Source organism: Mizuhopecten yessoensis, unplaced genomic scaffold (genome assembly GCF_002113885.1).
Source record: "Mizuhopecten yessoensis strain PY_sf001 unplaced genomic scaffold, ASM211388v2 scaffold9157, whole genome shotgun sequence".
NCBI lineage: Eukaryota > Metazoa > Mollusca > Bivalvia > Pectinida > Pectinidae > Mizuhopecten > Mizuhopecten yessoensis.
Genome location: NW_018407907.1, coordinates 441,870 through 502,817, shown reverse-complemented (window position 1 = coordinate 502,817; position 60,948 = coordinate 441,870). Strand labels below are relative to the sequence as shown.

Genomic DNA, 60,948 nt, shown 5'->3' with positions numbered 1-60,948 from the left:
TGAAATTTAATAGAATGGCGTCAACCTGCAAAATAATGTTCTTCATGACTAGAAACACATTTTATTATGATGAGTTTAGGACAATACAACTACACAATATGACATACACAAGGACAAGGATATAAGTCTGTCACGAACATAGGCTTAGACGCGTACGCCAGTATTGTGGGTATTACAAAGGTGCAATGCATAGCATTAAGGTGAGTGAATATCTGTACCGCTAACTAACACAAAGAAGTGGTAGGAATAGATCCACGTCATGAACATACGCTTAAGAATTTCCACTACACACTGGAAATACCCGTTTGAAATACACTTATGTATTGTATATATGAAATGAAAGCAGGAAATCCCAAATGGTTATATAAATATTACAGTTGCCAACATTGTAGGGGTATATAGCAACAACTGTACACAAACAGACCATAGTGGGTATTGCTGTGTTCCGACACACGACATGTTTTTCGTCTGTATATGTTACAGAATACAAAGGCTTAAGGCGGCAGATTTTAGTCTCTCATTTCGGTACAGCCAATTGAACCATAGATAAACTGGTATTTATACTAAACAATGTGTTCGAAATGTGAAACTTTAAGCAAATCATTACTTTTTCTGTGCTCTGTTAAACTCTAGTTGTGCAAACAAAGAACAATGTGATGGACTTATTCTTGAAATATTTCGGTGAATTCGTCACAACACAAAGAACAAATCTACAACGAAGGAAAAGACAGTAAACATCTTCACTACCCGGATTATCCTTGTTGCCTTACAAAATATCTTGACATTTCTCATCAAACCATGGATTGATCCTTAGTTGAGCTAATTCGGGTAAGTTTTCAGTCTTTTGTTAAAAAGTATTCCGACGAAAGAGTAAAGAGGCAGACTGATTATCGAGAGAATTAAATAGTCTGATTTATATATACAGTAGATTAAAGGTCTCAAGTCATCAATTGAAATTGCTTCACTGTTTGTTGATTTGAGATTATAAGGAAACATATAGAAACTAAAAATCAATCTCATATCAAAAGAAAAATGATAACTACATGTATTTCAATAAACTTATTTATTTAGGTGCTGCTAATTTTCGCTCGTTTTTCCTATCAGAAAGATAAAAGTGACCTTTCTTATGTTTTCAACATTGCAAAAGTAATCAATTTTTCGTAAATACAACATTCAGGGTGTAAAGTTTAGTACTGTTTAGTACGTACATGTAAATGACTGTATTTTCACACACTTGTCAATTAAAATTGTTTCAACAAATGTATTTATTAATGTAAGATAAATAGATTGCCATGTTAACCTGGCTAAAATATGGCAACATACATATATTAGAAAAGATATAAGTTAAAATATTTACAGGTTTTTCCGCTAATTTTTTTATATATTTATCAACCACGATACAACGCTACATATCATACAACTACATATTGTGATCACGCTATTAATTCGAGCCCAAGGTTCATAAACCGTGTGCACGCCTAAAATTGTGTAACGTTGTTGAATCTCACAACTGTAATAATTGTTCAAAATATCTCAAATCATACAAAATCCAATTTTATACTAAATGAGATATTTTAAATAACCAATCCATGTTTAAGACCCTGACTCTCGGTTTCCAAATGGAATCCAAACCCTTCATTTATTCGATTATTGACGTTGTTGAGGGATGTTCTATTTCAGATAACTACAAATTCGTATTTTGGTCTCTGCCAGATCGGGTATACGCCTTTCCGTACACAACTTTTTATTTTCTCATTGTTGTCCCGTGCCATATTGCTACAATAGAATTTCAACAAAATTTCGTTAGTCTGCACTTAAGAAGTCTTTTAAAGAATAACCGCTCCTTACCTTTTCGGGCCCGCCCCCATGCTCCCAAGAATAAAGTAAGCGATTTTTACTAATGATGCGAAAGTATGATATATTCAAAAAAATGTTTTTTATCCAAAGTCGGAAATGCGGCACCAAATCAAAACTAGATTTAAAAGATATTTGAAAAAACACTCAAACTTTGGCCCCGATAAAAACAAACATATTACTATAACAGGGTGGTCGGGGGACCCAAACTTAGTACGGGACTCACTTACTTCCCAAGATACATCGTACAGCATGTTTCGTGTGTGTAACTATCAATTGATAATCTGATATCATTCTTGACTAGACACTGACTTATCTTAAATAAATGTGCTTCTATTCAACAAAAGAACATAACATACCTTTAAATTGAATGTAGAACAATACAACTACCACTTACTAAGACTACCGAGACGGATATAGACCCATGCAATGAACAAAAGAATTACCCCAATATTTGATCTTATTACAAAGGTTCAACGCATAGCATTGTGGTGATTTAATACTACACTACTTGCTAATACAAAGTATCCCATGATAGAAATAGATCCATTTCATAAATGTACGCTTTAAAATTTCAATTGTACACTGGAAATGTCAGTTTGGAATACACAAATATAATGTATACGCAAAATGAATGTAGGGTATTCCAACTATTTATTTAAATATTGCAGTTGCCAGCACTATTGGGGTATAAAGCAACAACTGTCAACAGAAAGGCCGTAGGAGTGTTTTTGTGTGCACCCACGCATACATTTTTATAGGGATCTTGATATTTTTTACAAAACACCACTTTCAAGAGTTAGTGAATTGCATCTATCAAAACGATTTACCCGAAAGAGCGTATCTCGCTCGAAAACAAAAATCGTAACGACCTCGAATTTGGAAACTGTTATAAGCTCGTGATATTTATATATGCATGTGAAGTCGGTTCACAAAACACGCCAGTCTGTATTCCATGCGCTTCATAGATAAACTACTTGAAGACTTCTGGTCTCATGTCAGTGATTTGCCGTGAGTTAGTTTATGTCTTTGTATCGGATCTTTATTTCTAGAGTACGTGTGATTACACATTACCCAGATAAGTCTCGATTTCGGGTTTTAACATATCATCGTCACGCACGTGTTCTATTGTTTACCCGGTGTTTCTTTAATTTACACTACGGTATTAAAATGCCCGATACGCAATACGGAAATCACGACACAAAAAAAATACTACAAGAAAAACGTGTATTACAAAGGTTAGGAAGTCCTTAAACCTAGCATGGTAAAATATTTGAAACGACTTTTCTGTAGTAGAACAGAGGCTTAGACTAAAAATTAAAGATGTCAAATATATGTCAAGAGAAATGATAAAACAGTACACGGCAATAGGAAATTTTGAATCTGTTTTCGACACACGAAACTTTGACATGAGGTATATGCTGTTTCAGTAAGGTTTTTAAGTTTTTAAAACATTTAAGTTAAATCTAGAAGTCAGAGTTGAAGTAAATATATCTTCAGATAACAGCATTCCCATAATCTATTTTCAGGATCTGTGACATATTTCTGAGATGACTGATCAGGGCGAGCAATACGGATTGTCTTGGATTCTACATCATGTCCTTGACAGCTTTATAGGGAGCCGGGACATAGTGGCCATAAGGAGGAGGATGCATCTTGTGGGTGCGCAAATGCAACATAGAAGCAAAGGCGCAATTAAAGAAGTTGAAACAGGAAGTTTAGCAGAAGGAATGGATATGGACGGCTCTGACATAGATATGATGCTAGTTTTCAACATTGTGATAGTGATGTGTCCTGATCAGGACTTCAGTAATCCCCTGGGCAGTACAGTTAAAACTGTTTTTATGATGAGAGATGATGCTCACAGCAGACCTGGTTATGTAACCCTGGAACTAGTTGATCGGGGACTGACATACATACCACATTTGGATGGTTCTATTGTTCGAGTTGGGGATAGATTTTTCATATCAAGTGAAATGTATAAACAATCTGCTGTTGATTATTGTAATGCTTTTTCACACATGAACATGGCAACGCATGGACCTGCTGCTACTACCAGCTTGAAGGATGTCCGCACTAACACCACTATGGATGTTGATTTTGTGTGTTCTTTATCGTGTACTAGTTGGCCTCGAGAGGCCAACGAGTGGGTGAGTCGGCCTCGCCTACATGAATGGCCAGATAGAGCTTTGATAGATCAGATAATTCAAGGCGGTTGTCATCTTGTTCCGGTAGGGGATAAAACGTCTGTTAACACATTCCTACAATGGCGGATTTCATTTGCAACTGCAGAAAAGAAACTCATTCATTCTTTCACTCATACACAATTTCTAATATATGGACTTTTCAAGTACTTCCTCAAGCAGATATCAAAAAGATTAGAGCAGGAGGTGGGAGAGGCAGACATTATATCCTCCTACATTATCAAAACGGTTATATTATATGCAGTGGAAAGCACTCACGGTTCATTATGGCAAGAAAAAAACACTTTTCTCTGTTTCATGCTTTGTTTGAATATTTTGATTGCTTGGGTGAAAGCTGGCTACTGCCCAAATTACTTCATTAACAGTAACAATATGTTCCTTGGAAAAGTTCATGGTGAAAATCAGGAAAAACTCCTTCATATCCTCATTGAACTCCACGATATGAAATGGGGATGTCTTTCATTTGGAACCTTCATACGACCATCAATAGGAATGCGAGTCCAGAATGTGCGGAATGGGGATTGGAAATATATACTTCCTTCGTCAGCACAAATAGAAATGGAATGTGACATGGAGATATTCATAGATACATTTAGAAGGGTTTCAATTATTAGTTTTCATTTACATCCGGTGTTACTGGCATTCATATATGAATCAAAGTTAGACATAGATGAATCAATAGCTAACTTTTGTGCATCATCTGTACTGTCTTGTAGAGGGATGGATGCTTTCGAGAAACACGTTGCCGCAAAAGGAAACAAAGAAATGTACAAATACCTAAGGAAATGTAGAAACCTCTTGGTACCACTTTCATCATTGTGTACAAGCCCAGGTCTGCTAATGTTGGCAACGTATTACTACCAAACAGGAAATTATATGAAAACTCTGGAGTTGTGTGGACACATGCTATCATCATTCAAAATTTTTGTTTTAGGCGGTCCATCTAATAGTGACCAACACATGTATAAACATCTCTATTGTGGACGTGGATACACCCTGCTTCACAAATGTCAGGAGGTATTTGTATCATATATCATATTTCAACAACGTTTTGTAAATTTCTGCCCATTCAACTTACACCAAGAATTGAACAAACATCTTGGTGCTCGACTTCTCATCCCTCCGCTGCCCTATGCTGTGTTCCTGACATTCCTCTGTTATCATGAACTAGGGGACACCAGAAGACGTCACGAAGCATTGAGTAATCTTCAGTCAGTGAAGTATGACGATAACCAAGGAGGACACTATTACTGGATAGTCCACAATATCCTCGGGATCTGCCATGAAATGGTTGGAGACATAGACAGTGCTCTCATGGATTACAATGACTCTCTCAATAGTCCTAGTTATTTTCAACATGAAAACCCTGCCATGGAAAGGATAGACCGAATGCAATTTACCACATACAGATAAACGCAGGCGGATCATGTAAACCAGGGGTTCTGCACAAGAGCAGCGTTCGTATAAACATACAAGAAACAATGATAATGAGATGTGGGATCACACAACGTTACGCAATNGGGGGGTGGGGGGGGGGCACAATTACTCAACTCGTCGGGGTGTGAAAGTCCAGGTGAAGGGGAGCTTTAGACCAAACCGATGCAAATAACAAATACTTCACGTCCAGTTGTGTTTTTCATAACGGTAATAAGTNCACCTTTACCATCCTACATCATCTTTACTTCATATACCACATATACTCTCCTACATCACATTTACTTCCTATACCACTTTTATTATCAAATAAGGGGGAATTTCAATGTGCTTATGGGTACAATCAAGTATCCTGAAATTTGCTTTAGTTAAAATAGAAATATATATCATGTTGATTGAAACCGAGTTGTCAATTTCCCCTTTAACCTTTTGAAAACATTTCCATTGACGTTTTGATAAACCTTTTCCTATGATAAAAATGTACGATTAGAAAGCAAAAAATATTGATCGATATTTTATGATTAGATTGAATTCGATGTCAATGTGAATGGATTTATGTTTTCTCTTCAATTTAAAATTATTAATTACGGGGTTTCACGCACCTGTCTTTTTGTTTCAACATTAGTTTAGAGAATTTGGATTTCCTATTTTAAGGCCTCTACATGTAGCTTCATCCATGTGTCATGGAAAAACAAAGCAGGAGTTTTATGATGCAGTTTAATTCATTTTTGTTTTTACGTTTTGTATCTATTACCAAATGTGCAAGGTGCACTCATCTGTGTCTGTGTTACAATCATCTTTCAATGTTAATTTTGTTGACCAAAAGAAATAGCAAAAGAGAATATATCTTTGTGAATTAAATTTCTATTCAAGAATGATAGCACTTACTGATTGTCTTTAAGATTCTATTACGTAATAAAATACTGATTCTGAATATCTTGTTTATTTGTTTTTAAAGGATTGTAAACACTTGAATGTTAAATTAAGGCATGTGATTCAGGGTGAAAAACATACAAATTGAGCTGTTGGCTTCGAGGCAACTGGTAAGCGTCATCACAATATTACGCCAATATCCATCAACAAGCAGCAACGTAAATATGTTACAAAATATTGTCGTCATCTTTTTATTGTGTACTTTTTGTGAATATTAATTTGAAATCTTTCAAAAAAAAGCGGCTTAAAGTGTATCTATACATATTTATTAATTATAAATGTGAAATACGTGCATCACCACTGCAAACAAACTGAATGTTAACACACAATAAAAGGAAAAAGAAACAACCTTACGGATCCCTGTTCCTTCCTATGCAAAACACTAGAGCATTCCACTGAAGATTTCCATATAAACAAAGTAACCTCCCTTCATGTGTTCTTTAATCGTGGCATACATTGAAATCCTAATATTTTAGTTAGGGCAGGCACTCAAATATCCGTCTTCTTTAGTAACTGAAATCTCAGTCTTTCATCTTGACAGGCAATACATCGCAGTTTTGAATAAGGACAGGAATTGAAATCAAAGTCTTGAATTAAGACAAGCACTTAAGTTCCAGCTTTTGAATGGGACATGAATTTTGAAATCCCGGTCTTCATTTAAGACAGACACAATGGTCGTATTCTTTAATCAGGTCAGACACTGAAATCCAAGTCTTCAATTTGGACAAGTACTTAAAGCTAAGTCTACATTTAAGACAGACACTGAAACCAAGTCTTAAATTAGGACAGGCATTGGAATCTCACTCTTAAATTAGGATATGCACTAAGGTCCCGGTCTCAAATTAGGACAGACACTGAAAGCTCATAGTTGGAAAACAGGTCACAAATATGGCCTGATCGAGTAACTAAGCGTATAACGCACCATCCTTTAGGTAGAAAATCTCTAGCTAAGTATTTTGGTCAATCGAATATTCTGAGCCGAACGGTGTTGTTCACAAGGATAGATTGAGTTGTCCCCCTTCACATGTAAAAAGCACACTCTTCTTGATTGATTCTTTCACCAGGAATTGCGGCAAAGAGTAATTCTATACACAAAATATAGCTGATAAATTCATCATGAATACCATTGTGTTTTAAACATCAAACGTAATAAGCAAAAATATGCTACCATCATTTTTAAATGTTAATTAATTACTTAATACGTTATGTCATCAGTTTGAAATATTACCACGGAGATAAGACCGATAATACTAGAAAACACACGACAGTTATATATCCTCATTTATCACAGTCGTTAATTAAAGTGACACACTTTCAAAAACACTCATATTTTCTTTAAAGGAACACATTTAACGCCATTCAACAATTGACTTTAATAAATATATCTGATATCAATTTGATTTTGTATGTTATACCTCACGACGGGTGTACTTGGTGTATTCTTTTGTTCATTTTTTTTATCGTCGGTTCAATTGTTTTCTTGTGTTTGAACGTTATGATTTATTTCAAATTCTACTCTATACCGCCGTAAATCCATACTGAATATTACATCAATATTCGAAATGGTTGAAAGGAAACAAGTTTCTATGTTTCCCCGAGATGAATCATGGTTATCATGTTACATCTGGATCACAAAAATAAACAGAAACATTTTTTTTATACCGAAAAAAACCCACCAATAGCCCAACGGTTAATAGCGGCTTAATGAATACGGGTTCACTTTTCCTAGAGCATAGGTGTCATTCGAGAGTTAGTAGTTCAAAATGTTTCATGTTTTTTTTATTTTGTGAGGGAAGTGAAGAACATATCCATCTTAAATATAAAATATTAAAATATAAAAATGATTTATGTTTTTCAATAAGAAAAAATACGTTAATATATACTGTGGTATTCATTACCAAATACATAGTAAACCTATGTTCATTTGCCGTATATTATTTACTATTGCCCATGTCGCGTCACAATATAGACATTATTTAACGTCATATACTTCCTACCGTCTTATATCATCAATAGCTAAGCGATGAAGTAACCCGTATCGTATTTCCAACGAGAGATGAAGTAAGAACTAATGAAAATAAAATTTCACAAAATCAAAAGTCTATTAATAATACTGTTAAACATTTGAATTCAAAGTTGAAACCGAAGCACGAACTACAGTGTATACGCGGAAGCATTCAAACCTAGTTGTAGCAGAGCAGAGGAAATAGTGAATTGAGGACCGAGACGGGATACTTGTAAAGTACTAGTGAGAATGAAAAAATCGACTTAATGAGGTGCGAGAGAAAACAATCAAATAACTGAGATTCGGTTATCTTAGTCACGAACTAAGTTACTTTAGCACCCCATCATCGGCTTACGCCTCCCTATGGGATCATGCTACAGAATACTCATCCTCGACTAACATGACGTATCGCATTCAATTACAGGTTATATGTTTTATCAAAAAGGTAAAAGTCAACGCTCCGAATCCAGGCGGTTCCATTTCCTGCACCGCATGTGGTGCTCTTCATGACATCTTTCCAGGAGAGTGAATAGAACCTATAATTATGTGACGATCTGGAAGTCTGTTTAACACATCTTCGATCATAGTTGGACAATAAAATCACTGATCGGTTTTAAGGCCGGGTGCAGTTTAAAGCAATAAATGACAGAAATGAGAAGTAATCTAAGTGTAAAAACATTTTGTCTAAGATTACAAACTGAGACTAAATAAGAATATCAACGACGATGTATACTTGCATGAAGAATATTGGATGAGTGGCAGCCTGTTATCATTGGAAAACAACAAAGAGAACGTCACCAAGGGAGGGAACTCAATCATTCTCTCTCTCACAGTCTCTTTTTTGTGAGAAAATACAGGTAAGCTAATTCTAATAGTTGGAAACAAGCTCTGGAAAAATAAATGAATAAAATAACCTGTTATATGTAAATACAAGAAGAAGACAGGGGAGACTAGTATAATACTTTAAAAAAAGGGAAAGTTAATTGTCAAGAAATAAATATCTTAATATTTAAACAATAATGTGGAAGTGGTGTATCAATTGCAACCATAGTGTAGTCTCACATTTAATATGGCATCAACATTAAAGATAATAGACACACAGTTGTAGACTTTGTATTATTTACATTGTATGTAAACGGCAACATGATGTCACTCCGGCCTGTGTCTCTACCTTGCTTCTTTTTTAGTCTGAACAAACAGGAAGATAAAAAAAGCTTTTGGTTCCTTAAGACCATAGTCGCCATATTTATTTCCTTAATGATTAAAATAACAATATTTACTGAGTGCAACCGCATGCTATCGTTTTGGTAAAATTTGTTTGAGAATTAGTAAAAAGTGTTTTATTCAAAATCATATATGAATCATTTTACAACAATTGTGAAACAAGTATTTTTTTTCTCAAACTGATATTAATCACTTATGAAGGACTTGATAGAAGAGCATAACTGATCTTAATGTGGAGGGAACCGGGAACTCGGAAGAAAGCCGTGAATTATCTTGGTCGTGTGTTTGTGTAACAGTCTTTTAAGGATGAACGTCTGTTCCCATAGATGAATCCTATCGTTCCCCCCCACCCCAACCCACCCACACTTCATTTATTCTGCACTAATCCATATATATAGTACGATTCCATGTCAAATTAGGAAAAAATCTCTTAACACGTTCTTAACGAGCAGTTTAAAAAAACCAACCCACCCCTCCAACCCCTCTCCCACTTTTTGCAAAATTCTTTAACGCATAGCTTTGTGACAAGGGGAGCCATATCCAGGGGGGAGTCAATACGTATAATCCCCATATTTTATAGTATACTAATCATTTACAGAACACATAATGAGGCCCGCGAGTACATAATTCCGGCAATAAACGAAATCGAAAATTTGAAACCTGAACTTCTGTATTAACGAACAAACAAAATGTCAAAACTCTTTATAATGTGGGCTCGGTTTTTTAAATGTACGATCTGCTTCCCACGATACATACATAATATGTTTGATGAAATTTAATAGAATGGCGTCAACCTGCAAAATAATGTTCTTCATGACTAGAAACACATTTTATTATGATGAGTTTAGGACAATACAACTACACAATATGACATACACAAGGACAAGGATATAAGTCTGTCACGAACATAGGCTTAGACGCGTACGCCAGTATTGTGGGTATTACAAAGGTGCAATGCATAGCATTAAGGTGAGTGAATATCTGTACCGCTAACTAACACAAAGAAGTGGTAGGAATAGATCCACGTCATGAACATACGCTTAAGAATTTCCACTACACACTGGAAATACCCGTTTGAAATACACTTATGTATTGTATATATGAAATGAAAGCAGGAAATCCCAAATGGTTATATAAATATTACAGTTGCCAACATTGTAGGGGTATATAGCAACAACTGTACACAAACAGACCATAGTGGGTATTGCTGTGTTCCGACACACGACATGTTTTTCGTCTGTATATGTTACAGAATACAAAGGCTTAAGGCGGCAGATTTTAGTCTCTCATTTCGGTACAGCCAATTGAACCATAGATAAACTGGTATTTATACTAAACAATGTGTTCGAAATGTGAAACTTTAAGCAAATCATTACTTTTTCTGTGCTCTGTTAAACTCTAGTTGTGCAAACAAAGAACAATGTGATGGACTTATTCTTGAAATATTTCGGTGAATTCGTCACAACACAAAGAACAAATCTACAACGAAGGAAAAGACAGTAAACATCTTCACTACCCGGATTATCCTTGTTGCCTTACAAAATATCTTGACATTTCTCATCAAACCATGGATTGATCCTTAGTTGAGCTAATTCGGGTAAGTTTTCAGTCTTTTGTTAAAAAGTATTCCGACGAAAGAGTAAAGAGGCAGACTGATTATCGAGAGAATTAAATAGTCTGATTTATATATACAGTAGATTAAAGGTCTCAAGTCATCAATTGAAATTGCTTCACTGTTTGTTGATTTGAGATTATAAGGAAACATATAGAAACTAAAAATCAATCTCATATCAAAAGAAAAATGATAACTACATGTATTTCAATAAACTTATTTATTTAGGTGCTGCTAATTTTCGCTCGTTTTTCCTATCAGAAAGATAAAAGTGACCTTTCTTATGTTTTCAACATTGCAAAAGTAATCAATTTTTCGTAAATACAACATTCAGGGTGTAAAGTTTAGTACTGTTTAGTACGTACATGTAAATGACTGTATTTTCACACACTTGTCAATTAAAATTGTTTCAACAAATGTATTTATTAATGTAAGATAAATAGATTGCCATGTTAACCTGGCTAAAATATGGCAACATACATATATTAGAAAAGATATAAGTTAAAATATTTACAGGTTTTTCCGCTAATTTTTTTATATATTTATCAACCACGATACAACGCTACATATCATACAACTACATATTGTGATCACGCTATTAATTCGAGCCCAAGGTTCATAAACCGTGTGCACGCCTAAAATTGTGTAACGTTGTTGAATCTCACAACTGTAATAATTGTTCAAAATATCTCAAATCATACAAAATCCAATTTTATACTAAATGAGATATTTTAAATAACCAATCCATGTTTAAGACCCTGACTCTCGGTTTCCAAATGGAATCCAAACCCTTCATTTATTCGATTATTGACGTTGTTGAGGGATGTTCTATTTCAGATAACTACAAATTCGTATTTTGGTCTCTGCCAGATCGGGTATACGCCTTTCCGTACACAACTTTTTATTTTCTCATTGTTGTCCCGTGCCATATTGCTACAATAGAATTTCAACAAAATTTCGTTAGTCTGCACTTAAGAAGTCTTTTAAAGAATAACCGCTCCTTACCTTTTCGGGCCCGCCCCCATGCTCCCAAGAATAAAGTAAGCGATTTTTACTAATGATGCGAAAGTATGATATATTCAAAAAAATGTTTTTTATCCAAAGTCGGAAATGCGGCACCAAATCAAAACTAGATTTAAAAGATATTTGAAAAAACACTCAAACTTTGGCCCCGATAAAAACAAACATATTACTATAACAGGGTGGTCGGGGGACCCAAACTTAGTACGGGACTCACTTACTTCCCAAGATACATCGTACAGCATGTTTCGTGTGTGTAACTATCAATTGATAATCTGATATCATTCTTGACTAGACACTGACTTATCTTAAATAAATGTGCTTCTATTCAACAAAAGAACATAACATACCTTTAAATTGAATGTAGAACAATACAACTACCACTTACTAAGACTACCGAGACGGATATAGACCCATGCAATGAACAAAAGAATTACCCCAATATTTGATCTTATTACAAAGGTTCAACGCATAGCATTGTGGTGATTTAATACTACACTACTTGCTAATACAAAGTATCCCATGATAGAAATAGATCCATTTCATAAATGTACGCTTTAAAATTTCAATTGTACACTGGAAATGTCAGTTTGGAATACACAAATATAATGTATACGCAAAATGAATGTAGGGTATTCCAACTATTTATTTAAATATTGCAGTTGCCAGCACTATTGGGGTATAAAGCAACAACTGTCAACAGAAAGGCCGTAGGAGTGTTTTTGTGTGCACCCACGCATACATTTTTATAGGGATCTTGATATTTTTTACAAAACACCACTTTCAAGAGTTAGTGAATTGCATCTATCAAAACGATTTACCCGAAAGAGCGTATCTCGCTCGAAAACAAAAATCGTAACGACCTCGAATTTGGAAACTGTTATAAGCTCGTGATATTTATATATGCATGTGAAGTCGGTTCACAAAACACGCCAGTCTGTATTCCATGCGCTTCATAGATAAACTACTTGAAGACTTCTGGTCTCATGTCAGTGATTTGCCGTGAGTTAGTTTATGTCTTTGTATCGGATCTTTATTTCTAGAGTACGTGTGATTACACATTACCCAGATAAGTCTCGATTTCGGGTTTTAACATATCATCGTCACGCACGTGTTCTATTGTTTACCCGGTGTTTCTTTAATTTACACTACGGTATTAAAATGCCCGATACGCAATACGGAAATCACGACACAAAAAAAATACTACAAGAAAAACGTGTATTACAAAGGTTAGGAAGTCCTTAAACCTAGCATGGTAAAATATTTGAAACGACTTTTCTGTAGTAGAACAGAGGCTTAGACTAAAAATTAAAGATGTCAAATATATGTCAAGAGAAATGATAAAACAGTACACGGCAATAGGAAATTTTGAATCTGTTTTCGACACACGAAACTTTGACATGAGGTATATGCTGTTTCAGTAAGGTTTTTAAGTTTTTAAAACATTTAAGTTAAATCTAGAAGTCAGAGTTGAAGTAAATATATCTTCAGATAACAGCATTCCCATAATCTATTTTCAGGATCTGTGACATATTTCTGAGATGACTGATCAGGGCGAGCAATACGGATTGTCTTGGATTCTACATCATGTCCTTGACAGCTTTATAGGGAGCCGGGACATAGTGGCCATAAGGAGGAGGATGCATCTTGTGGGTGCGCAAATGCAACATAGAAGCAAAGGCGCAATTAAAGAAGTTGAAACAGGAAGTTTAGCAGAAGGAATGGATATGGACGGCTCTGACATAGATATGATGCTAGTTTTCAACATTGTGATAGTGATGTGTCCTGATCAGGACTTCAGTAATCCCCTGGGCAGTACAGTTAAAACTGTTTTTATGATGAGAGATGATGCTCACAGCAGACCTGGTTATGTAACCCTGGAACTAGTTGATCGGGGACTGACATACATACCACATTTGGATGGTTCTATTGTTCGAGTTGGGGATAGATTTTTCATATCAAGTGAAATGTATAAACAATCTGCTGTTGATTATTGTAATGCTTTTTCACACATGAACATGGCAACGCATGGACCTGCTGCTACTACCAGCTTGAAGGATGTCCGCACTAACACCACTATGGATGTTGATTTTGTGTGTTCTTTATCGTGTACTAGTTGGCCTCGAGAGGCCAACGAGTGGGTGAGTCGGCCTCGCCTACATGAATGGCCAGATAGAGCTTTGATAGATCAGATAATTCAAGGCGGTTGTCATCTTGTTCCGGTAGGGGATAAAACGTCTGTTAACACATTCCTACAATGGCGGATTTCATTTGCAACTGCAGAAAAGAAACTCATTCATTCTTTCACTCATACACAATTTCTAATATATGGACTTTTCAAGTACTTCCTCAAGCAGATATCAAAAAGATTAGAGCAGGAGGTGGGAGAGGCAGACATTATATCCTCCTACATTATCAAAACGGTTATATTATATGCAGTGGAAAGCACTCACGGTTCATTATGGCAAGAAAAAAACACTTTTCTCTGTTTCATGCTTTGTTTGAATATTTTGATTGCTTGGGTGAAAGCTGGCTACTGCCCAAATTACTTCATTAACAGTAACAATATGTTCCTTGGAAAAGTTCATGGTGAAAATCAGGAAAAACTCCTTCATATCCTCATTGAACTCCACGATATGAAATGGGGATGTCTTTCATTTGGAACCTTCATACGACCATCAATAGGAATGCGAGTCCAGAATGTGCGGAATGGGGATTGGAAATATATACTTCCTTCGTCAGCACAAATAGAAATGGAATGTGACATGGAGATATTCATAGATACATTTAGAAGGGTTTCAATTATTAGTTTTCATTTACATCCGGTGTTACTGGCATTCATATATGAATCAAAGTTAGACATAGATGAATCAATAGCTAACTTTTGTGCATCATCTGTACTGTCTTGTAGAGGGATGGATGCTTTCGAGAAACACGTTGCCGCAAAAGGAAACAAAGAAATGTACAAATACCTAAGGAAATGTAGAAACCTCTTGGTACCACTTTCATCATTGTGTACAAGCCCAGGTCTGCTAATGTTGGCAACGTATTACTACCAAACAGGAAATTATATGAAAACTCTGGAGTTGTGTGGACACATGCTATCATCATTCAAAATTTTTGTTTTAGGCGGTCCATCTAATAGTGACCAACACATGTATAAACATCTCTATTGTGGACGTGGATACACCCTGCTTCACAAATGTCAGGAGGTATTTGTATCATATATCATATTTCAACAACGTTTTGTAAATTTCTGCCCATTCAACTTACACCAAGAATTGAACAAACATCTTGGTGCTCGACTTCTCATCCCTCCGCTGCCCTATGCTGTGTTCCTGACATTCCTCTGTTATCATGAACTAGGGGACACCAGAAGACGTCACGAAGCATTGAGTAATCTTCAGTCAGTGAAGTATGACGATAACCAAGGAGGACACTATTACTGGATAGTCCACAATATCCTCGGGATCTGCCATGAAATGGTTGGAGACATAGACAGTGCTCTCATGGATTACAATGACTCTCTCAATAGTCCTAGTTATTTTCAACATGAAAACCCTGCCATGGAAAGGATAGACCGAATGCAATTTACCACATACAGATAAACGCAGGCGGATCATGTAAACCAGGGGTTCTGCACAAGAGCAGCGTTCGTATAAACATACAAGAAACAATGATAATGAGATGTGGGATCACACAACGTTACGCAATGTGTGGTGTGCTTACGACTGTGCACGATGTGCGAACGATAGCAAAATTGGACGATCATTACTTGCGCGCATTTGTGGACTCGTTGGGTGAACGTTGTGTGATAACAATCGTGGTTTGTGTAGATTAAGGAATATCTTTAGGCTTATTTTTCTGTCTATACTTAGTGTTTTTAAACGACCTTAATCGACAGATGTAAAATTATAACAGAGTCCCGTATCCAGGCTAACATAGGCACTTTATACCTGTANATACTTCACGTCCAGTTGTGTTTTTCATAACGGTAATAAGTTATCACATATCAGCTCTATGTGTCAGGCACAGGCCAGGTAAAACTCGTCATATTGTTATTTGCATATTCTGTTAACTTGCAGCAAAACCCATTCTTAACATTCTGTACATAATCTTAATTATTGTGATGAGAAATTACAGTTATATATACAGTGTACATTATTGCATAAATGCATTCCATATTTTTCATTCCGTTATATTACTCAACAAATTGTATCAAATTGCACAGTTTTGCGGAGAGAAGCGCACAATCGAAAAGTTGTTCGCACCATGTGAGGAAGATGTACGGACGGTGTGTGAACGATGTATACACGATGTTCGCACGTTATTTTTGTTGCTTTGTGCGGTCACACAACTATACCATATATTGATCAATGTTACTTTAGCCGGTTCTACTCTAAATAGCAATTTTCATGGTTGAAAACACTTGCATTTACTTAACTTGTATGCATTGTTATATATTCATATTTCGTCGAGTATGTTGTTTTTACAATTTTGGACTTTTGTTTGGTTTGTTTGTGATTAAGTCCTATTCACAGCTTTAGCCATTTAAGAAAGTGTTGATGTTGGAGAAAAAAATCACCGTCCTGCGGCCAGCATCTGGCGACCGGGATCTCAGAGAGGGCCTTTAAGCTGTAAAGTGCATTAAAATAATTTTTGAGGCAACCTTTCCATCAAAAACGATTACCAAGAAAATAAAATAAAATATTTGTTGGCCCCTAGCTCCGCGATAAGTCCTAGAAAAAAGAAACAGCTGTATGATGCATTGTAAATCTTTTTTTTTTTCATTTTATATCAATTACCAAATTTTAAATGTGCAATCACCTGTGTGTGTATTACGATCATTTTTCAAAATTAATTTTAATGATACTTACAATATATTGGTTAAAGCAAAAGTGATAATTTCTCTATGCATTCATTTCGTATTAAAAATATTGATTCTACACATGTTGTTTATTTGTTTTTAAAGGATTGTGAAGACTTGAATGTTAAATTAATAAGAACTATACAAGAAAATAAAGTTTCAGGGTGAAAGAACATAGACATTAAGCTGTGGGCTTAAGGGCAATCGGTCAGCATCATCAAAATACCGCGCAAATAACTATCAACGACCAGTTTAGTAAAACTAAGACAAATTATCGTTGTCATCTCTTTATTGTCTACCTTTTTTAATATTAATTTAAAATCTTGAAAAAAACGGTTGAATTTTTATCTATACACGTTTAGTTCGAACGACAGGCAATAACTTATAAATGTGAAATATCTGCATCACCACTTCAAACACAGAAGAAGAAACAACCTTAAGGATCCCTGTCCCTCCAATGCAAAACACTAGAGAATTCCACTGAAGTTTTTCATATCATAAAGTAGCCTCACTTTAATTTCATTTTAAATAGTAGTATTGTAATTGGCCATGGAAACACGCGTTGGTTATGCACCAGAATTGTTGAGAGCGACTACATTGCGATAAGAGCTCCTGGTTCTGTCACATTTTTACTATGATAAATGTTGTTGATTTAATTATTTATTTTGTCAATGGCGATGTCTGAATAGCCTGCTTACCACATTTGAACGACCTATGCAACTATTCGGCCTCCTTTTAGCCTCCAACGGCGTCCCGGCCTGTTTTATGGTCGCACGATGAAAGCCTTAGCTACAGTCATGACCTAGTTTTGTTCACAAGAACAGATTGAGTTGTCTCCCTTAGCATGTATTTTATTCACAAAATGTAGCTGATAAATTTATCAAGCATACCATTGTGCTATAAACATCAAAAGTACTTTACAAAAATGTGTTACCGTCATAACTAAGAGTTAATTAATCACTTGAAACTTTATGTCATCAGTTTGAAAAATAACCATGGAAATAACACCGATTTTACAGGGAAAAAAATGATAGTTTTTTCCTCATTTGTCACACTCGTTAATTAAAGTGACAAACATGCAAAAACACTTATTTAAAGGAACACATTCCATTTACTGTAATATATATCTCTGAGATCAACTTCATTTTCAATGTTTCGTGACGGGTGTCCCATTGAACAAGAAACACCAATGAACAAAATTATTACAAAAATTTGGCACAACAAAATAAGCTTTGGTGCCTCTGGTACAGCTTAACAGTGAGCCGTCCCTGTTGAATTTTTTTCATAAGTAAACATCGTGGTTTGTGACTGATGTAGAAGTGCCCGTAGTTTCAATGATTTCAGGTTGGATGCGATAGATATGATTGACGTTTCAATAAAGGACCTGTTACAAGAACAAAATAATTTTGCTCGCAAAGCAATTTAACCATAACTAATAATATATTTGTAAATGTAGCTCCCTAGGACACGACACAGGAGATGTTTTTTTTTTTATCTAAAAGGTCCCCAGGGCCTATGCTATGACCTATTCAGTGCCGCCCTCCAAAGGTGTACGACAGGGTTCACTTTTTTGTCCAAAAAACTATCAAAACAATGTTTTACGCTATTAAATAATATTATAATGTTTAAAGTAGGATCTGCTGCAAATTATGAACTCAAATATGTAACAAAACATTGCATAATATCAAAGTTCTGCAATACAAATGTTGATATTTTCATACACTTTTTTGCTATGTCAATTTTTTAACAGGTCCTTTCTTTATCACATAACTGACCAATTTTACTATGGCATACGGCTATGTCATAAATATGGTATAACACGTGTACATATGTGTAATGAAACCCTAATATGCTGCAATTGGTCAAAACCGTGAGAACATATTTCTACGCTACTACGGGTACTTCTTTTATTTACTATACCACACGATACATTTACTGTTATTCTAAACGAATTTAAAACGATTATTTTGTTATATTTGTTCATAGCATTTAAAACTATTTATCATTCTAAAAAATGGAACTAATTTGCACTGCACGGAACGACAATACCATGATCTGAATATCTTGGTTTTTACAGTCAGCTGACAACACATAATTATGTTTGAAGTTTTTTGTCAATTACATTGTATGAATGTTATGAGATAAATAAAATCTTACATTGGTGTTCATGGCATATTGAACCTATCAAACTCGTTTAATAAATTCAATATGACATGGACACTCATGTAAGATCCCCTACTTATAATATAATTAATGAAAAGTCTTCTTCAATATATGTGAAGGTGAAATTGAAGGACATGGTCCTGATAGGCTCTTCAATAAATTCAGCTTGAAATGAAAGAAAANGTATCATACTCCTGAACAGTTTATGCAATGCAAAAAAGAAATCATTCAAGCAGGTGTGTTTTTTTTTAAAAATACAATATGTTGCTCGTCAATTATTGGCCTCCTGACTTAATGGTATTGCTTTTCAATGTCTCCTTTTATCCGTTATATGTCTTTGTTCCGGCGAGGATAGTGACAACGCTTGTTCCGGCGAGGATAGTGACAACGCTTGTTCCGGCGAGGAGAGTGACAACGCTTGTTCCGGCGATGAGAGTTACAACGCTTGTTCCGGCGATGAGAGTGACAACGCTTGTTCCGGCGAGGAGAGTGACAACGCTTGTTCCGATTGGAATGACAGCGGTGTGCTGAACAATTTTGCAACAAACACTTATATTTTCAACCAGGTATCCCGTCATCCTTTCGAGAGGCCCCTTCCTTATAAAGCCGTGGCTAGTAGCGCCATTGGTAAATTCAACTCATCTATTAAGATTATTCTAATGATAGGAAACAGCATTTTGATAATTTAATTAACTTTGAGATGTAACATCAATAAGAACTAGCAGATTGGGAAGACTTGTATGTTGCTACTGAGGTTACTATTAAGAAAAGGAAAAACAAATAATGACCGCAAACTTGTCACATATGACAAACAATTTCGTAGTGATATAACCATTATTGCCATTTTATGGGCTTACATCTTCAAATGTAGTACTTTTGTGGTATCTTCATGTTAGATTATTTACACAAAAACGTATCATACTCCTGAACAGTTTATGCAATGCAAAAAAGAAATCATTCAAGCAGGTGTGTTTTTTTTTAAAAATACAATATGTTGCTCGTCAATTATTGGCCTCCTGACTTAATGGTATTGCTTTTCAATGTCTCCTTTTATCCGTTATATGTCTTTGTTCCGGCGAGGATAGTGACAACGCTTGTTCCGGCGAGGATAGTGACAACGCTTGTTCCGGCGAGGAGAGTGACAACGCTTGTTCCGGCGATGAGAGTTACAACGCTTGTTCCGGCGATGAGAGTGACAACGCTTGTTCCGGCGAGGAGAGTGACAACGCTTGTTCCGATTGGAATGACAGCGGTGTGCTGAACAATTTTGCAACAAACACTTATATTTTCAACCAGGTATCCCGTCATCCTTTCGAGAGGCCCCTTCCTTATAAAGCCGTGGCTAGTAGCGCCATTGGTAAATTCAACTCATCTATTAAGATTATTCTAATGATAGGAAACAGCATTTTGATAATTTAATTAACTTTGAGATGTAACATCAATAAGAACTAGCAGATTGGGAAGACTTGTATGTTGCTACTGAGGTTACTATTAAGAAAAGGAAAAACAAATAATGACCGCAAACTTGTCACATATGACAAACAATTTCGTAGTGATATAACCATTATTGCCATTTTATGGGCTTACATCTTCAAATGTAGTACTTTTGTGGTATCTTTATGTTAGATTATTTACACAAAAACGTATCATACTCCTGAACAGTTTATGCAATGCAAAAAAGAAATCATTCAAGCAGGTGTGTTTTTTTAAAAAATACAATATGTTGCTCGTCAATTATTGGCCTCCTGACTTAATGGTATTGCTTTTCAATGTCTCCTTTTATCCGTTATATGTCTTTGTCAAAGTATCGCAAAATCCCTTTATAATGCAAAAAACATTTTTTGACAACTGTGGCAGTGTACAAATTTATAACTATAATATATCCTTTTAAGTTACGTGTTTTCCTAGCCTATATGCACGTTCTAATAGGAAATATATTGTACTCTCACATGTCTGCATTTTCAATTATGAAATTTGCTCGAAGGTAAACAAAAGCTTAGATATCATCCATATATTGAATATATTATGTTTTAGGATTTATGACTTGCATATTTATGTCATTAGAACTGTCAAACTCTTCTTTGGCTAACACATGCTACCTTGCTTTGTAATTAATGTTTATGTTTACGCTTATAAAAAAAAAACTTTTTTCTGCATTTACACACAACAGACGTCGGCCAATACAAGCATCAACATGATTGTGATTTTGGTGTTCTTGATAGGTAAGTTTTTAATATGTTTTTTGTGTAAGTATTCACCTTTTCTATTCAATTCTAACAATGGGAACATGCTTAAGATTACTATAAGAGATGGTCTGCACATTGTAATCATTTCTCAATGTAGAACAAAACTCATTACAAGCTGAAGATTTTAATGAACTGTGTTAAGTCTTCACCTTGTAAGCACGTACACACTATATATGTATAGGCTTATATATATAGAAAAATGAGATATTATGACTGACTTTAAAACTAACAGCTTTTTTACATGGTTCTTCCGCTTTATTTCAAAAGGACGTCTGATGGCCCTTTTAAAATAAACCTAAAGAGCCCTGTGATAGGATATATATATATGTTATTATTAAAATGTCGTTTCGTTATTGGCATAAACCATATTAAATTTAAATTGAAATTGAAATTTTACTATGAAGGTATGATATAACTCATTTTGGGTGAGTAATATAAGTCGAAACTCTAAAAAAAGAAAATTGTCTTGCACTGAAAAACGTATACTTAATGTAAACGTTTATAACGTCATGTTGCGTATGTTTAGTTGCCTGTTCCTCGGCCGTTCCTACGTCAACGTCCCTCAAAGAAAGGTACTGTGATGCCCCTTCAAGCCTGGCCTTAGTATACAACCTGAACGAAAAATCTGTCGTTTACAGCACACCCGAGGCGACCAGATTTTTAAAGATCTGGTCGAACGACATTCTCAACAAAGATGATTTTCTTGTCTTACTGGGAGACATGTGTCGGTAGGTTGTAGTTTATCACTCTGACTGATAGATATGCTTGTAAGTTGTACGCTGTACTGTGTAAAGGTGTGGTAATAACGGGCGGTAACTGTGACAAATCAAAAAATCAAAAATATTCTTTAGAGGTTCCGCCGAATTACGGATTGTTAAACATAGAAGTATTTATTACATCTGTTCTCCCTCTTTATCTGTGTGTTGTTTCTGTCAATAACCTAGGGTTTCACAATTTGCAAGCGCTAAACCGGAAGTTTGTTTTATATTTTGTTTTCTTTGAGTTGATTTTATCCTTTTTTTCTTTTTGTTATCATAATCAATGTTGGTGCAAAATCACTTTGATCTGAATTTGATATTATTTCTATCTGTTGATTTTATTCAGGTTATTGTAATGATAATCAAAGGTTGTTGCGAAAACATTTTGACCTTAAAAGATTTTTAAAAAATGCCATAAGTATGCCGAATCAGTGTATTGATAAGATCAGATGATCAAATGAGAACTATATGTTAATGTATCTATATATAGGTCATGATCTACGTCTGTCTTAACTCCTGGTACAGTTCTTGTCACATGTCACACAAAGTGAACAAAGCACCACGCAGAGTGGTATCAAATTACTTTGTGACGTCACTCGTGTACTATGGCAGCAAATTTTAATCAAACGTTCCTCTGGTCAAATAATCTAAAGCATAAGTTTGCTAAAAGGACAATCTCAATACAAAAAAAAAATATTCTTCGTATGGGTAAAAATAATATCCAGCTCATGAAACTGATGAAAATTTATATCCGATTTAATTAATTGTTAGTTCATATATAAGCTACTTGCTCAAGCTTGTATATGATACTGTAAGTATAAGCTGACTTTATTTAATATAAATTATATTCTCTCATATAAGTTTTATGTCAGAGCTGCTTTCCTCATATAAGTAAAACATTCACATTTCTGTTACCCTGCATGAGAAAATCTTAGTGCGTATTAATACAACAATGAGTAAATTAAGCGGCCTATTGACATCTATAATGTAGTTTTATTTTGCAAGTTAATGGAAAAGATATCCAGCAGTAATACTTTTTTGACAAAAACTATTTCTACTTTGTATCACTTTCGGTTTGAAGTACATCTATCGAGGAACTATGTTTTCTTGCGAACTAAAACAACTTCAGTACTTATATGCCGTCTATAAATAGCCCTATGGTAAACAACAAGATACATTAACACCTAAACATTTTGCATTAAAAAAATGGGTCTTTTTCTGGTGCTAACAAAGTAACAGATTAAGGTTATGCAAAACAAAATTCGATATTTTCATTTCAAGATATTTGAAAGTTTAAACTTATTTGATGGCGACCGTCAATGAGATCAAAAAATGAGGCAAAACTTTTTCACAAAGAGTTGAGATTTATCCACTATGGAGGAATTATCTCTCTACCTTCATCACAAATGAATTATAATCAATCATTATTCGTTGTAAATTATATGAATAGGAGTTGTTTTCCGGGTCTGGAACAATTATGACGTCTTGCATCAATTAATTTGTCCCCAGGCAGCGACATACCAAAGTCCTTTAAAATGGTTAAAATGTCGCACGCACACATACACATCACACATAGAGGCGCCTCCTTAAATTACATTAGCTGTTGACGTTAAACCCTATACAATCAATCATTCAGTCAAATGACCTTTGTCCATCTGGCGCTTGAATTGTACGTGACATATAATGTGTCAAGCCTCTCGTTTGAGCTGACTGGCCTTTGACTGGGCCTCTGATATTTTGTTGTTATTGGTCTTAAGTTTGTTCTTTCACTTGTAGATCCCAATCTCTGACGTTTGCGTGGCTTTTACAACAGGCAGAGAACGTTTGTCCTCATCCTCATCAAATCAGAAGTCTTGTTGAGCCTAGCGGAGTCATATGTTACCAAAATGGCGACGTGACCGATCTCACTAAGAAAGGTAGGTCCTAAAATATCGAATTTTATATAGGTCCTACTCTTTATGAAGCAATAAAGAACGAATTCCTTTTTTATTAGATCAACCATGAATTTAACTACATTGCATGTAAAGGAAAATCTAAACTGCCACTTTGTGACGTGTGAGTTATGCTTGGTAAGCAATTTCAATGGCTATAAGAGAGCTCGTGACCAGACATTTAAACCTCATGACCTTAAGTTATGACGTTACAACATAATGTCAACACTAACTAGACGCCATATGTAAGTTATCGACGGCGAAAGATTGATTTGCCGAAAGGAAAGCTTCCGTATTGGTTTAGTAAAACGACGAAAACAAAACGGCGTTCAAATGGTTAAGACAGATGGAAATTCCACAACTTGCGACATTGTCATTTACACCACAGACTAGAGCTGAAAACAATAGAACGTTCCCCGTGACCTTACCTTCTGCTTCCCACATTCAGTCTAACGAAGAATGTGCAGTAGGTCCAAGGTAACGTCTATTCAGTTTATACTATACGTTTACCATGGTCCCTACAGTCATATTCTTTTAGACATATTTGTTACGTTTTTTATCATGCATTTTATCAATATCCACAGTCACCTCGACGCGTTATGTGATAAATCCTTGCCAATTTCAACAAACAATTTTTATCGTGTGACAGTGAAAATGAAAATCGTGCTCTAATTTATTAATCAATTATATTTATTTTGGATTTGTTTATTTCACCATTACTATTTTTCATGACAAGCGCCGCAAGGTATGGTCTCTTTTGAGAAAGGATTTATCAAATCTTTAGTCTGGCGTGAAAACTGTTTCAAATACAGTCGTTTGCGGTGGCTCGGGGATCCTTAATCAAGCTGTGTACTCCCATACACTGCCTAAGAAAACATACGAAACGAAACCAAACCAGTGAAACATTTTTGTTTTTTAAATTGACATGTTTATGTGTGCTTGTTTTCTTTACCCAGCCCTCAAGTCCTTTGTGAGAGTAAACAAGTCAGCCGAATGCGAGGCTTCCCTGACGAGGATACAGAGTAAATGCGAGCTGGACGCTTTGTTTAACGTGGTGGTCCCCTTGGTTCCCAAGGAAACGATGGCCACACGTATTGAAGCTCAGACAAGGTACGATACATACAAGTTCAAGTTAAAATTACATACTGTGACATCAGATATGTTCGTGAGGCCAAAATTTCGTGGTTTACCGTAAAAAATATTCGTGGGTACAACGAATTCGTTGATAACGAGTATCTACTCATATGGAGAACGGCTCTATGTCACTTCACGGACCATTGCATTCGTTGATGAAGATTACCCACGAAACCAACGAAATGAAAAATCCCACGAAATTAGTGAGTCCACATTAAAATGAATAAAAATCATGACGTCACAACTAAAGTACATTTTTGCGCTTAAGAATCAACTTTTCATTCATTGTGAATTTTATTAGTTGCCAGATACATTTCTAAAGTAATTTTCTCAAAATATCGTATTGCTATCTTAACACATTTTAGATTATAATTTGTATATTATATATAATGTATTTACTGTTTGGCCTTAAAGTTATTTTGATCGATTCAGAAATTGATTGATTATTCTAATCACATAACTCACCTATTTTGCTATATCATACGTCAATGTCATAAATATGGTATTGCACACGTGTAAAAAAAACTCAAGGTTCTGCGGTTGGTTAAAACCGTGGGAACATATTCCTACGCCACTACAGGTACTACTTTTATTAACTATACCTCAAAGTGTATTTACTGTTATTTAAATAAATTTCAAATGTTTCCGTCATTAATAGTTTCATTGCATTTAAAACGGTTCATTATTGAAAAAAAAAATTAACCTACCGTGCACTGCGTGGAACGACAATACTACAATCTTACTTTGACCTATATAGAGTCAGTCGATAACACATAATTGTGTTCGATTTCTTCCCTTCAAATTATGAATGTTATGATAAATAGAATCTTACATTCGTGACCATGTCATATTGAAATTTATAAACTCGTTTAATATGACATGGACACTCATGTAAAACTCTATTTATATCATGAACAATATTTGTGAGACACAAACAAATAATACACTCATGTTTAAATCTTACAGAAGAAACCTGGCCGCCATTCGGTGTACCCTATCCAAGTTGGGAAGTCTTGCACCGGCTTGTGGAAGTGTGAAAGACCTTCGGATATACCAGCTTGTGTCGGAGCTTATACAGAAACAGCCATTTAAGCTCCGAGGCGACGTGGATTTTGAAACATTTTCTGACGTCATGACTTAAACATATCTTTCAACTTAGACTTCAACATTGCTTTGTCTAATCTTTGAAACAGGATGAAATCTGCATTAAAAATTAGTTGACTAAATCTTTACTCCATAAACATATATTATCCATAAACAGATTGATCGCGTCATCCTTAAACACTCATTTTCCTCGCATGATAAGTTTTTTGTCGCGTGCAATGATATTGATGTTCCGCAATCTAGTAAAAGTTGTTAATAAATAAAAACATTGTATCATTAAAATTGTTGTGTTTTATGTTTTTGAAGTTAACACGATTATGTGTTTTGCTTCGGTTAATCATGTTTATATCGTGTTAACAAGTATATGTGTTTCCCTCATTTAAGGGCACTTCACCTGTACAATTTGAAATTCAAACTCTTTAACTTTAAACATGTTCTATTGTCCAAATAGGTACAGGGATTTGGCAATTTTGAAATTCAAATAAGATACTTTTTTATTTATTTTAATTGAAAATATGCAAAAACACACCTCATTATCCTGAAAAATAATTATAGAAGGTATTAATGCAGGAGAGTTTCTCACTTTGAATGTTCCACGTGTGTCGTCCAATACCTGACAATCTATTCGATTTGCGGACAGGGTTCAATCCCCGATGTCGTCGTACGCATGGAATCTTCAGATAAGGTTGTTTTTCTCCTACCTACACAACTTCTACAACCCAGGTGGAATATTAAGTGGTTTAGGATGAGTGTTGCGGTATCTTGGCTGTAGCATTCAAGTGAGGTGGCACTCTAAATGATGCCGTTGGAAGCACGGTCCCGCTACAAACATCATCATCATCATCATCACAACAGAAATGACAAAGTAACAACAGCATCGTTAAACTTTAGATCATCATCGTCAAGACCAAGGTGACAGGGAAATTTTACCCGAGGCTTTCAACTACAGGAATAAGCTCAGAAATCGTGAAAATGCGTTTGGACTGGCTACCATTTTAAATATCACCGTTTCACCCTGAGCTTTTTTAATGAAAACGAATATGTCAGCAAGACCTAGCGTACTCCATATTTGCAAACATTGTTTATGCAGAAAAGATAATCTTATCTTTCTAACTTGTACGGTCAATGTATTGTTAATTTATTATATTTTCATCACGTATCCTTCTCCTCATTGCGGCATCGGAATTTTCAAATTCGATGACGTCACGTAAATTTTGGGCAACTGTAACCGAAAAACACAAAATCCAACATGAATATCGACTAACCCCCGTTTGAACCTTAAACAATACTTGGTATATTTTTTTTTTTTACATAAACACCAAATGTACAGACTGGTCAATTAAAAATCACTTTGCCTTCAAAAGATAATCGCCTTTAGCACATAACCGACCCATTGTACTATGTCATATGACTATGCGATGAATATGGTATTACACATGTGTGATAAAACCGAAAGTTGTTGCGATTGGTCAAAACCATGGGAACGCCACCATAGGTACTACTTTCATTTACTATACCATATATGGTAAATGGTAACAACTGATTCACCCATTGTCAGCATGTTATTTCAGCGAGTAGCACTATTTGGTCAACATCAGACCCGCGCTTATACAAGGAGGCAAATACACCAATATATCCTGTCTCCGGCACACATACACACGCACACACACATACACAGCACACATAGAGGCGCCTCCTAAAATGACTTTAGCTGTTGACGTTAAACTCTAAGCAATCAATCATTCAGTCAAATGACCTTTGTCCATCTGGGGCTTGAATTGTACGTAACATATAATGTTATCAAGCCTCTCGTTTGAGATGACTTGCCTTTGACTAGGCCTCTGATATTTTGTTATGTGTCTTAAGTTTGCTTTTTCACTTGTAGATCCCAATCTCTGACGTTTGCGTGGCTTTTACGACAGGCAGAGAACGTTTGTCCTCTTCCTCATCAAATCAGAAGTCTTGTTGAGCCTAGCGGAGTCGTATGTTACCAAAATGGTGGCGTGACCGATCTCACTAAGAAAGGTAGGTGCTAAAATATTGAATTTTATATAGGTCCTACTCTTCATGAAGCAATAAAGAACGAATTCCTTTTTTATTAGATCAACCACGAATTCAACTTCATTGCATGTAAAGGAAAATCAAAACTGCCACTTTGTGACGTGTGAATTATGCGTGGTAAGCAATTTCAATGGCTATAAGAGAGCTCGTGACCAGACATTTTGACCTCATGACCTTAAGTTATGAAGTAACAACAGAGTGTCAACACTAAGTATACGCCATATGTAAGTAATCAACGGCGAAAGATTAATTTATCGAAAGGAAAGCTTCCGTATTGGTTTAGTAAAACGACGAAAACAAAACGGCGTTCAAATGGGTAAGACAGATAGAAATTCCACAACTTGCGACATTGTCATTTACTCCCCAGTCTAGAGCTGAAAACAATAGAACATTCCCCGTGTCCTTACTTTATGCTGGCCACATTCAGTCTAACGAAGCATGTGCAGTAGGTCCAATGTAACGGCTATTCAGATTATACTCGACGTCTGCTACGATCCCTACCGTCATATTCTTTTAGACATATTTGTTACGTTTTTTATGATGTATTTTATTAATATCCACGGTCACCTTGACGCGTTATGTGATAAATCCTTGCCGATTTCAACAAACAATTTTTATCGTGTGACAGTGAATATCAAAATCGTGCTCTACTTTATTAATTAATTATATTTTGGATTTGTTTATTTCACCATTACTATTGTTCATGACAAGTGCCGCAAGGTATGGTCTCTTTTGAGAAAGGATTTATCAAAGCTTAAGTCTGGCGGGAAACTGTTTCAAATACAGTCGTTTGCGTCGGCTCGAGGATCCTTAATCAAGCTGTGTACTCCCATACACTGCCTAAGAAAGCATAAACAAATTAACCAAACGATTGAAATAGTTTTTAATAGGTTGATATGTTGATGTGTGCTTGTTTTCTTTACCCAGCCCTCAAGTCCTTTGTGAGAGTAAACAAGTCAGCCGAATGCGAGGCTTCCCTGACGAGGATACAGAGTAAATGCGAGATAGACGCTTTGATTAACGTGGTGGTCCCCTTGGTTCCCAAGGAAACGATGGCCACACGTATTGAAACTCAGACAAGGTACGATACATACAAGTTCAAGTCCAAATTACATACTGTGACATCAGATATGTTCGTGAGGCCAAAATTTAGTGGTTTCCCGTTAAAAATATTCGTGGGCACAACGAATACGTTGATAACGAGTCCCTACTCATATTGAGAACGGCTCTTTGTCAAATGAAAAATCCCACGAAGTTAGTAAGTTCACAGTAAAGTTAATAAAAATCATGACGTCACAACTAAAGTACGTTTTTGCGCTTAAAGGGACATCACGTGAAAAGGCGGTTTTTTTTAACGAATGTATGTATTGTATGCACTTCCACTTATGTTACCTCGCTATCCCCATATTCATAGTCCGTTCCAAATGTCCAGTTTGACCACTTGAATTGTTCGGGAAAGCCCGGCTAAAAATAGCGCCGATAACGTCACCTGATTAGGCAGCAAACACAAGTGGTGCGAGCGAGATGAAACGGTTTACAAAGGGGCCCTCAGAGAGGGGCCGTCAGGCAACTGCAACTTCTTACCGCACTATGAAACCAAGTTATATGATTTCTAATTCCGTATTCAAACTTATTGAACAGTAATTATTCATCATCAGAAGTTAATTGCACACTTGCCAATATTAAGAATTTAAATTTATTTAGCTTTTAACATAAATTTGTTGCCAATAAAATTAAACAAAGGATGGGGCACAAGTTTTTACAATTTATCACAGCCTTCTCCCGTGACCGGTACAGGTGGTACGGGGCTAAACACTCCCTCAACAATGGGACAAACCTTTCTGTAAAAAGGAATATTCACGAGACGAATATCCCTTTTCAAATGTTTACATAAAGTGCATATATGCAATGACAAACTACACGCGAATATAAAAAGGAAACGTTTGTGAATTTATTTATTACATTAAACAACTCAATGTCTTTGGCCATTTTTTTTCTAGACCATGAATATAAATCTATGTATACTCTCTTTCCCACTTTCACTGTCTCCAAACGCTAACATTTAGGAAGTCATATTAACCATCACACACAATAAACTGTATGGCAAAACCACTACGTGTACATGTAGAATATGTGTCAATAAGGAACGTGTTGAGATACTTGATAATTATATTTTTTCAATACTTTACAGAGATTAAAGCATACTTTTAAATGGACCTTTTTATGCTGAGACAACTTTTCTTTAATCAGTTCCTTTGGTCCGAAACAGAAGCCGTAGTTATCGGCAGCACGCGCCATTTTTATAACGTAATCAAATATTTTTTCCCCTGTTTTCAATACGTATTCCGATTCTATCTGAAGTCGAAAATTTATTCTTTATAGAGAAAAGGTTGTTACATGATCATACATTCTAAGTCAACATCATATGAAAACATGAACTGTTGAAAAATTACGATTTAAAAAAAAAGTGTTATGCGATCCTATTTACTAGAAGTAGGTTCTCCTTCCTCAGTTATTCATCCTGGTCCGTCATTTTGACATTTTTAATCTAGCTGCGATAACGTAGCTTTCTGACGAAGAGCGATTTTTTTTTTATATATTGCGTCGTCGCGCCAGGGCAGGCCGGGTATTATATTAGTACTAATTTAAAACTTGCATGTCAAAACAAAAAACAATCGTTTAATTCAGCAATATAATTAAATCATACCATTTTACTGATCCCGGTAATATTATAAATTATGTAAATCTAATAGCGCACGTATCTCATTTGACCCCGAGCACCGACAGAGGATCAGAGAACAGAATACGCCGTGGCCATCACAGCAGTTATCCCTTGGGGGGCCTCATGGCAAAATCAAACTAACCAGTCACTTATCCCTTTCGTTTGCATAAACCACTGTATAATTATAAAAAACACAAAGTAAACTCTCTCCGATACATGCCCATTAACATATTAAACTAAGTTCATCTGTGTTCAAACTCACACAATGATACTAGCGAGGTTAATAGTTTTAGATATTTATTCATAACATAAACAGCGCTAGCATTTCTGTCGATTTTATTTCAGCTTAACCGGCCGCTATCCGGAAGAAAACATGCACCGTACTGACTGCTAGGGCAGTTATTTTCTGCTTTGAATACTTCCCACTGGCAATAATGATTCCGTAACGTACCCCTTGCGCTATCTTTTGACCATTTGGCAACTATTCGCTTCGTAGCTGACACGGTACAACACTTTTCTTTGGCTTACTTCACACGGCCAGTCATTTTGTTTACAAAGAAATGGTGTGCTATGCGCATGCGCTAGTAGAGGGAAATCCCTGAACAAAACGTTGGTCAGACAGGTGGAAATACCGATGATTATCTTAGATTTAATCATTTTTATGAATCTATTTCAGCCAAATCCGATCGGCATTTTCCATAAGGAGTCTCACTTGATATGTTTATGTAGTATTTGGAAAAAAGACAAAAAAAAAGTTACTTCAGCGTGATGCCCCTTTAAGGATCAACATTTCATTCATTATGAATTTTGTTAGTTGTCAGATACATTGCTAAAGTATTTTTCTCAAAATATCGTATTGCTATCTTAACACATTTTAGATTATAATTTGGATATCATATATAATATATTTACTGTTTGGCCTTAAAGTTATTTTGATCGATTCAGAAATTGATTGATTATTCTAATCACATAACTCACCTATTTTGCTATATCATACGGCAATGTCATAAATATGGTATTGCACACGTGTAAAAAAACTCAAGGTACTGCGATTGGTTAAAACCTTGGGAACATATTCCTACGCCACTACAGGTACTACTTTTATCAACTATACCTCAAAGTGTATTTACTGTTATTTAAATGAATTTTAAATGTTTCCGTCATTAATAGTTTCATTGCATTTAAAACGGTTCACGAAAAAATGAACCTAATTGTGTTCGATTTCTTCCCTTCAAATAATGAATGTTATGATAGATAGAATCTTACATTCGTGACCATTTCATATTGAAATTTATAAACTCGTTTAATATGACATGGATACTCATGTAAAACTCTATTTATATCATGAACAATATTTGTGAGACACACACAAGTAATACACTCTTGTTTAAATCTTACAGAAGAAACCTGGCCGCCATTCGGTGTACCCTATCCAAGTTGGGAAGTCTTGCACCGGCTTGTGGAAGTGTGAAAGACCTTCGGATATACCAGCTTGTGTCGGAGCTTATACAGAAACAGCCGTTTAAGCTCCGAGGCGACGTGGATTTTCGAAACTTTTTCTGACGTCATGACTTAAACATATCTTTCAACTTAGACTTCAACATTGCTTTGTCTAATCTTTGAAAACAGGATGAAATCTGCATTAAAAATTAGTTGACTAAATCTTTACTCCATAAACATATATTATCCATAAACAGATTGATCGCGTCATCCTTAAACACTTATTTTCCTCGCATGATAAGGTTTTTGTCGCGTGCAATGATATTGATGTTCCGCAATCTAGTAAAAGTTGTTAATAAATAAAAACATTGTATCATTAAAATTGTTGTGTTTTATGTTTTTGAAGTTAACACGATTATGTGTTTTGCTTCGGTTAATCATGTTTATATCGTGTTAACAAGTATATGTGTTTCCCTCATTTAAGGGCACTTCACCTGTACAATTTGAAATTCAAACTCTTTAACTTTAAACATGTTCTATTGTCCAAATAGGTACAGGGATTTGGCAATTTTGAAATTCAAATAAGATACTTTTTTATTTATTTTAATTGAAAATATGCAAAAACACACCTCATTATCCTGAAAAATAATTATAGAAGGTATTAATGCAGGAGAGTTTCTCACTTTGAATGTTCCACGTGTGTCGTCCAATACCTGACAATATATTCGATTTGCGGACAGGGTTCAATCCCCGATGTCGTCGTACGCATGGAATCTTCAGATAAGGTTGTTTTTCTCCTACCTACACAACTTCTACAACCCAGGTGGAATATTAAGTGGTTTAGGATGAGTGTTGCGGTATCTTGGCTGTAGCATTCAAGTGAGGTGGCACTCTAAATGATGCCGTTGGAAGCACGGTCCCGCTACAAACATCATCATCATCATCATCATCATCACAACAGAAATGACAAAGTAACAACAGCATCGTCAAACTTTAGATCGTCATCGTCAAGACCAAGGTGACAGGGAAATTTTACCCGAGGCTTTCAACTACAGGAATAAGCTCAGAAATCGTGAAAATGCGTTTGGACTGGCTACATATCACCGTTTCACCCTGAGCTTTTTTAATGAAAACGAATATGTCAGCAAGACCTAGCGTACTCCATATTTGCAAACATTGTTTATGCAGAAAAGATAATCTTATCTTTCTAACTTGTACGGTCAATGTATTGTTAATTTATTATATTTTCATCACGTATCCTTCTCCTCATTGCGGCATCGGAATTTTCAAATTCGATGACGTCACGTAAATTTTGGGCAAATGTAACCGAAAAACACAAAATCCAACATGAATATCGACTAACCCCCGTTTGAACCTTAAACAATACTTGGTATATTTTTTTTTTTTTACATAAACACCAAATGTAAAGACTGGGCAATTAAAAATCACTTTGCCTTCAAAAGATAATCGCCTTTAGCACATAACCGACCCATTGTACTATGTCATATGACTGCGATGAATATGGTATTACACATGTGTGATAAAACCAAAAGTTGTTGCGATTGGTCAAAACCATGGGAACGCCACCATAGGTACTACTTTCATTTACTATACCATATCACATGATGTATTTACTATACCATATCACGTGATACATTTACTATACCATATCACATAATACATTTACTATACCATATCAAATGATACATTTACTATGACATATCACATGAGTCATTTACTATACCATATCACATGATACATTAACTATACCATATTATACAATTATGGACTTTTGTGCTGGTGAATATGATGTGATATGAACCTGAAAGAGTGATATTGACTGAGGCGAAGCCTCAGTCAATATCACTCTTTCAGGTTCATATCACATCATATTTACCAGCACAAAAGCCCATAACTGTTTTATTATATGCTTCAACAATAAAATAAAATAAAACAAAACAAATCCAAAGGTTCTGATTTTTGTACGCGAACCTCCGTGTAAAATTTAGCCAGGTTTGAATACAACAGTTCAGCATTTCGAAGGCATCGTCTAGATTCTTTTTCTTAAGGTAAGCATGGAGAAAATGCACTGCGTGTTCAATGGCCTTTTTTTACGTTAACAGCATCTTTATCCTCGAATAGTTTTGGTAATTTTCCTAACGGAGGAGAAACGTTCGCCAGCAGCCATCTTCTAATGTCGTCTGACAGATCGCGTTCCAGTCTAACTGCGCATGCGCTACGACAGGTTCCGGGGAATTTCCATACAGGCTATATTTAGAAATCGATATTCACCGGATAACCAGTCTACATGAGTTTTTGAGGACTGGTCACGTGTATAGGATCCGACCAATGTGATTGCGAGAAATGCTCATGCATATCATAACACATGATACATTTACTATGACATATCACGTGATACATTTACTATACCATATCACATGATACATTTACTATACCATATTACATGGTACATTTATTATACCATATCACTTGGTACATCACTATACCGTATCACAGGGTATATTTATTTTACCATATCACATGATACATTTACAATACCATATCACATGATACGAATATACCATATCAAATGATACATTTACTATACTATATCACATGATACATTCACTATACCATATCACATGATACATTTACTATGACATATCACATGAATCATTTATTATACCATATCACATGATACATTTACTATACCATATCACAGGATACGTTTACTATACCATATTACATGATACATTTACTGTACCATAGCACAGGGTACATTTACTATATCATATCACATGATACATTTACTATACCATATCACCTGATACATTAACTATACCATATCACATGGTACATTTTCTATACCATATCACATCATACATTTACTATACCATATCACATCATACATTTACTATACCATATTACATGGTACATTTACTATACCATATTACATGGTACATTTACTATACCATATCTCATGATACATTTTCTATACCATATCACATGGTACATTTCCTTTACCATATCACATGATACATTTACTTTACCATATCACATGGTACATTTACTTTACCATATCACATGGTACATTTATTATACCATATCAAATGGTACATCTACTATACCATATCACATGGTACATTTATTACACCATATCAAATGGTACATTTACTTTACCATAGCACATGATACATTTACTATACCATATCACATGATACATTTACTATACCATATCACATGATACATTAATAACACCATATCAAATGATACATTTACTTTACCATATCAAATGATACATTTATTATACCATATCACATGATACATTTACTATACCATATCACATAAGACATTTACTTAACCATATCACATGATACATTTACTATACCATATAACATGATACATTTACTATACCATATCACATGGTACATTTACTATACCATATGATATGATACATTTACTATACCATATCACATGATACATTTACTATACCATATTACATGGTCATTTACTTTACCATATCACATCATACATTTTCTATACCATATCACATGAAACATTTACTATACCATATCACATGATACATTTACTTTACCATATCACATGATGCATTTACTTTACAACATCACATGATACATTTATTATACCATATCACATGGTACAGTTACTATACCATATCACAGGATACATTTACTATACCATATCACCTGATACATTTACTATACCATATCACATGATACGTTTACTATACCGTATCACATGATACATTTACTATACCATATGATATGATACATTTACTATACCATATCACATGATACATTTACTATACCATATCACATGATGCATTAACTATATCATATCACATGATACGTTTACTATACCGTATCACATGATACATTTACTATACCATATCACATGGTACATTCACTATACCATATCACATCATACATTAGCTATACCATATTACATCATTCATTTACTATACAATATCACATCATACATTCACTAAACCATATCACATGATACAATTTCTATTATTTTAAATAAAATTGTGAAATATCCATTTTGTCATTATAATTTGCATTGCATTCATTATTAACTGGAACTAATTTGCACTGCGCAAAACGACAATACTGTGATCGAAGTAATATGGTCTTAACTGTATCGAGTCAGCTGAGAACACGTAACCGTGTTTGAAGTCTTTTTTCCGAATTATAAATATTATGTGATAAATAGAATCTTATATTCGTGTCCACATCGTATTGGGTATATATTTAACTCGTTCAATTATTTAAAATGACACTCGTCTATAGACTCGAATTCGTTGGAGAACACAATACATCTCCAGCACACACACATGCATACACACATAGGGAAATATTAGCCAGGTGGCATATGACTAGTAGTAAGCGCCTGATAAGGCAGCTCCTGCGAATTCCTCAATATTGTATTGATTAATATATATGCTAATTGTATTGACTGTTTACAATTGTATATCTATGTGCTGTAAAGCGCTTTAGGGTGACTTATGTTAGCTAGATAGGGCGCTATATCAAATGTTGTATATCTATTTATCTTAATAAATTGAATAGTTCATGGGTACTCATTTAAGATCCTCTATTTCTGAGGTTGGAACCTCAAACTGTAATATTTCACACACAAAACTTATTTCAACTAATTGTAATATATTTCATTATACTAGCATTCACTAAATGACATATCTTTTTCTCTATTCCTCATTGTTTAGATCATAATCACGTGAAAGTCAGTGATTTGTGAAAATTGATTCGTTGTTACTATTTTTAGAAACAGCAGGTCAATATTATGTTTATGACGTCACTTCAATAATTGTTGTTACGTCGCAATACTCTGTCGAATGTAGTATCTTTCTCCTCAAACAATGCATACGCTCTATTTACTTTCATGATAAAAACAATTTTAGATCTTTTTTTCGGTGAATATGTCGGAAATCGAACTTGGAAGAGTCTCGGTCAATATTGAAATATGAAATTGAAATATGTGCAGGTTGAAGTCCCTGGGGTAAGCCTCCATCCATATTGTGTCTTTGCATAGGACGAGAAAAAAAAATTGACGGAATACTTATATATAATGATACACTTATTTCACGGGGATGGATGATATATATCGATGGAGAAAACATATGCAACGTACCGATGGTTAATTTTAAACGCAAATCTTACAACCTCAATTTTGTATCAATTATGGACTTATGTTGAGGGGAGTATGTCGATATATTAACCTGAAAAGATGATATTTACCGAAATAAAAGTCTTTGATTGCTCTATTAGATGCCAAACAATGTTCAATTATTAAAAGTTAGAACGTATGAAATGTGTAAGGAGGGAAGTACGGCATTCGGCTGAGAGAGTTGTGACGTCACAATTTAAATACGACGTTTCTAAAAATATTACGACCGAGTCAATATTGCAAATCACTGACCTTCACGTGATTATGATCCAACTAATAAGGAAGCAGGAAAAAATGTGTACCTTCTTCTTTTTAATGTGCGGGCTCCTACTGGGGCATTTTTGCATATTTAATATATACTGTATTATTTCTAAATTTATCCATGTTTAAATTCTGTAAAACATCATGTGTTTTCTAATAGTTTCCACAATCTGTTTGGGTTTTTTAATTTATCTTAATTTTTATTTTTTATCACGAAGGATTGTCAACTCGAATGAATAGCTGTTTCGATGAATAGAACTATAAATCGACTACCGTACAAAAAATAATTATAAACAGCAAAATGATGAACGGTTATGTTTGCATTTCTTCGCGTAATCTTCTAAAACAGTAAAATAGCTAACAATTAAAGTAATTGTCAAAGGATTCATGTAGCACAACCAGTAAGTGTTTTGTGGTCCGTTATACCCGCCAATATACATGTTCTTGATTTTTACATATCAACACTATTTTGTTGTGCTACATGAATTTTTCACAATTCATACTGACTAACCTGCAGAATAGTGGGCCGCGGTGGCCATGAGGTTTAGACGTCTGACATTCAGGTACTGGCCGTCGGTAGATGGGTTTTGTCTCTGGGAACTCCATCACCAAATTATGGCACGTCCTTAAATGAACACAGCTGTTAATAGAACGTAAAACACATACAAACCAATCACTATTTGCCTTTTTGAGAGAGTCAGTCAATATATACTAAGTAAAATACATTTAATTAATTGCTTCATTGATGATATTTTAGAAAAAGAATTAACTGAAAGGAAGAAATATAGGTAGACAAACAAATCAAGAAAATATTTAGATATAACTCAGGTAATATATTCATGTTAAATAATTGTGCAAGGATAAGAGTAAAAATCTTAATTATTTTTACCGTGATGCCCAGCACATGGGACAGAAGATAATTAATATGGAGGCTTTTGGTAGTTTCCAATCCTCTTTACATTAAACTTGCAAACGTCATTTATTATGTACATTTAACAAAAGAAATTACTTAAATTATACTAAACGACGATTGGTATATAGCATTTAATCATCTGTGGAGAGAAGATCGTACAGAAAGAAGCAACACTACAACATTCAGAAACACATTATTGCTCTACAATCAAAATCTAATTATGTCAATCATGTTCTAATTGAATCACTAATTGTATCAATCAAAAACGAATTATATCAATCATATGCTCATTATGTGAATCAAATGCTGAAATGATTGCTTGCCATGCAGACATTTTGCGACCACACATCTGTCATAAAACATGACGCTAGGCGTAGCTTCACCATATGCATGCAGCAGACGATACGACAGGGAACACGCAACAGACGACAACCAAACTATCAACATGATTCTGTTCGTGGCAGTTTTGATAGGTAGGTGTTTGTAAAATATTTTGTTGCTTTGTTTAGAAACACTTACTATTATTTATCTTATGTCATTCTGATTGTAACAGTATACATGATGATGTCTTTTAAAAAATTGCATGCACATTAAATTTCTCTTATAGAACAAAAACCTATTTGAAACTAAAGGCGGTTGTGTATGTACGCTGGTGTAAATGTGTTATCTTGTACAAGGAATGTTTTAAGAGCGGTATATGGCAAGCGTCATTCACTTTGGTCTTACCTTACTAATGGCCTCAAAGATATTGTTTATATGTGTCTAACTAAGTTTATTATGACCTAATCCTCAAATTTTTTGAATTAAATGTGTTCAATTCAAATATTAAACAGTGATTGGATATTCGTAAAAAACAATTTTCTGTTGTGAACATTTTTCAGGTGTAGCTGATCTTTCGCTAGCCTTCCCCGAGAGATACTGCAATAGCGCTTCAAGCCTCGCCTTGGTATACCAATTAAACAAAATAGATGTTCAACATAGTTCATTCAGCGACTGGATGAAACTTTGGGATATTGACTTGAACGATATCCTAGTCAAAGATGACTTACTTTTCTTGCTAGGAGACATGTGTGGGTAAGTTTTAATTTATATTGTCTAACTTACAGGCATATTAGCGTGTGTTCGTATATTGTGATCAACTTGTCTGGACGAAAGCAGTGTGTTGACAATTTTTTTTATTATCATTTTTTATTTAACACATGAGCAATTTGTGTTGTTCGGTTATATGGCGGAAAAACCCCATTTAGTAGGTTGAGTTTTACTAGTCTGACTGAAATTATAATTGACCCAATTTTTGAGTTGTAAACGGACGAATTTGCAATAAGTTCGGTAAGGATTTCCTTTGTAACGGCTTCCTGCATGTTTCGGATGTGATTTTCCCTACTTCGTTTTTGTGTGATTATTCGCCTGACAATGTGGCCAAGTGGTTAAGGCGTCTGACATTCTGCTAGGTTTAGCCCTCTACCACTGGGTGGTGGGTTCGATACCTACGCTGGGCAGTTGCCAGGTACTGGTCGTAGGTAGTGGTTTTACTGTGGGAACTCCGGCTTCCCTCCACCACCAAAACCTCGCACATCTTTAAATGACCATAGCTGTTAATAGGACGTAAAACACAAACAAACCAAACACTATTTGCAAAACTTTAAAGTTTCTTGGATGGTATTTTAGAAAATTAACAAAACTTAACCGATAGGTACAGAATATGTGCGAGTAGACTATGAATAGCCTTTTCGTCTGTCTCTGTCACATGTGCTGAACAGGTTTTGTCTATTTATCGGACATTCGGAAACTCTCGCCCAAATTACAGTACCTGTAGATGACCGAAGTGAATAGGCCGAAGAGTTTCGAATGCGTGTCTGACTGATAGACACAATTGAGCCAGGACACTTTCGCTGAACAGGTTGACTCAGTCGGATGTAGCAATAGTAAAACAATCTAAAAACCTGGGTTCGATTATCGGTCAGGCCCGCTGATTGTTGTTTTTTTTTTTACTTTGAACACTGTTGTTGATTGAAATAATGTATGTTATATTTATTTTATCATAAAAGTATCGTAAGGTTTTTACTTTTTCTCTTAAAACACTGTTGTTGATTGAAATAATGTATATTATAATTATTTTATCATAAAAGTATCGTAAGATACGGTTTTCTTTTCATAAAGGATTTATCAAATTTAGGTGAAGGCCGGAAAAAAACTTCCCAGCTCATAGTTACAGTTTTTGGCAGTGGTACGGGGATCTACAAGTTGTCAAGTAAATTTTATTGACGTGTGTCTGACTGGGACAGATGTGATGTCTTCGGGTTTTTTAAACCTGACCACCTTTCGAGTGCAATCTAAGAAACACCACTGTAAAATCCAAGTCGACATTTGACAATCCTTTTATACATTATTGTCTGTCAGAGGAATTAAAGAGAACGCCAGACATATTGTTTACGTGGAATACAATGATCAATCGAACGCTATTTATCGGAGTCACAAGTGTTTTGAAAGGTACAAAGTATTAAGGGATCGAAGGTCAATGCTTTACTGTGATTCGAAGAACATCCATTGTCTTGTGCCAGTAACATGTGTACGGAAACCAAATCCGAATCAGCAATGTTTTTTGGGAGGTAAATTTAAAGGCATACATTAAACTCATGAAAACTATATTTGGAATGACAACATGTTGCATAACATTCCCGCCTCACAAACACTAGAGTGGGAAAGCATTCATGTTCAAAAGAGAACAGAGAACCGGATACACATTTCAGATCACAAAAATCCCAACATCTTTAACAAATTATCGAACACTGCACAAACGTTTCAAAAACAAAACAAAATCAGCCATTCCCTTATCTAAAAACACATCCATGACGTCACAGAGTCGATCACATGGAGCAACTGAATCAGATTTAGTGGGCATATATTTACATAAGTGAAATCTATTTAAATTTCAAATACAACAGCATAACAGTTTATATTCAGATACACAACAGCCTACTCTTTTGACATGATGTTGCAGGCCCTGAGGTCGCTTCGTCAGTAGTCATTATGATGAATAACTCTTTGTAAACTTCAAGCTGTCAGCTGTGATCTGGCATCTGTAATTAATCCCGACATCGTCGTAGTATGACAACATGCAGTGAAAGTTAAGGATCCCTGTTACACTGCATTGGGTTTTTTTTAAGTATAGCGACACTCCTTTAACTTCCGTTTGGATATAACAATACGGCCAGGGTACATCCGTTGATCAAGTAGCTCAATTGATTAAGGCGACCGAATACCAATCTTAAGTCCAGTGTTCCAAACCCAGTAGCCTTGGTTGGGTTTTTTTCACTCAGATCACCTTTTTTTATTTTATTTTTTTTATTTTATCTTTCTTTTTTACTCATAAATGCACAGCAAAAATGGTATGGTTTCTTTACAGAAATAATTTATCAAAGATGTAGTTCTGCCGGTAAAACGTTTCCAACACTTAGTTACAGTTGTTGACAGTGGTACGGGGTTCCTTGAAAGTCTTCGCTGTGTGCACCGCTTTGGTTACACTGTATAACATGACCTTGATCTTCGGAACCCCTTTCGTATGTATACAGTAAACCTCTGATGAAATTGAATAGGCGCATTCTGTTGCACAAGGATTTTTTAAGGATCCCGGTCCAACTACACAGTGTTTGTTTAGATATATAAAGTAACCTCCCCTGAATTTCATTTTGAGTACAACTGTATCAGAGTTTGTCCATGATACAAACCTGCATTGACAGGGTGACTCAGTCCGTTAGAGCGACAGTATGGCAACTTGAGGTCTGGGGTTCAAATCATGTTTAAGCTAGGCTACATTTTCTACACTCAGAACAGGATATTTTCCAGTCTGTATTATTCCTTCGTGCAAATTGCCATCGCCATGGCAGCATGAAATATGTGACAAGTTTTGATGACTCCACCTAGATAACACCGAATAAAGTGATGACGTAGTGGTGACGTTTTCAGAAGAAATGCCCGTGCGAGCTGTTTTTCTCTGGATAGGTAAAGATATCATTTTCCTAGCAAAACCGGAAATACACACGTTAAATGTGGAAGAATTATTATCTGCTGTTTTTAGGAAAGGCATATGTCCTCGAGTTTTGAGATTTTTTTACTGAGAAACATTTGCAAGTATATTGACACTAGCATAAATAACTTGAGGCCATCATCCGGTTAAGGATTCTCGCCCCGCTGTCGAAAACTGTAACTAAGCTATTGAACTATTTAACCGGTATGACTATAAATTTGATGAATCATTTCTGAAAATAAAAAATATACCTTGCGGTGCTTTTATTTTGAATAAAAAAAATGAAATAAATCCAAAAAAAAAAAATGACGTAAAAAAAGTATCAGTGTTCTGAGTGTAATTTTGCAAAGGGACCTAACGAGGACTCGAACCCTACACTTCCAAATCATCATGCAGTCGTTCTAACCATCTGGGCTACTTAGTAAGCGATATTAGCCATATGCCGAGTCGCACTTAGTTATGCACAAAACCAAACCAAAGAGAGGTTACTGTATGCGTACTGAAAATTATTGTGAATCATTTAGCGTTTTGTCTGCAGTCAGATAGTGATCATTACCCCCGTAATTTTATCGCTTGACATTTAAATGCTGTTAGACACTTTTAAAACTAGTCAAGCTTAATATTATCCTATGTAATAAATACATTGCCTTATTTTTCGTCTAGTTATTACTTTTAAATCCTTGATTCGGATTTCACTTCAGCAATGAATGTTTTAGCAAATGTTTTGATAAAGTTGTTATGCTTTATTTGGTTATTTCGAACAGTTCTTTGAACAGCAAATTAAGTAAGTGTTGACATCAATGAAGTTGATGACGTCATAAAAGATATTGATCGATGTCACAATATCAAATGTTATAGTTTCACAACATTTGCCTTCGTAATGCCTTGCAATAGAAGGATGCAGAGCAAATGTAAATATATATTTTTCTGATGAATATGAATAGCGTGGCGAACCAGAGGGGTAATGTTGCCTTCAGAAAACCCTAACCCCACTCCGTTATTGTTTTTTATTTCATCCAATTCGTCTCCAGAAAACCCACCCACCCTAGGAAGTTAGAACCCCAATTCTTGAATTTTTCTGTTTACATCTTTATTTAGTAGATGCATATATATATATATGTTTCTCGTCCCTTCTTTCTGGTGCTTATCTCTCGTTGAATCACTTCATGTGATAGTGCATCTTGCGCAAGAATACGTCCTCTACATATATTTAGTAGTTAAAGAGTTTTCTAGAGGGATTCTTCTCCGATTTTATCATTTGACGGGTCGTCGTTGTGTTCCTTCGCTATAGAGCAGAGCCAGCGAGCGTTTTGATATTTAGACTATCAGCGTTCCTTGTCCTCGATGCTCTCAGCTTAATTGCTGCCTTCGGCTGTCTTTAGCCGAGGGGACTATTGGTTTTATATAATAGCTATATTTTCAATTGTAGTATATCAGTTCTATCTTCTTGTGATATGATGTATATGTACACGTAGCTGTTCTGTTTCACTGTGTCTTGATAAAGGAGCGGATCGCTCCGAAAATTTGACAACCTAAACTTGTCGACACTGTTGGAATTACTTCTTTACCCCATATACATATAAATATATATGTACATTTCTGTGTCGCAGTGGTTAAGGCGTCTGCCATTCTGCTATAACTAGCAAACCGCCACTGGATTGCGGGTTCAAGGCCCATGTGTGGCAGTCGCCAGGTGCTCGCCTCAGGTCGGTGTTTTTTTCCGGATACTCCGTCTTTCCTCCAAATCAAAACCTGGCACATCCTTAAATGACCATATCTTTTAATAGGACGTAAAAAACAAATAAACCAAATTATTCTTTGCTGATCTCATAACATAAACGTCATAACTGTTATATCTGATCACATGTCATACCATCAAACTTCGTTGTGACGTCACACGTGCAATAAGACATTTAATCTTCAATCCAATAATTTTCCAATAAGTTTAGTTTAAACATGCGTGTGATAAAAAGATAAAAAGAAAAGCTATATAAAAAATACCTGTTTTTCATCATTATTTGGGTAAAGGAATAAATCTATCCCAGAAGAGAAAGTCCCTCCAGGTTATCCGCATTTATCACATAACTGACCCATGTTACTATGTCATACGGCCATGTCATAGAAAAGGTATTAAAAAACGTGTAAAAACCTGAATGTGCTACGATTGGTCAAAACCGTGGGAACATATTCCTACATATTCCTTCGCCATGAAAGGGACGACTTTTATTTTCTTTACCACATGATACATTTACTGTTATTGTTAACGGATTTGAAATGTTTAATTTGTCATTATTATTTCCATTTCATTTAAAACTGTTCACTATTAAAAAAAATATGCTACACTTTGCACTGTGCGGAACGACAATACTATGATCGGTGTACTTTGGTTTTGACCTATATAGAGTCAGCTGATAACCAAAATCGTATTTAAATTTTTCAAATTATGAATGTTATTTGATAAATAGAATCTTACATTTACATTTTTAGGATATCCCCTTTATTCATGTCTATGTCATAGTCCAGACTAGATTCAACGCCAATATAGCTTCATTTTTCTGTTTGATGTTTGCACTTCTAATGACGAAGATGTTGGTTGTTTTTGCTTTGTTCTGTCGCTCGAAATGACCTTGAATATGCTTTGTCATATAAAGGAGCCGCAAACTGACGTTTGAGTGGCTGTTCCAACAAATAGAGAGATATTGTCCCCAGCCTAACGGGATAAGGAGTCTTCTTGAGCCTACCGGCGTCGTGTGTAACCAAGATGGCACCGTTAGTGATCTCACAAAGACAGGTAGGCCCCAATTCTCTCTCTCTCTCTCTCTCTCTCTCTCTCTCTCTCTCTCTCTCTCTCTCTCTCTCTCTCTCTCTCTCTCTCTCTCTCTCACGCTTTTTTTATATAATTAATTATAATTCGCTGTAATGGTAAAAAGACATATTGTCATGCATTCTAACTATTAACATTTAGGTCTTAGTTTTTTGTTAAAACGTTAATTAATTCTGTTGCACTGAAGAAGAAACTGTTATTATCATTGACTAACTAAAACAGTCATGTTTTTCTTTCTGAAAGAATATTGTAATTCACTTGGCACCAATGGGCTTCCGTAGAATTGATAACTACTGAATACGAGAAAATCTCGAGAGCGAAAATAAGCATGCAGCATAATATCAAACGTATCAACATTCTGAAAGCAAAATTAAGGCTGCCCCAACGTGGACTTTACAGGTGGAAAGCATATATTTGATTGGACGAAAATTTCACGGCATGCAGTATTTCTAGGTTTGCTTTAAAAGCAAAACCAGAATGTCGATTTGTTCATGAATAAAAATATGACAACTAAAGAGTATAACTTTTTTTAGGACGAATATGCCGATTTCTGATTTACAGTCCTTTAATTCATAATTTACCATTTTAAACCTTCATTCATATTAGTTTCAGTCATATTAACCTTTAACAAACATGATTCTGAAGAAGAAAATGTGCGTTTCCTCCCACACATCTTACATTTCTACCTAACCGTTTGCCCATCAATGTGTTTGAGTTAATCCAACAGAACTTTAACTAATCAGTGAATTGATTAAAACACATTTTTGCATATTTCTTTCAGCCCTCGGGACGTTTGGGAAAGTGAACAAGTCCATTGATTGTACTTTAAGATACACTAATTTACTGAGTAACTGTGAGACTGATGCCAGGTTCAGTTCAGACTTTCCTGTCTTCCCCGAGCAAACACTGGAAACGGACATCATCGAAAATACAATGTAAATTCACACTCTGAAATATATCAGAGCGATATAAATATATCGCAAGCAAGTCATAACGTTTTGATTTGTCAATCACCTATGACCTTAAATATTAGTGATTTTTTATGAACGATATTTTGTTTGTACTGTTTCACCTTTTTGATAACATTGAATATGACCTTACATTTAAATGTTTTTTGATAAACGATATTTTGTAATCATTGTTCTACCTTTTTGATAAATTGTGTAATTTTAGTTTTTTGTAGGTTTAATATTATTATTTAATGAATAGCAATATCAGACACGAACATTTGATGAACTTACTGTTATTTCAATCCAATACAGGATTAGCACTGCCGCTATTCGGTGCGCCTTAACCGGAGTGAGAAGGCTGGCTCCAGATTGTGGAAGTGTGCAAAACCTCCTGACGTACTCCCTCGTGTCCGAGCTAATAACGAGACAACCGTTCAAGCTTCGAGGCAACGTAAACTTTCAAACCTTTGCCGACGTCAAGGCTTAAATCTTTTGCAGAATGTAGTTTCTCAGACCAGAGGGAGAACAAAACAAATCTGTATCAAAAGTTGACTGTATAAATATTTCCGTCGGTCGGGCATCTTCCTGTATTACTATATGTATAATTCATTTATGTAATTACACGGCTCGTTTGATTGGATGAATTTTATGTCATCCTGAATTACACCTGTTTTCCTCACTTGAACATGTTTCCCTTGGCGTGATGTCTTGTTTCCCACACGAGGCCGATTTCAGCTAGCTTATTGAAATAAAAATAAAAAACTTTTGTCATATAATAAGTTGTTATGTTATTTAACACCGTTTTTTCGATCGTGCGACTGGTGGCACGACCAGCCGCAAGGTGGCAGGACCAGTAGTACGACCAATCATGTGACTACTTGACCCGCTATCATGCACGACTGGTGGTGCGTCTATGCGCGACTGGTCGTATGACCATGTTAGACCTGGCTGCGACCTCTTACGTTTTAGAATCGCAGGTAAGTAGTTTTGAACATGACCGTCGACCTTGCTGCGACTGATTTTGAACGTACGAATACCCACGATCTATGCGACTAGCCCGCGCGCAGCTAGGTCATATCCTGGTCGCAGGCCCGGTGTGACAGTGGCTTTACCTCAACATGAATATGTGTTTGTCATCGGTTGATGGTAAGCACAGGATTTTTTTATTTATTTTTTTATATTATTGCCGATAGTGATTGGCCAGGAGTGCATCACGTGTCCAACGATAAAAACCGATACTGACTTGGAGCGCGTGATTTTTGTTAAAGGACTTGCTGTTTCTAAAAATAGAATGATGACGTGTCTCCAATCGAACGCATCGTCCCGCTTCCGTAGATTTTTGCTGTGATTTTTTTTCAGATTGTTAACATTACTGTTTTGAAAATAATAAAACAACTGTAGCCTTTGACTTCGGTCGATACCTGGATTTATCGACACGAGAAAAGATGTATTAACCTCAGACTGCGTCCTCTGTCAATTTATCTTTCCTCGGGTTGATAAATCCAGGTATCGACCTCAGTCAAAGGCTATAATTGAATAATAAATCTTTTCTACAAGGTCAAAACTTGTGTATAATTTGATATTTAAATACTTTTAATTTAAAATATGCGTTCTTATTATTATTAAATAAAACAACACATCGGAATTCTGTATGGCTGATAATGGTTTTCATACTTTGAATTATTCATGTTATATTAAGATACAAGGCACCAACAAGTTATCATAAATATAAAATATTCGTTGGCGTTCTTTTTAAAGATTATTCCATGAAAATTGCATGCTCCCATGCATTATACAAAATTGTAGTAATTACGTGTTTGAAATTTGAATGTTTTAAATCAGAAATTTAAAAAATATGAAAGTGTAAGGGTCGATATCGGGACCTTTCCAGTTCACCAAAGATAAATGTAAAATATATTGGCCACCAAGTTTATGAAAAGAATTTAGCGTTAGAAAGAAAAAACTCCTTTTGATTGCTTCAGCTTACATGTAGAACGGAGAATACTAAAAGTCAAAAATATTTTACAGGAACTCTTCTCTGCGATTGCAAGGAATGCAGTGGTGCCCGTCATCTTAAGCCGATAGCAATTTAACATTAAGGTCGATAAAAGACAATTGTTCCATTGTAGAAACTGATATTTATTTCTTAAGAGATCAAGAGCAAGCTCGGACTTATAGCATCAGTGAAAATAGAGCGTCTATGACGAAACTGAATATAGCTTTACAACACTACATATGTAATTATGTCAATCAAAAATTCATTATAGCAAACACAATATAACGAAAACGAACAAGGGGTGATTATATCGTGTACTAACAGAACAAGGCGCTTGTTTGCCAGGCATTTAATGCAAAAAATGAGGAGGAGGAACAAAACGAAAGGTCACGAGTTCCGTGAACGGTTGTTTGTTTTTCATCATAATTAAAGTTAAACATGGTCTATTGCAAATAGATATATACTAAGTAAATGAACACAAGTTCCCACGACTGCTAACACATGTTTTCTTCAATTTGCATAAACAAGAACGAGGCGGGCATTGGACGCAATATATGGGAAATTACATTTGTAATTACTTACAAGCAAGTTTCTAAACATTTTCTTTATGTTAGTAAGTATGGATTGTGAAGTGAAGCGTGTGTACTCAAAGGTGTAAAGCATGTAAGAGTTGTCCAGAAATCGATATCAGTATTAAAACAAAGCGAGGCTGAATAGAGTCATTTCGGTACATATATAACAAGTAATTGTACATACGCGTACAGCGTAGCCGAATCGACATCGATTTGTGGACAACTCGTACATACTTAACACCTTTGTGTACATACGTTTCACTGGTCATTTGCATGATGAAGGTGACAGAGTACATACCGTGCTAGTCATCGAAACGTCGCATATAATACTTTTTGGTTGTGCTTTATGGATCTTGTCACATTACTAACAAGCAAAGGCTATTCTTACTGGTTTAGACTCATATATTTCGAACACGCCTTTATAAAATATCCTCAGATAGGTTATAAATCACAGAGTTTATTGCTTGCAATATTTCGCTCAAACATATAGCATGGAATTCAAAGTACCAGTCTTTTTTTCTGAATCAACGATTTTTCACGGGAAATACATCATTATCAATGTGTTTAGTCTGTATCCCGACAAACATCTACCAATCTTTGAGTGCATCTTGGCATTGCAAAAACACCACAACAATTGTGATGCGTAAATAAGGTAACAACATCACTTAAAAAAATGAAATTTCTTTTGTAGAAGGGTTTTGTATCACAACCAGTGCGTGTTCATGTGTGACACTTATATGTTTGGGTGACTAGTACGGTACCTTCTCTGTCACCTTCATCAGACAAATGACCAACAAAGAGTTAATTTACTATCGTATGACCATGACATTGCATTACCACTATATAACCCTACCTTATTCAGTTGGCATTCATATGGGTTATGAATGCCATCACCCGATTGTTGACGTCATAATTGTTACATAGGATACCACTGACCCTCCTTGGGCTATGGCTGTTCTATTCACTGAAAAAGCATACACAACACTACATACATTATTCGAACTAAATGCTGAATGATATATTATTCATGTATATACTTTTATATAGTAAGTGTAATTGAAATTTCTATGAGATGAACAGATTCCAAAAATGGTAAATATAAGTATTGACCTGCTTTCAGTTGTCATTCATAGGAAATATGAATACTAAGTTTAAAAAAAAGGGCAAATCCAACATGACGCTAGCGCGCTTCAGTGAATTTGCATTTGTCCAGTTGGCAATCATGTCTCTTATGAATGACAACTGAAAGCAGTTCAGTGCTTAAATGAGTTGGCAACCATTTTTGATTAAAAACAATGTTCTGAAAATGAAATATTCAGCGGCGCCAGACCTGGACTCGAACCCTAGACCTCAGAGTGTAATGTCGTCGGACGCTACTTTGTCACGTGTGCTACAGTTATATTCCGAAAGAAATCAAGGGAAGTGTACTGTTTGTTTGAATTTTCTTGTATTTGTCCTACAGTTCAAGTTAAAATTAATTTATTTACTTAAGCTTTACAGCTCATCAGTTGTGCATATATACAGTGCAACATAAAGAAAACAATTGAACAACAACATACATACACACCACTTCCGCACCTACTCCTTGAAGTGTAGAGAGATATCTTGCACTGCTAAATATAATGTAATTACTAATAAAATATTATTTGATGATAAGGACATCTCTTTATTTTCTGTGGATAACAACTTAATTATTTTTTACATACTTGTCTGATATAGAAAGGTTTTATAAATGAATTGCGTAAATCGGAACAAAATGGCCACAGCTAAAATAGATATGATATCAAAAATACCTTTGTGGACGGTTTTAACGATTAATGTTAGTTAACTCTATAGCGATTAGAATGGGATCTATCACGGAATATTTTGAGTCGTAACCACGAAAAAATCAGAGGTTATGGTAATGACTGATAATAATAAGCATCGATGTGACTGGCACCGCACTCAACAAGTTGCTATTAACAATTGAACAGCGACAATCCTGCAAACACGTATACCAAATATCCATGTATCCAGTCAGAATATAGAGAAATTCTGATCTTACACTATCTAGTATTTCCCCCCAAATAATTTAGAAGTTTCAAAATCCAGCAATTTCTAGTGACAACGACTTGCTAAGAATGACGTCGACAGGCTTATCACGGTTTCACTTTGCCGGAAATATTTTTTCTTGAAATGAAGATGGCTCGATTATCAAAGTTCCGCTTTAATGCAAACAGCTTGTTGGAAATGAAGGCGTCTGGCTTATCAAGGTTCCAATCTAGATCTACCAACCACAATTTGCTGGGACTGAAGGTGACCTCTCCTGTAAATATTTAAGTCTCAAAAAAGGCAAAGGTGCTACCTTCTCTCAAGCTATTATTATATTCAGGCCTTAGAATAGCATTATAATTAAGGTACACCACATGCTATCAGGTCATACAACACCGCTAACAATGAATCGAAATGTATGCACTGAAGTTAGATTACCGGACCAAGTTGCGTCCATTGATAAAATCTATCGAATATACTTTAGGCTAATTATTTGTTGAACTGTTGTTTATCACATCAATACTTAAGCCGTCATGACTGAACATTTCCGTTCAAAGTATTTGTATATCGATCACGTTTAATATATGTTTACCTGAATTACAATGACGATAATCACATTTGTTTGAATTCAGACCGGGCAAATTGTGGATGCTATATTTCATATTAAATTATTTCTAAGCAAACAAATCAACTTTAATTCGAAAACATAAATGACATGAACAATTTTAACTAAACATGGATCTGCAAGCGAGTTAGTGAACACCTTTTAAAAGAAATCCCAAGTCTAGTTTGTTCAACCAAATAGATTGAAACATCCCTTATTCATTTTTCATTTGGTGGTATATCTTGCCATCAATTAATTCAAGTCGAGATGATTATGACGCCAAAATATTTCTTGCTAAATCGACTGATCATGATAATTAAGTCGAATAGTTGTGTTAGTTATCAAAATACTTCTCTCGCTATCATGATAATTAAGTTAACATATCAGGAAAGCTTTAACGCTAAGATATTGCTGAACATTTTGGTTATGCATCAACCCTCGACTAATATCAGCCCTCGAGCCTTTGACCTTCGATGCAAGGAAGGACTTGGAAATTATCACAGCATTACATATAACTAGCAATAATTAAATTTGTAACCTTAATAAACTCGACCATGCATTGATCTGGATAAGTCCATTATTATGTACAGGGGTGAAAGGGTTAAGTGTAAAAGTTCAAAGACCAGGGTACAACTACTTTGGACTAATTTCCGACAATGAACGAACTATTGATGTGATCGAACAGGGACATACTTTTATAGTAACTGAGTACAAACCTTTATTTACTAAAACCTACGCGCTTGATTGGAAACTAGTCATGGGCAGGGCTTAAACAAAATAAAATACATCTGAATAGCCTTCATTAATACACTTCAGTGATTGTTACGGCTGTCAATCGTGTAAGCGACCACCATCAAATAACATGAATGTTCATACATTGATTTGCCTTCTGCTATGTAAGTATAATTTGAAAACTTACATTTTTACAAGAATAATTAGCCATTGTCAACTAAACGTAATTATTATAACATGAAATTGCAAGGTTTTGTTACCTAGTTATAAAATCTGGACCCCAGAAGCAACGATAAGTATCACCATCTTTTTACCTTGATCTCATATTTGAAAACTAATCTAACCTAAAATATCAAACAAATATATCATTGATTTTTTACCAGACAAAAAAATGCAAATCGCTTTATTTCTGGGTTTTTTATGGTTTAAAAGTCAACGGAGACTTGTAAAGATAACTGATTCGTAGTATGAATATTACGTATTAAAAAAACTAATTTAGTTATGTTTTCAGTTTTGGCAAATGGTCTCGGCCGCAGACTTCGGAAAAATGATATTAGACGCATATTGCGACAGCACAACTATCACAGACAACAGCTTGCTAATGGAATGTATAACATAGCGGCAGCAAATATGAAGAAAATGGTAAGTGTTGTGTTGAATTTTAAGAGTGATTGTGATATACAAACTGTACACTGTGTATATACTGTTACTGTATTCAAAAATATTGATATCTTGCTATGCCAACGAAACTTAATCACAAATAAATGGAACCAATGTAAAGCAAAAAATCTTCGCGTGAAGAAATATCGAAATTATCGTAAAAAATATAATGTTCAAGACCTGCATACACCAAACACCAGAAGGGAAACCTGTGATACTATAATCTTACATGTTATATGCTGCTATCTTAACCTAACGTATTTTATGTGTGCATGTGTGTTATGTATCTTTTTTCTTACTCGTGTTGTAAATATAATACAAATAAAGGAGAATATTTAACCAACCTTTTTTGACAAGTAAACTAGATACCTTTCAACTATTGTAAAAGTGAAAATATCTGCGTTATGATTCTTAAAACAAATCGTGGCTATAGTTTTACAAATTCTATAAATCTTATTTTTTTCTAATTTAACTTTTGCAGAAGCTAAATGCACGTCAAGAGCTCAGTTTGCTGGTAATCCTACTTATACCCCCTTCAAATTCTTTAAAAAGGATATGGACAAATCATATAAAGAAAATCATGTGGTGCATAGTATCAAATAGGAATTCGATTGTAGATGTTTTACCTTCCAAATGTTGCAACTCTCAATAATACTTCGATTACATACAAAGACCGGTTTATTTACAGGATCAATCCTCTCTCCATGCGCTTAACCAAAACATAAAACTTAACACCATCCTGGATACTTCAGGGGTTACGCTCACTTACGCTCTGTGCACCCTGGAATTTGTCATAGCAAAATTGATGGCATAAGACTAGCTATTTGATTGGTCTCAGGTAAAATAAAAACCCTTTTGCTAGGCTGATACCTGCTCTTTGAAGATTACAGATGAGCGACACCTGCCTTCAATACCTGTTAATTTTACTGTTACGTGACCGAGAGATTTGTTTGATGTGCATTAATGATCAAACTAGTCTTCTCGTCTCATGCACAATGTGTCGCACACTGAGTCTTCGATTTTCCCATGATATATTCCAGAAGTGAACAGAGCGAAAGTGAGCATAACCACTAGACTATCGAGGATGACTAAGACATATTGTGACACGAACTACATTGGAGCGACATTAGTCCAATAGACATTTTACAAAGGTCGCTTGTTGCCTAATTTTTTCATGTTGGAATTTCGTGAAATGAATATTTTACATACAAGATTGCGCCATTCATGTAGTGGTTTAAAGTATGATTTGTATAGAGTTAATATTATAACTGATCCACTGTATGTATGTGGAAATGAGTATGAAAACGCAATACATTTTTTTTATTATTATTATTATTGTATGCTGTATATAAGACTAACACACATCCTGATTGATGATATCTCACGTTATTGTAATATTTTCCCTCAATCTTATTCTTTAAAGTTCTACAAAACTGTCTGATGAAGACAATGAAAATATCTTCCAAGTAGTTCAAACCTACATTACAAATAGCAGCAGATCTTAAAATTCAGTATTATATTAAGAAATTGAAAGCTGTTGTTGTATAATCTCTCTTTCTTATTCTCCTAATCTTTTTTCTTTCTTCCTTTTCTTTCCTTTCCTATTTTTGATAGATATATTTGTTGTTGTTATCATGTAATTTATATAATAAAATGTATTGGAGAGGGCGTTTCAAAGTTGGATAACTTGTGCCTAATCATTTTTGTTGAATGACAAATAAAATGTGTTCAAATCAAAATCAACAAATTCTACGAAAACATTTGCTATATTTTTTACATCAAATACCATTATGCCTTACGCTGAATTGAAATAACATCTGAACCATTTCATAATTAGTCATTGATCCCTCAAACAGACTTATGCCTTTTCAAATATCATGTTGTCAGTATAAAGGTTTGGTGGTCGATAGAATGTAGGCACGTTTGATTAATAGTTGTGTTCACATATAAGCCAGGGTACACTTTTGATTGATTTTATGGTGTCAAACATACATAGTATGTTTCATGTTACGTTTTTGTAAGATATGCTTTGTTTTTGGTTGTTGTTTTTTACAGAAAATATACCATTTTGGAAATTTATAACTTTGTTAATGATATTTTGTGTAAACTGTTAAATAAAGGTAGTCTATCATTATTTTGCAGAAAGAAATTGGGTTTCCAATGGGGAATTGAAACAGCTAATATACTGTAAGAGTGGTAATATTTGCGTTGAAATGCCTGCGTTATTACTCTTTAAATTGAAATCAGTGTGGTGATCCGATGAAATCTTAATAACAATAAAACAATTGTATCTGCTAGAAAGTGACTTGGTATCTTAGGAATATATGTGACAGATAAAATAAGTCTGCGAAATGTCGGCTTCAGAATGAAGAAGACAGATAAAATGTCCACTTTAAGTTGTTCCGACGCCAGGAGTTCATGAAACGGTATTGTATTAGGCATTTTTATCTGACTCATTTATGACAAAAACAAAATAGTATTAAATTAGGTTTTTTTCAGACATGGAGTGCTTTACTTCAAAAAAAGACGAGCAGACTATTGAGTTGTGATATGTTGACAAAAAACCGGTACAGGAACATAGATATCAACCTTGGCCAAGTCTACGGCAGACGTTATGGAAACGTAATTAAAGGATGGTTTAAAGAAATTGTGTTTTTTCGGCCGGAATATCAGATGTGTGTAAGGTCATGGCAGTGTGCTCATTTACTGAAGGTGAGAGACCAGTAAAACAAGGTTCGAATCTGAATCCTTTCGATTGGATGAACCAAAGACATACTATACAAATAATATTTAGGGTTGCAACGATATATCGTATCGTATCGCGGTACTTTCTTATGTATCGTATCGAATTGTTTTGTTTGCCTGTATCGCGATACACTAATTATAATATAACAGTCCTAAATTATCAATCAATTTTTTATCAAACTCTCAAAAAGTGAACCTTTTTTTCGTTATCCTTCAGTTTAGATGTGGTCCACTGTGCAGTCATACCCAAAAGTACTTAAAATCATACAAAAGATATTTCGATAGAATGTATCATCATGTTAAATGTTATTGGAACATTTGCACACGTCATAATAATTGAGAGTTATCGCTCTTCTCACGTGCTACTCCTGCATTTGCATCGTTCATGTTCTTGCTATATCATTACAGTGAAACTAATTTTGTTATTCCTCAGATTCTGTATTTGAATATTTGAAGATGTGTGAAGATATTTGTGCATGAAGAGAATTTGGTGTTGTATACATATTTATGAATATAGTTTAATTATAAAGTCGGTGACTGATCCTCTATCCGAGCATTTGGGATCAGCAAAATATATCGTAAGCAAGGACGTTTCTATGCCTTCTTTTTATTTTCTATGGTTCTAAAGACGATTGGTAACCGATACTTTTTAAGAATCCTGTCCCACTGTAGGTAAGAGTTATATTTTTAAATAAATCATGCATGCAATTTTGTTTTCCAGATTATCAATGCAAATTATGATCGAGTTGGGTGCTCTCTAAAGCGGTGTTCTTCTAACAGAACACTATTCGGATGTCTATACAGAGAAAGGTATTACAATGTTGTTTTTTCTTAATTTTCATGTTTTACTTAATTAACATTCGCAATTAATGCCGACTTTATTGTTCAATGTGAATGGAATGAACGAAAAAGCATCTTTATATTTCATTTTTACATTTTAATCACAACACAGTTTAGTCCATCCCTAAATAAGCAAATCCATGCCCCATTCATTCTCATTGTCACGTGTTTATATTCCTTAACTCAAAAATCTCTCAGTCAAGAAATATCTATTTATTCCTGACTCACTTCTGTGTCCTGTTTTTACTCCACAATATTTTTTTTAACTAACTCTAAAATAATCTACCAACATGAATCTACGTTCTAAAACAGTATTGCTTTAACTACTAAGTTTGTCAATAAATTAGATATCACCTCTAAATTTCATATTCCTCAACTCAAAACTTACGTAACGACCCTTACTGCCCTTACAAATTTAATATCTCTTAACGAAATTTTGTTTTATTTAAAATGGTGATTAATTTAAACTGACAAAACATCAAAAATCTTGCCCGACGAGATCACTATCAGCTAGTAGCACAAACAACTGATGTCATTGACTAGACTTTCTACTATCTAATGAATTACAAAGAGCCGCTCCAATCTATCCAATCAAATTCCAGCTAGCTTCAGCTTCTTATATATTCAACCCAGTAAAGTTTCGACGTTGTCCTTTATTGGTTTTTGTTTTATATGGCAAAACGTCCTAATCACAGCTAAAGTCACATAAAGACGTGCTTCCATATGCGATCGTTTGCGTACATGTGTGTATGTATTCTGGATTAAGATATGTTGATGTTTGCCCCTGTCGTGATAACGCGGATATGGTGCCGACTTTATGGTGTTATCTCACAAAAATACCATGCCGAAGGCTTTATGCAGTGTTCCATTCGGGTCATATTATACTTACAACGGGTTAACCAATTGTTGCTATTACCTAAAACAGCCCAAGATTTAGTATTATAATCACCATTTTACGGGCTTTGGTATGTCCCGACATGGGGACAGAACTCACTGCATTCCTCACATAGGCGGATGTTCAAAACTGAACCAAAAGTGGAGGTTTTGCAAGGCAAGACGAAAGGAAAAAACAAAAGTAGGTAGGAAGTGGAGAGAAGAATAAATATTCCGAATGTGCAATGGGTGCAGCAAAGTTTGTTTATTTTCAGAAACAATTGGATTTCCGATTTTCTGAAGTTTAGAATGTCCTCCAAAGTAGTTTTGGAGTCGAGTTTTGGCAGTTCATATTTTGCCGCCGCCATATTGTTTACGCTGGATACCTGTTCCCAAGGAAAGATAACTCGTACTACGAACGATAACTCCGCAATATGCAAAGACGGAATAGCTACTTTGGTATTTTTTGTGTCCCAAAGTAGAATAAGGTTTGAGACAAATCGCTTAACTTCTCTCCAAGAACAATTGAATACTTAAAGAATATTGTCGGATTCCGTTTGTTCATTCTCTTTTTTAATTGTACCTGAACAGCAATGTCGTCTACCATATCCTTATTCCTCGGTACCGATATTGTCTTCGGCAGTTTAGACAATTTAAAGTTCCATCTTTTTTGTCCCTAGCATTATAGACGAGTCTTTGACGGACGAAATAGCTGTATGATGCAGTGTAATTCATATTTGGCATACTGTATCTACTAACAATTGTTAACGGCGCATGCGTGTGTTACGTCTATCTTTCTGGATACAAGGTGGTGGACTCTGCTGATTGGTGTTTTAGTCCCCGAGGTTTGCCATAACCTTGATGACCACAGTTATCTTTTGAGTAGTGATACGGTTCAAAATACACACTTTTCTAATGTGATTTACTTTTGAATTAACCAGTACTCGACTACATTTAAAAGTTTATAAATTAAAGGGGTTTTCGCACCTGGCCCTCTGTTTCTTCTGTAGTTTAGAAATGGAATTCCATCTTTTTGGCCCCATGCATCACCGATGAGTGCATTTTTTGATATGCTGTATTTATTAACGTTAATGGTGCATCACATGTGTGTTACGTTCATTTCTATATACTAGTCGTTTTAGTTGTTGATTTTTGTATATTTCAGTACAGAATCGTTTTCATCATATCCACTCTACAGACCTGGAAAAGCATGCACAAAGTGTGAGGGGGACTCGTCTTTTTGTGAAAATGGTTTATGTGGTAAGATGTTTTCACATTAGTTATTCGTGTATATTAAGATATTCAAATTAAAAATATATATATCATTACAAAAATAATGATGTTTTTGTTTCAATGAAATTAATTCCTTTTTCTCTTGTTTTGATAGTTCCTTGCGACTCATATCCAAGCGCATGTGGTACGTATGTTATACACTTTCCTAATAATACCATTTATACAGTGAAATATAGAAACAGAACAATATGATTATTTTTATCATCAGTTTATTAAAGATCCCTGCACCGCTGCCAAAACCTGTATTGGAATCTGTTTTTCTGGCATGATATAGCGTTGATTACTCATTTCCGAAAAGAAAAACCGTACCTTGGACCTTTATGAGAAATGATAAAGAGGATGAACAAAATAAAATCAACAAAAATGTTCTGCGTGCAAAAATATGGCGAGATTCGAACCCTGGACTTCAGATTGTTGACTATCGCTCTTACTAATCGAGCTACCTGGTCAACGGTATTATTCTGGTCCAGCTGTACTACTGTTACGTCCAAACGGAAGTTAAGGGGAGGTAACTGTATATAGGAAAAACCACAGTGCAGTGGGATAGGGATCCTTAACATAATTTATACAAATACTGTAAGAAAGATTTATATTTCTCATATTCGTATGTTCTTAAAAAGGTTGTGTGATATTGTAAATATGTTTTCGATTTTTGCAGACTGCCGAAAAACTTGCCATAAACCTTTCATAGGATCGGGTGAGCTGAATAACACTACATGCCAATGTAAGTGTCAATTCGGAATGGGGCCTAATTGTGACGGTGAGTACTCTCTGTAAGGTTTTGTTGTCCTTATTTACCGGCATATAAGGATTGAAAGGCATTGGTTTTCAATTTCAACAAACATCGGTTACAAACATATTCCATGTAGACCGCTACCGGCATATATGATAAAGGATACTGTTCAATCCTTATATTTACATTCAAAATTGTCAGTTATTTTTTTTACCTCAATACAGATATTTCCTTATATTTTCAATACTGAAATGTCTGTGTTGTCAGTACAAACGAGATTCTTGGAACAGCCTTACGTCCCCAAAATGTTTGCTTCTTACGGTTGTCTCATGTTATTCGAGGCGGGAGGAGAAGCTTCAAAATGACGCTGATAAAATTGCGTTCATAGCTTTATGAACGCAATGTATTCTGGTAATGCTTATAGAGGAACTAACAGTGGCAATGTAAATATAACATAGTGTTTCTTTCATTCCATCTCGGTAATCAGTTGTTCCTCAATATCTTAAGTTCCTTTCTCCCTTGCGTCTCTACTTCTGCATACTCTGGTATATATTCTAGTTCCTCATCAAAATATTGCTTTTAAAGGTGTTGGTGTTTCATCCTGGTATATTAATCACAATCAACGACACAATAAAGCAACAAAATGTTTGCAGACAGAGATACAAATCATACATAACTCCGGGTGAAGGAATCATATACATAAAGACAGTATTTCCAGTAGAAATAAGTTAATTCTAACCGGGAGATGTCGTTGATTTCTTAAAAAAGGTTCTAGGCCCGTATTCGTTAACCTGTTCTCATGCTCAAGCATGGGTTATTTGCTCAAATCATTTTTTTTTTAAAACTCATGTTAAATAATGTCAAACGATCAAAAAGTCCAATGGAAACAATGAAAACAATATCCAGCTTTAAATCTTTTCTAATTTTCTCCAAATCATTGAAAAACAATTTTGATTTTTATTAATTTATAACCT

The 60,948-nt window shown here is 35.1% G+C and overlaps 6 protein-coding genes across 6 annotated transcripts in view; all 6 read left to right on the top strand.

The window, feature by feature from the left end:
* The first annotated feature begins 408 nt into the window (after positions 1-408).
* Positions 409-5,571, top strand: LOC110457505. The gene is made up of 2 exons (XM_021508817.1): positions 409-828; positions 3,384-5,571. The coding sequence occupies exon 2, from the start codon at positions 3,405-3,407 to the stop codon at positions 5,469-5,471; it is 2,067 nt and encodes a 688-aa protein (XP_021364492.1). The 5' UTR covers positions 409-828; positions 3,384-3,404; the 3' UTR covers positions 5,472-5,571.
* Positions 5,572-10,831: 5,260 nt separating this feature from the next.
* Positions 10,832-16,241, top strand: LOC110457496. The gene is made up of 2 exons (XM_021508805.1): positions 10,832-11,251; positions 13,807-16,241. Exon 2 carries the CDS (start codon positions 13,828-13,830, stop codon positions 15,892-15,894), a length of 2,067 nt encoding a protein of 688 aa, XP_021364480.1. The 5' UTR covers positions 10,832-11,251; positions 13,807-13,827; the 3' UTR covers positions 15,895-16,241.
* Positions 16,242-21,468: 5,227 nt separating this feature from the next.
* LOC110457446 lies at positions 21,469-26,750 on the top strand. The gene is made up of 5 exons (XM_021508731.1): positions 21,469-21,538; positions 22,089-22,290; positions 24,097-24,236; positions 25,208-25,361; positions 26,352-26,750. Exons 1-5 carry the CDS (start codon positions 21,511-21,513, stop codon positions 26,524-26,526), a joined length of 699 nt encoding a protein of 232 aa, XP_021364406.1. The 5' UTR covers positions 21,469-21,510; the 3' UTR covers positions 26,527-26,750.
* A 392-nt stretch (positions 26,751-27,142) lies between these two features.
* LOC110457474 lies at positions 27,143-33,054 on the top strand. Its single transcript, XM_021508770.1, has 4 exons — positions 27,143-27,174; positions 28,375-28,514; positions 29,478-29,631; positions 32,673-33,054. The coding sequence occupies exons 1-4, from the start codon at positions 27,143-27,145 to the stop codon at positions 32,833-32,835; spliced, it is 489 nt and encodes a 162-aa protein (XP_021364445.1). The 3' UTR covers positions 32,836-33,054.
* A 6,374-nt stretch (positions 33,055-39,428) lies between these two features.
* LOC110457483 lies at positions 39,429-47,671 on the top strand. The gene is made up of 5 exons (XM_021508780.1): positions 39,429-39,567; positions 39,976-40,168; positions 45,773-45,912; positions 46,727-46,880; positions 47,208-47,671. The coding sequence occupies exons 1-5, from the start codon at positions 39,456-39,458 to the stop codon at positions 47,380-47,382; spliced, it is 774 nt and encodes a 257-aa protein (XP_021364455.1). The 5' UTR covers positions 39,429-39,455; the 3' UTR covers positions 47,383-47,671.
* A 137-nt stretch (positions 47,672-47,808) lies between these two features.
* The window catches only part of LOC110457472, a 31,647-nt gene continuing 18,507 nt past the window's right edge, over positions 47,809-60,948 (top strand). Inside the window, exons 1-5 of the mRNA XM_021508769.1 lie at positions 47,809-47,872; positions 53,342-53,472; positions 56,957-57,045; positions 59,114-59,208; positions 59,900-60,001. Coding sequence (XP_021364444.1) covers positions 47,809-47,872; positions 53,342-53,472; positions 56,957-57,045; positions 59,114-59,208; positions 59,900-60,001 — 481 coding nt within the window. The remainder of the gene's footprint in view (positions 47,873-53,341; positions 53,473-56,956; positions 57,046-59,113; positions 59,209-59,899; positions 60,002-60,948) is intronic.

Bases quoted from the DNA above. Each gene is read 5' to 3' on its own strand.
- LOC110457483 (XM_021508780.1), top strand. From the start codon at position 39,456: ATGACGCTAGGCGTAGCTTCACCATATGCATGCAGCAGACGATACGAC. The intron at 39,568-39,975 runs GTAGGTGTTTGT...AACATTTTTCAG, and splicing joins GTTCGTGGCAGTTTTGATAG to GTGTAGCTGATCTTTCGCTA. The intron at 46,881-47,207 runs GTAAATTCACAC...AATCCAATACAG, and splicing joins GACATCATCGAAAATACAAT to GATTAGCACTGCCGCTATTC.
- LOC110457496 (XM_021508805.1), top strand. From the start codon at position 13,828: ATGACTGATCAGGGCGAGCAATACGGATTGTCTTGGATTCTACATCAT.
- LOC110457505 (XM_021508817.1), top strand. From the start codon at position 3,405: ATGACTGATCAGGGCGAGCAATACGGATTGTCTTGGATTCTACATCAT.
- LOC110457474 (XM_021508770.1), top strand. From the start codon at position 27,143: ATGTCGTCGTACGCATGGAATCTTCAGATAAG. The intron at 27,175-28,374 runs GTTGTTTTTCTC...TTTCACTTGTAG, and splicing joins GCATGGAATCTTCAGATAAG to ATCCCAATCTCTGACGTTTG. The intron at 28,515-29,477 runs GTAGGTGCTAAA...TTCTTTACCCAG, and splicing joins GACCGATCTCACTAAGAAAG to CCCTCAAGTCCTTTGTGAGA.
- LOC110457446 (XM_021508731.1), top strand. From the start codon at position 21,511: ATGATTGTGATTTTGGTGTTCTTGATAG. The intron at 21,539-22,088 runs GTAAGTTTTTAA...GCGTATGTTTAG, and splicing joins GATTTTGGTGTTCTTGATAG to TTGCCTGTTCCTCGGCCGTT. The intron at 22,291-24,096 runs GTAGGTTGTAGT...TTTCACTTGTAG, and splicing joins TTACTGGGAGACATGTGTCG to ATCCCAATCTCTGACGTTTG.